The sequence below is a fragment of the Geotrypetes seraphini genome, chromosome 3 (genome assembly GCF_902459505.1).
Source record: "Geotrypetes seraphini chromosome 3, aGeoSer1.1, whole genome shotgun sequence".
Taxonomy (NCBI): Eukaryota; Metazoa; Chordata; class Amphibia; order Gymnophiona; family Dermophiidae; genus Geotrypetes; species Geotrypetes seraphini.
The window spans coordinates 395,435,388-395,507,476 of record NC_047086.1 but is presented as its reverse complement, the minus strand read 5'-3'; the positions used below and the strand labels follow the sequence as shown (position 1 = coordinate 395,507,476).

Genomic DNA, 72,089 nt, shown 5'->3' with positions numbered 1-72,089 from the left:
CCCGCCATATCTACTGTCATCAGCGAGCACTAAGTTCCGTACTTTACTCCTACACTGGATACAAACCATGCTCACAGACGGCATTTTCCCAACTGACCTCAGTGAAATCATCATCACCCCAATCCTAAAAGACCCAAAAGGACCAACAGACCACCCATCCAACTACAGACCAATCGCTTCAATACCTCTATATATCAAACTAACAGAAGGATTAGTAGCCAAACTCCTCACCAACTATCTCAAGGACCATAACTTATTCCATCCCACGCAATCCGGCTTCAGAACTAACTTCAGCACAGAGACACTACTAGGCTCCCTTATCAACACAGCATGACAACACCTCAGCATTGGAAAAAAAATGCTGCTCATACAGCTGGACCTGATGGCAGCATTTGACTTGGTAGATCATAACATCCTACTGAAAATCTTGGACTCAATAGGCATCTCAGATAAAGTATCCTCATGGTTTGAAGGTTTCTTAAAATCCAGATCAGACAAAGTAAAATCAGACAAAGAAAAATCCAAACCTTGGTCCAACCCCTGCGGCGTTCCACAAGGGTCCCCACTATCCCCTACTCTCTTCAACCTATATACGGCCTCTCTCGGCATTTTCCTGAACAAACAAGGCCTAACCTCTTATAGCTATACTGATGACGTCACCATCCTCATTCCTCTCGACCAACTAAAGCTCTCAATGACAGACACACTACACAGAACTCTAGTTACAGTTATGACTTGGATGGAAGACCACAAACTGAAACTCAACCCAGACAAAACTAAATTCATCCTCCTAGAAAATAACAAAATCCCAACCATAACCAACTTAGAAATCAACTCTATCAATTACCCTTTGCAAACCACCCTAAAATTACTAGGTATGACTATTGACAGAAGCTGCACCATGCAACCACAAATAAACAAAACAATACAGAAATCTTTCGCAGTTATGAGAAACCTTAGACAAGTTCGAAAATTCTTTGAAAAAACACAATTTCAGCTCCTAGTACAATCTCTAATCCTAAGTATCCTAGACTACTGCAACATCCTCTACCTCCCCTGCACTGCAATAATGATTAAACAACTACAAACAATTCAAAATACAGCGCTGAGACTCGTCTACTCATTGAAGAAACATGACCACATTTCTGAGGCATACATCGACTCACATTGGCTTCCAATCCAGGAAAGAATACAATTTAAATTCTACTGTATACTATTTAAAACCATAAACGGAGTCAGCCCAATCTACCTAAACAACCTCCTCATCCAAACTACCTCTACCAGGCTTAGAAAAACACACACCCCATTCACCTACCCTCCAATCAAAGAAGTAAAACGGAAAAAAACTATTCGACGGCCTACTAGCCACTCAAGCAGCAAAAATAGATAACCATATCTCCAACCTATTGATAAGAACCCCAGACTACAAGATGTTCAGAAAGGAAATAAAAACTATACTCTTCAAGAAATCCACGAATACCCCCTTCTTACCATCCCCTCCCTTACCCCTGATCCTACTTATCCCTCTCTTGGAAATGACCTCTGATCTAACTTTGTAACCCTTCTTCCATAACTCTTTTGTAATCTGCTTTGAATCGAAAGGTAATGGCGGAATAGAAATCTGTAATGTAATAAAGACCCAAATGGTCCATCAAGTCTGCCCAACCTGATTCAATTTAAATTTTTTAAAATTTTTTTCTTCTTAGCTATTTCTGGGCAAGAATCCAAAGCTCTATCCGGTACTGAGCTTGGGTTCCAACTTCCAAAATCTCTGTCAAAACCTACTCCACAGCCCATCCTCAGCCAAACGACCATATACAGACACAGACCGTGCAAGTCTGCCCAGAACTGGCCTTAGTTCAATATTTACTATTATTTTCTGATTCTAGATCCTCTGTATTCATCCCATGCTTCTTTTTTTAAAATTTATTTATCATTATATATATATATATATATGTATATATATATATATATATATAGGTAACATATATAAGAAATAAAGAGAGAACTTCTACAATTTTAAAGGAAATAATATACCTGGATACAGTGTCCATTACATAATTAACAAAATTCCACCAGTGCCTAAAAGCCATCCTCATCAGTGATGTCACAATGGCTTCACTATCCTTTACTTGGATCATATAAGAACAGAAGAGCTGCCATATTGGGACAGACCGAAGGTCCATCAAGCCCAATGTCCTGTTTTAAACCCAGATCCCAAGTACCTGACAGAAACCCAAAGAGTAGCAACATTCCAGAGCTGAGATTGTAACATAGTAACATAGTAGATGACGGCAGATAAAGAACCGAATGCCCAACATGATTCAATTTAAATTTTTTAAATTTTTCCTTCGTGGCTATTTCTGGGCAAGAATCCAAAGCTCTACCCGGTACTGTGCTTGGGTTCCAACTGCCAAAATCTCCGTCAAAACCTACTCCAGCCCATCTACACCCTCCCAGCCATTGAATCCCTCCACAGCCCATCCTCCACCAAACGGCCATATACAGACACAGACCGTGCAAGTCTGCCCAGAACTGGCCTTAGTTCAATTTTTAATATTATTTTCTGATTTTAGATCCTCTGTGTTCATCCCACGCTTCTTTGAACTCTGTCACCGTTTTCCTCTCCACCACTTCTCTCGGGAGCACATTCCAGGCATCCACCACCCTTTCCATAAAGTAGAATTTCCTAACATTGCTCTTGAATCTACCACCCCTCAACCTCAAATTATGTCCTCTGGTTTTACCATTTTCCTTTCTCTGGAAAAGATTTTGTTCTACGTTAATACTCTTCAAGTATCTGAACTTCTGAATCATATCTCCCCTGTCCCTCCTTTCCTCTAGGGTATACATATTCAGGGCTTCTAGTCTCTCCTCATACGTCTTCTGGCGCAAGCCTCCTATCATTTTCATCACCCTCCTCTGGACCGCTTCAAGTCTTCTTACGTCCTTCTTCTACTGGCTATGCCTCTCTTTATACAGCCCAGCATCCATCTGGCAGCAGCCACCGCCATGTCACACTGTTTTTTTTCACCTTTAGATCTTTAGACACTATCACCCCAAGGTCCTTCTCCCCGTCTGTGTATATCAGCCTCTCACCTCCCAGCCTATATGGCTTCTTCCGATTATTAATCCCCAAATGCATTACTCTGCATTTCTTTGCATTGAATTATAGTTGCCAGATAGTAGACCATTCCTCTAACTTTTGTAGATCCTTTTTCATATTTTCCACTCCCTCTTTGGTGTCTATTCTGTTACAAATTAAGGGCCTGTTTTACAAAGCCACGTGGTAATGGCCCCGAAGCCCATAGAGATTCAAAGGGCTTCGGGGCTGTTGCTGCGCGGCAGCCGCTAGCACGGCTTTGTAAAAACAGGCCCTAAATAGTACAAAAACAGAGATCATGCCAGTGAACCTCCTGGAGGTGTTAAGTTCCAAGTTTCTATGAATATCATAGTTAACTCCCTTCCCTTTTACAAAACCATAGCACATTTTCTAGTGCCTACCGCTGTGTCTGGGTAACTGTGGATATTATATTAGATAGAATGTTAGTAGCGTGTGACATCCCAGGACTAATTTTCGATAAGCTCCAATAATTTTTGATAATTTTTAATTGGTTTTTTCTTCTTCACTTATATTGTTTTCTTATGTTATTACAGTGTATTGTTTTTTGTTATAAATTTTCAATAAAATATTTATGGAAGAAAAAAAAATTGTTAATTGTTGTTTTTTTTTAAAATGGCGGTCTTCAATTAACTTGTCCAAATGGCACTCAATTTTTATACATAAATGTTCTTGTGAGGATCACCAATCGAACTCTCACCAAGATATATATCAAGCTCAATATATACCTCAAACTCCTCACCTCTAATGTATAATCCCCAGCTCCTCAGAAGTACCACCTGGGCTCAAAAGCTTCCACAGCCCTAGGCTTTATGTACGACCTCCTCACTGGAGCTGTTATCAATTTTTACTCACAATATTTAACAATTTATATTTAACAACCCTTCTAGCATATTTCAAGGGTACTTAGCTTTTAATTGTGGTCTTCTTTTGAGGGAAATAGGAGTCAACATATTTCACCCACATTCAACATTCAATATATATGACCACATTCAACATTCAGTGGTCATATATGTCGGTATAAAGCTTGCTAAGGGATGATAAGCCTTGAAAAAAACCTTCTGTGGGTGAAATATGTTGGCTGCCAAGTTTTTGAGCTCAGGTGGTACTTCTGAGGAGCTGGGGATTATACATTAGAGGTGAGGAGTTTGAGATATATATTGAGCTTGATATATATCTTGGTGAGGGGTCTTCAATTAACAGCACCGATTGAACCAATTAAAAATTAACCCCCCTCCCCCCTTTCACGAAGACGTTAGGCTTTTATTAATCGCTGGCTGTGGTGGTATTAACTCCGAGCGTCGGAGCTAATACCGCAGCGGCTGGTGATTTAAAAAAAAACCCTAATGCGGCTTCGTAAAAGGCACAGTGATCTAGGCACCCAATGGTAGATGCTTTTTTATGGAATCAGAGCCAAATTCTATAACTTCTTCCTTGCTAAAATTTTCTTACATCCCCCATCCCTATCCTTCAGTCTTCCCAAGCCTTGACGTTTGCCTTAGCTAACACATTCCACTCGTCTAGCTTTCCCAAAGTCTATACAATTCTTTGGGTACCCCTTGGAAAATCGGCTTCTTCGACAGCTGTTGGAAACCAGTCAGCGGCGTAAATTCCTTTCCGGATTTCACCCTAGCTCGGCAGCCCTTGGGGCTCCCTGGAAAGCCCGCCATTTGCGAAACTCCAGGCGACGTTATTGATGGGGACTATTCAACCCCACTGTTAAAGGATGCCGGTCTCCGATTATAATGAAGCAGTTACTACACTGTACTGAAGACATGTATTTAATGTACAAAACCAGATACAATATATTGATTTTGAATACCAAATGTGCTGGAAAATGATGTTTAAAAAGACTGTAAACCAACATCTCTGGGGATGCCTTCAGAAATACATCTTAATAGGGATGTATTTCCTAGTACTGTCAAATGAACTCTGCATTTATAGGGGCACATAAAAGGAAGCTGACAGAGCCTGAAATGTATTAGTTCAAAGATGAAATGCTTGAGATAGAGGGGATTAGAGAAACCAAAGCTGGCCTTTTAGCAGTAGGACTTCGCATGTAGCAAAGTTGTTTTGGATCCAGCTGCTCCTTTCTACTCTACCTTGGGATTTATTTAAGAGAAAACACTAATAAAGCCCCCTTCCTGAACATTCATTCAAGGTGGGTTACAAATAATCAACCCCCCTCCCCCCCTCTTTTACAAAGCCGCGGTAGAGGTTTCTATTGCGGCCTGGAGTGCAAAATGCTTTGACGCAGCTCCGACGCTCAAAAAATTCCCACGAGCCAGAGCAGCGTCGAGAGCATTTATTGCACAGTCCACAAATGCCTCTGAATAGCCTCACGGCAAAGAGCAGTGAGCCCAAAGTCGGAGACAAAAAGACCAAGGTTCCACAAAACAAAAGGAGTATCCAAAAACGCACAACATGGAACCAATACTTTATTAGAAGCTGTCACAAAACGCACACTGGAATCTTGGGCCGGGTCCTGCATACGTAACGATGCTGCTAAGAGTCCATGGGAGTCTGAGTAGAATGCCAAAACTTGAAACCGAAGCAAAAACCATTGGAAAAACCGCTAAGGAAGGCATTTTGCTGAAGCACGGCCCGTGTAGGGTCAAGATTCCAGTGTGTGTTTTGTGACAGCTTCTAATAAAATATTGTGCTCCAGGTCCTGATTCCATGTTGTGCGTTTTTGGAGCATTTATTGCCCTGGGCAATCTACCACGACTTAGGGGTGGGGGTTAAATCTACAATAGACAATAAAACGATATAAAAATAAACCTCTGTTGAAATGTTTACTAAACCTCCCTAACAGGGAATGTGCGTATCCGACCCCCTTCAACTCTGTCTCCAGATCCACCCTCAAACTCCATGCCATGCAGCCAGTTCTATTTTGCTTCCATTGCTTTCCAAAAGATCCTCCCCACCTCCCCCGCAGACTGGCTCAATCTGTCCTCCATAACCCAGAGCTAGGGTTAGGGTTACCAGATGTTTGGATTTACCTGCATATGTCTTCTTTTTAGAAGACATGTCCGGACGGCTTTTCAAAAACCCGTCACTTTTTCCAGGTTTTGGAAAAGCTTCCAGTTTGGGACCACGTCGGGAGGGCATCTATGCATAGAAACATAGAACATGACGGCAGAAAAGGGCCACGGCCCATCTAGTCTGCCCACACTAATGGCCCACCCCCTAACTACCTCCATGAAGAGATCCCACATGCCAAATAGAAACATAGAACATGACGGCAGAATAGGGCCACGGCCCATCCAGTCTGCCCACCCTAATGGCCCACCCCCTAACTACCTCCATGAAGAGATCCCACATGCCAAATAGAAACATAGAACATAAAACATAGAAACATAGAACATAAAACATAGAAAAGGGCCATGGCCCACCTAGTCTGCCCACCCTAATGGCCCACCCCCCTAACTACCTCCATGAAGAGATCCCACATGCCAACATAGAACATGATGGCAGAAAAGGGCCACAGCCCATCCAGTCTGCCCACACTAATGGCCCACCCCCTAACTACCTCCATGAAGAGATCCCACATGCCAATCCCATCTTTTCTTAAAATCTGGCACGCTGCTGGCCTCAATTACCTGTTGTGGAAGATTATTCCAGTGGTCAACCACCCTTTCGGTGAAGAAATATTTTCTGGTGTCGCCATGAAATTTCCCACCCCTGATTTTCAACGGATTCCCTCTTGTTGCCGTGGGTCCTTTAAGGAAAAAGAGATCCTCTTCCACCTCGATACGGCCCGTGACATATTTGAACATCTCGATCATGTCTCCCCTCTCTCTGCGTTCCTCGAGTGAGTACAGCTGCAACTTACCCAGTCGTTCCTCATACGGGAGATCCTTGAGTCCTGAGACCATCCTGGTGGCCATTCGCTGAACCGACTCAACTCTCCACACATCTTTTTGATAATGCGGCCTCCAGAATTGTACACAGTATTCCAGATGGGGTCTCACCATGGATCCGTACAACGGCATTATGACCTCAGGCTTACGGCTGACGAAACTTCTACGGATACAGCCCATGATTTGTCTAGCCCTGGTTGAAGCTTTCTCCACTTGATTGGCAGTCTTCATGCATGGATGCAACGCAGTGATGTCACACTTATGCATGTGATGTCATTGCATCACACCTGCTCATGCGCAGATGCCCTCCTGACGCAGCTCTGAGCATGAGAACAGGTTGGGGGAGCGAGGCTAGGTGGAACTGGGCGGGCCTGGGAGCGGGGTCATGAGTCCGGATTATTCAATAATAAAATCTGGTAACCCTGGAGCTATCTGGTAAACCTAACCTAAACACCAAAACAGATGCCTTCAAATTATTAAAAAGGATAGCAAATTTTGCTTTGCCCTTAACTCCCTGGGAAGTAAATTTCGCCATGTGAGGACCACCACAGAAACAATCCAACTTTAGAGAACTGTTTTTCTTATCACTCTTGCAGAAATACATTCAGCAACTGCACCTGTTTTATAAAATATTTTTACATTTTTTTGTGTGTTAAAATTCAACAAAGATTGCAATAAATGAGAACCTCCTGCAAATGGACTATGCTACAGTTTTTATCAATAAAACATCAAACTATTCCATATCATTTACAGAAAATAAATTTATTTATTTTTCAGCCAGTCTTCTCAAAGGAGCTCAGAATGGGTTACAATCAAATACTTAAACATTTTCCCTATCTGTCCCTGCAGCGGAGGATTAAGTGACTTGCCCAGGGTCACAAGGAGCAGGACAGGGTTTGAACCCACAGCCCCAGGCTACTGAAACAGTATCTCTAACCACTACACCACACTCTCCTTCTGAAACAGTAAATAGGAACTAGATCTAATGTGAACAGGCAAGGAATTCCATATTTTTGTGCTTGAATGCCTGAATGTTGTTTTTGTTTTTTTTAATCTAACCCCTTTCAAACTCGGAAAAGCCAAAGTTAGATTTTGTTCAGAACATGGCTCGATGCAATTATTCAAAAGTACAAAATCCTTTACCAATCCTTCTGAGTTTTGGCCTATGAATGATCTATTAACCATACAAGCTATTCTGAATTCAGTTCTTGCCTTTGCCGGCAGCCAACGAAGAGAACTCCTTAGTGGACGAGCACTCAGATTTATTTACTCTAAAGATCAGTCTGGCGACAATGTTTTGAAGTAGCTTCAATTGCCTTAATGACCTCAGCTGAGCATCAGCTTCTCCCAGGTACATACCACTTCCACACTTGACTTGCCACTGATGTTAAGACAGGCATACATGCAGGTCTGCCCTCTGCTCTCTCTTTCTGGACCCTGAGTTTCACACTCCTCTGCTACTAGAACCCTAGCATTCCAAGCGGGCAAATGGAACAATTGCCTTACCGCCCTCATCTCCAACTCCCCGCCCTACCACCTGTTCAGGAAGTCACTAAAAACCTACCTCTTCGACAAATTCCGCTAACGCTGCCTTCCCTCCTTCCCTGCACCCTCCTGACCTCGACATGCCTCCATTCCCTCTGACTACGCCCCCCTCCCAAGCCACTATGGCCTCTCTTTCTCAATCTCTGTTTTACCTAATTGCCCTGCCTTTTCATTGCCTCCATTTACCACCGCTATAACATGTAACATCGCTGTATACGTACAGTCTCTTCTTTAATATATGCCTTTTTATTACTGCTATTTATGTAACATCTCTGTAAATGTAACAACACTGTAATATGTATCATCGCTGTAAATGTACAGTCTCTTCTATTGTTAACCGCATTGAACTTCCATGGTATTGCGGTATACAAGAATAAAGTTATTATTATTATTATTATTATTACTCTACTGAGGAGATCCACAGAATTACATAATGAATAAAAACACCGCATGGCTTGTGTATTACCAAGCCTTTTTTAAAATCAATAGTCTGCATAATACATCTAGATTGGACTAGTCTATGGAGGTGGCATTATCTTTGCTGTACACTATCCATACTACTCTGAAAAAGGGATCTGTGTAATTTAAAAACTTATAGTTTACCAGGACTGACACTATGTGGAGGAGGGGAAGGAGAGCATCAGAGGGATTATGCTCTGGGTAGGGTTACCAGATGTCCGGGAAAACCCCGACATGCCCTCTTTTTGGTCCGGGTTTTGGAAAGCCCCCCGATGAGCTCCGGCCGCATCCAGAGGGCCTCTGAGCATGCGCAGATGACGTCACAGACGTGGCTGGAGCTCGTCTGGAAGAAAAGAGGAGTCTTTGTGGGTGCGGTGCTGGGGGCAGAATCTAATATAATCTTCTATTTGTGCGTCGTGCATATCTATGCATGCTCAAGGCGACTTACAGAGAGAAGAAGGTAACAAAAGAGCAGAGCAGACTCAAGGAGGTAGGGGGGAAAAAGAGGAGAACTAAGGGAAAGAGATAGACTGGTAGGAAGGGAGTACCGAGAAATTCATGTAAAGTTCAGGTGTCGAAGCGAAGGGTTTCCTGTTTCTTCCGGAATACAGTGTGGTTAGGCTCCGTTCTGATTGTTTCTGTGAAGTCATTCCAGGTTTTCACTCCTAGGAAGGTTAACGTGGAGTGAAAAATAAGCTTGTGCTGGAGATTTTTTGTAGATGGGAGTTTTAGTTGTATCCTGTTGAGGGTTCTGAGAGAGGTTGACCATGCGGTTGAGAAGAGTTGGATAAGTGATGCTGCAGAGTTTCCATGGAGTATGTAATGAATGATGCATGATATTTTGAACTTTATTTGTGATGTGATGGGCAACCAGTGTAGTTCTATGATGAAGGCTGTGACCGAGTCGTATTTTTTTCAGCTTGAAGATTAGCCTTACAGTTGTGTTTTGAATAAGCTGCATTTTGTGGACTAGTGTAATGTTGATTTCCATGTAAGCAGAGTTGCAGTAGTCCAGTTGCGGTAGAATCGTCATCTGTACAATCAGGGCAAAATGATGCTGATGAAAGTATGGGCTGATGAGCTTTAATTATTTTTTTTTTTGTATTTAAGTATTTTTGTTGATTTCAATATTATATCAAGTAAACTTGTACAGAAAGCAAATTTGACCACAGCATATTACAATCATATACATCCATACTTAACAATGTTAAGCAGATTACAAAAGAAACTATTATGGTAAAATTAGCTCATGTCCTCATTTTTGGATCCAAGAATTAATTGTGAGAAAACATAAAGAAAACAATTAAAGAAGTAATGCTATTTCTATAGATTGGGAAGGAAGTTACTATTTTCTTTAGAGCTCAACCTTGAGTTTTTTTCCTTGTCCAGACGGGACATCGCCAGAAAATTGGCCAGATGTTGGGGTTTAAAGAATACATATTTAATTAAATGGTAATGGACGATGCACTTACAGGGGTGTCTCAAATAAAATGTAGCCCCTAATGAGATGGCCCCCGGTTTCAAAAGAAGGAAATCACGTCTACGTTTTTTGCGTTTCCCTTGTAACATCAGGGAACATTTGAATTTTACAACCAAGAAATTCCTTTTGTTTATTCTTTATAAATAGTCTCAATAACCAAGATTTATCAATAGATAAAGCCAAAGTAGCTACTAATGTTGCAGGTGTTACCACTTCCTTATCTGACTTCTCCAAAATCTCAGTAATATTCAATAGTTGTCCTTCAGTAGGCTCAGGTTGCTGTCGATGCAGAGTTTTACTGGGGAGATAATAAACTTGAGCAAATGGTGGAAGATTACCTTCCGTTACTTCCAAAATTTCTAATAAATATCTCTTAAGCATGTCTCTAGGAGTTACCATAGTTATCCTTGGAAAGTTTATCAGTCTCGAATTATTGCTACGTGCCTGATTCTCTAATGACTCCACTTTTCTTCTAAGATTCGAGTTGTCTTTAATTATGGTTTCCTGAAGTTGTTTTATTGAAACCATATCCTGCTGAGTCTTTTGAAGTAAATTATTAGAAGAAGTCATATCCAATTTTAATTTTTCTAGTTCTGAATGGTGGATAAGTTTATTTTCAATCTGTTGAAAATTGGAACTAATTACCTTCGCAAAATTTGCTACCAGGTCCCATAGGGCTTCTAAGGTCACCTCAGCAGGTCTATCCCAAAAATTAGCTTGTATTGTAGTATAGAGTCTCTCATCTTCCTTTGGATGTTCTGGTTTCTGTTCCTTCTGGTTCAGTCCTCCTCCAGCTGTTATGGACCCCACAGTGTCTTCCTTGGAGGTTACCCAAACCGGGATCTCCATTTCTAGGCTTCCCTAAGTTAGATTGTCTGCCTCTGGGGAAAGTAATACCTCTGGGTTTCCTGACCCCTGGGTGAGCTGGCCAACTGTGGTGCAGGAGGGGGTGCTCTAACATCTGGGCTAAAGGTGGTATCTGGCCCAAGAGGAGTCCCGTCGGTCTCACTAACATCCGGGATCCTCAGCAGGCTTATGGCAACTGGATCCACTGGAGCAGCTCCCTGCATTTTCCGAAGAAGTTCTTCAATGTTGCCGAGGGATGGCACCTCGGAGCGCCGTGAGGCGCCAGCAGCGCTCCTGCCTCTCCTCTTCGGCATCACGTCGCAAGTACAGGTACGTCCAGGCCGGAAACAGCAGTCTCCAGCCGAAAATCATTTAGCAAGAAGTGTTTCAATCGGGGGCTTGTACTCGATCACCTAGGCAGCGGCCATCTTGGATCCCGGCACTAACCAATTTAGCGCGCTCCCTGATGAGTCTTAATTGCCTCATGTGAAGAGGGATTTCTTCCGGAGATTGGAGATTTGTGGTTCCATAGTAAGTGTGGAGTCTAGAATGTAGCCTAGGATTTTGGTGGTTTTATCCACTGAGAAGATGTTGCCTGTTCGAAGAGTGATGCTTGTCGGTGCCGACTGCTGGGTGATGTGGAAGCATAGAACTTTGGTTTTAATAAGAATTGCCACTGCTGGGTCAGATCAGTGGTCCATCGTGCTCAGCAGTCCACTCACGCGGCGGCCCCCAGGTCAAAGACCAGTGCTCCAAATGAGTCCAGTCTCACCAGTTAGCATGAACTGGTCCAACTTTGTCTTGAATCCATGGAGGGTGTTTTCCCCTATAACGGACTCCAGAAGAGTGTTCCAGTTTTCTACCACTCTATGGGTGAATAAGAACTTCGTTTTGGCGGCATTTAGCTTTAATTTGTTGACTGTTGCCCAATTTTGGATTCTTTCTTTAAAAAAAAAAAAAAAAAAAAAATTTATATTCTGCATATCCTACAATTCTATGTGGATTACAAATTATTCAGGTACTCAAGCATTTTTCCCTGTCTGTCCTGGTGGTCTCACATTCTATCTAATGTACCTGGAGCAATGGGGGATTATGTGAATTGCCCAGGGTCACAAGGAGCAGTGTGGGAGCAGGGTGCTGAGGCTATAGCTCCAACCACTGCACCACTGGCTGGGATTTTGTTGCTAATGTCTGATTGGTTGTTGGTTGTAGGAACAAGGAGAAGAATGTTATCTGCATAAGAACATAAGAACATAAGCAGTGCCTCTGCCGGTCAGACCATAGGTCCATCCTGCCCAGCAGTCCGCTCCCGCGGCGGCCCAAACAGGTCACGACCTGTCTGAATCACTAGAAGGGGCTCCCTTGCCACCTTGGTATCTCGTTTAAGTCCTGCCTTCCTATCGAAGTCCTAGGACATTATGTTTTCATCTTCAAATCTGATATTTCCAAGAGAACTCATGAAGAGGTTAAATAGTATGGGGGAGAGCGGGGAACTCCACAGAAGGCTTTCCAGGGATTGGAGATCTCCCCATCCTTTTTGACAGTGTATTCTCTATTCTGTAGAAAATCAGTGAACCATTTTAGTGCGGTTCCTGTTATTCCTATCTCTGGTAGTCTTTTTTAGGAGTAGGTGGTGATCCATTGAGTCGAAGGCTGCAGAAATTTCAAATTGGAGAAGTATTGCCTGATGGCCCATACTAAGTAATTGTTTAGAGGGGGGAGGGGCTGGAGATGGAACGGGGCAGGGTCATGTGTCAGGAGAAAAATATGGTAACTCTAGCTCTGGTCCCTACCATGTCTATCACAAGTCCTGTGTACAGCAGTCCCAGCCCACTGAAAATCCAGTGGCTACCTTAAAATTCATTGGTGGTCTGGAGGGGGGGGGACATGAGACTGCCACTAGGAGCACCATTTTGACTGTTGCACCAGAGTGGCCAGAAGGGATTGGAAATCGCTCTTGGCCGTCCCCCTGGACCTCCCCTCCCCCCCCCCCGGAGAACCCCCTTGGACCACTAATGAATTTTAAGATATCTGCTAGGGGGGTTGGTGGGCCTTACATGGGGGTTTGGAGTAGAGAATGACACGGGGACAAAATCTGTCCCCGTCACTGCACCGTCCCCGGCCCACCATCCTCTGCACCGCCCCATCACCGCCGTTCCCTTCACCGCCCCGTCACCGCCACTGCCATCCCATTCACCGCCCCGTCACCATCCCCGTCTACCACCCATCTTCTTCCCTCCGCTCCCCCATAGTCTGGCATCTGTCTTCTTCCCTTCCAGCGTCTTCTCCCCACTCTGCCTTCCACATTTCCTTTCAGGGTCTGTTCCTCTCTACCCTCTTTCAATGTCTGTTCTATTCCTTTCCACCACCACCCTTCCCTCCCTCCTTTACCATCTGTTCCTTTCTACCACCCTTCTTTCATATCTTCTATCAGTCCCCCCACCATCACTAGCAGTCTCTCTTCTCCCTTACCATGAGCAAATAGAACTTCTGAAAATTGTATTGCTGAGGCAATATTTCTAGTACGCCTTTTTTTCCAGATGGATAATGACATCAATTTTATAATTCTTACTGTCTGCTCTGATTTCATTCACAATTTGGTTTGTGTTTTGTACCTGAGGATTCCATGAGGCATTTAACCTTTTCCTGTCTCTTCTGTGATTTCAAGTTGATTCCTTCAATAATGGAGTCTCAAGGCAGTAGCAGTTTTCTTGTTTAAGAGATTTCTTGTACATTTGGTGCTGGTCTTCTTTGATGAGGTCACTTCAGAATCTATTTCCAAGGAAGAGAAACTTTTTCCCTTTCACCCCCCCTCCTTCCTTGTGTGAGCCGGAACACGCGGTCCCCACAAGCAAGTAATTTTATATCATTTTCATTCTATTCATTCATAGAAATTAAAGTCTAGATAATGCCAGTCACATAACAAAACATGATTTTACAAAAATAATTCCCTGCACAGTCAAGCCTGCAAGGAATACTAGATGTCTTTCAGCAGCTCCCCTCCCTCTCTCCCCCTTACCTTTGTGGCCAAGTCAAAATCTACCAACAATAAAATTTTAAAAACACAAAGCACGCTGTACACAGAGAAAATGTTAATTATCATTTATATTCCGCGGGTTTTCAAAGAAGTCAAGGCAGATGACTTTATGCAATGTCACCTCAGTAACAACTATACAAAAATAGACAAATATTCCCCCTCCCTTTTTACTAAACTGCGATAGCGTTTTTTAGCGCAGGGAGCTGCGCTGAATGCCCCATGCTGCTCTCAACGCTCATAGGCTCCCTGCGCTAAAAACCGCTATTGCGTTTTAGTAAAAGGGGGCCATAGTGCAAAATATAGACAGCAGATATAAATTCTCAAAACGGACACATTTTGATCACTAAGTTGAAAATAAAATCATTTTTCCTACCTTTTTGTCTGGTGATTTCATGAGTCTCTGGACCTTCTTCTGGTTCTTCTTCTTTCTTCTCCAGCCCCCCCCTTTCTTTCTCTCTCCCCCTGGCTCCCCTCTTTATTTATGCCTTTCTTTCTCTCTCCCCCTGGCCCCCCTCTTTATTTCTGCCTTTCTTTCTCTCTCCCCCTGGCCTCCCTCTTTATTTCTCTCTCCCCCTGGCCCTCCTCTTTCTTTCTGCCTTTCTTTCTCTCCCCCTTGACCCCCTCTTTATTTCTGCCTTTCTTTCTCTCTCCCCCTGGCCCCTCTCTTTATTTTTTCCTTTCTTTCTCTCTCCCCCTAGCCCCCACAAAGCCATCGTGGCAATTTCTCCACTTCCACGATTCTTTCCCTACCCTCACCCCCAAGCCAGCAGCCGATTTCACCCTGCTCCTTCCTCGATGTCCTGAACTTCATCGGGCAGCAGCAGCATTCACAATTCACTGATGTTGCCCGCTTCAGGCCTTCCTCTCTGTCGGGTCCTGTCTTCATGAAAACAGGAAGTAGGCAGGACCCGGCAGAGAACAAGGCCTGAAGCCGGCAACAGCAGTGAATTGTAAACGCTGCTGCTGCCCGAAGAAGGTAATGGAGCACCGAGGCAGACCGCTTCTCCCCCCTCCCAGCCGAACCCCCGCTGACCCTCCTATCTCTCCCCCCCAAGTGAACCTTTCCGACCCTCCCAGCGAGAGCAGCAAACCTCCTTCGCGGCTTTCTCCTCCCTCTGCCGCGTCACTGATGACATCATCAGTGATGCGGCAGAGGGAGGAGCAAGTCGACGCTACTGGAGGGAGGTTTGCTGCTTTCGCTGGGAGGGTCGGAAAGGTTCACTTGGGGGGGGAGATAGGAGGGTCAGCGGGGGTTCGGCTGGGAGGGGGGGAGAAGCGGTCTGCCTCGGTGCTCCAAGGCCTGGCGCCATTACCTTTTTCGCCCCCCCCCCCCCCCCCCCCTTGGTACGCTACTGCTCTCCAGCTCTCCTTAGTTTGCCGGTTTTCTTTTTCGGCGACCGGCACACTTTCAAAGAACCGCGCATGCGCGGCAGCTCAAAGTTCAATCTTCTGCTCTGCTGCAACTTCCTGTTTCCGGTTGGGTCAGAGCAGAAGATTGAATACTGAGCAGCCGCGCGTGCGCGGCTCTTTTGAAAGCGTTCCGGTCGCCGAAAAAGAAAGCCGGCAAACTAAGGTGAGGTGGAGAGAGGAAGCTGGTTAAACGATCGAGCCGGTGGGCGGATGGGGGTGCGGGGACCGCACGATCCTTTATGCCTCACTGCGGTGACAAGACCATTCACTGCTCCACGGGGCGGTGATGGCCTTGTACCCGTCCCCGCAGAGGCTGCTAATTTTCATTCCCCGTTTTTGGCGGGTAAACCGCCACCGTGTCATTCTCTAGTTTGGAGCAGGGGAAGAGGTGGGAGATCCGTATTTGTGACTTGAATTGGCCTCCATGAATAAGGAGACTGGGCGAGACGGACCATTGGTCTGACCCAGTAAGGCTGTTCTTATGTTCTTAAGGGGCAGAAGTAGAGAAAAGGCGTGGAAGAGAAACAATAAAGGAGAGGCTGAGGGGATGAGGGAAATGTGAAGGACAAGGGAATTAGGAGATGTGGGGAAGGGTGAGTATGGGCAGGCATTGGGCAAGGGGTATGTGGGAGAGGGGGAAGGGGATTGAGACAAAGGAAGATAATCAAGAAAATCTAGAGGAATAAAATGATTACCAGAAGAAGGAATCTTAGGGCTCTTTATACTAAGGTGCGTTAGCGTTTTTAGCGCATGCAGGAAATTACCGCGTGCTATGCTTCTAGATCTAACGCCAGCTCAATGCTGGCATTAAGGTCTAGCGCGCGCATTTCCACGTGTTAGAGCCCTAGCGCACGTTAGTAAAAGGAGCCCTTAGATATCAAATGGGAGAGGAGATGCATTAATACGGAGAAATGATAGTAAATCGAAATAAGAGAATAAAAAAAATAAACCTACAAGTAGATAAGAATAGATTAAGAAACGCAAAGGTTTGAAAGATGTGGTAACATCAGACTTGGAGCAGGAGGTGGGGCAAGATAGTGATAGAGAAAGAGAGAGAGAGTGAAAGGGGAGGGGGAAACGTTCACCAACTTCACTCTCTGAGCTTTCTATCCCTTGCCCCAACAAAGAACGCAGGCAAACCATGCAAACAGCAGTGTGTCTCAGTGTCCAGTATTCTATAGAAATGCTAACTGGTTTGGTCTGACTCTGTTATTTGTCCCAGTAAATGGTGCATAACCTGTATTCCAGCTTTGAGTTGCAGGACTGCTGGTTCACAAGCTCTGTTCCGATTGTAGTGTGGTAACAGGAAACCATAGACAGAAAATGTTTCTAGAGTCCCATCCTCTAAAACAACTCTAAAACTGGAGAGATTGAAGCCGCTGTGGCGCTGCCCTAAAGGCATGGGGAATGCCTCTTGCACCCATCTTCCGACCTGGGACCTCTGCTTGCATCCGGCTTTCATCCTGTAGTTCTTCGGGGCTCCAGTGGGAGGATGGACGGTCTTAGTGTGGGCCAATGGCGCTGCGATGGGTGTTCCCTGCCTTTCGAGAGCAGAAAATTGTGAAGCGGCAGATTTACTTTGTTGTGGCCATGCAAGTTGCGGTGCCAGTCTGGCGACATGGAACTAGAGTTGATTTTAGGTAGTGAGAATGACTAGGGTTTTTTTTTTTTTTTTTGGGGGGGGAAGGAAGGGTTGTTCAATTTTAATGCCAAATTTTGTAGGTGTCACCTAAAATATTTTCTTCTCCCTTTTTCTTCTATTATAGCAGGGGTGTCAAAGTCCCTCCTCGAGGGCCGCAATCCAGTCAGGTTTTCAGGATTTCCCCAATGAATATGCATGAGATCTATTTGCATGCACAGCTTTCATTGTATGCTAATAGATCTCATGCATATTCATTGAGGAAATCCTGAAAACCTGACTGGATTGCGGCCCTCGAGGAGGGACTTTCACATTCCTGTTTTATAGTAAATGATGGCAGATAAAGACCCAAATGGCCCATCCAATCTGCCCATCTGCAGTAACCGTTGTCTCTTCCTCCCACGCACCTATCCCATGCTTTCTTGAATTCAGAAACAGTCTATGTCTCCACCACTTCTTCCGGGAGAATGTTAGAAGCGTATACCGGCAGGTCTGAGCCGCTGATTGGATGTGGAAGTTCATAAAAATACATTTTGTGGGATTGGGGGCCATATAATATACGCATGTCTAAAGAGTGTGTCTCATGCGCTTGTGATAAAGGCACGTCGCATGTGCATGCATAAAAGGCGCATCTCATAAGTGTCTGTTAAAAGCTTATATCGGCTGGTCTGGGGCTGCCGATTGCATATGTCCCACCAAAGCGGTCTACAAAAAGCACATATATCTTGCGTTTTCACGTTTGCGTGGTTTGTTGTTAGTTCTCCGCCCCCCTCCCTCGTATGACGTGAATCAATGATGCGCTACAAAAGGGGACGCCTATGACTGACGTTCCTACATCCCTGCGATGTAGCCATTCTGGGCATGTGTCAGTCACTTTCTCTGACTGATCGGATGAGATGACGGCGGTTCATAGACAACCCCGCGAAAGACAAAGGCGCGCGTCGACAACTGAGCGCAAGACGGAGGCGCGCGCCGAAGAAAATTACAGTTTTTAGGGGCTCCGACGGGGGTTTTTGTTGGGGAGCCCCCCCAGTTTACTTAATAGAGATCGCGCCGGCGTTATGGGGGGTTTGGGGGGTTGTAACCCTCTACATTTTACTGTAAACTTAATTTTTTCCCTAAAAACAGGGAAAAAGTGAAGTTTTCAGTAAAATGTGGGGGGTTACAACCCCCCACAATGCGGCGCGATCTCTATTAAGTAAAGTGTGGGGGTTCCCCCCATGCCCCCCCCCCCGTCAGAGCCGTAAAAACTTTCTGCGGCGCGCGCCTTCACGTTGCGCTCGCCTTTGTCTCGCGCGCTTTTGACCTGACACCGATTACGGCGGACTTCCAGGAAACTCATTTGCATGCGCAGTTGTTTGAACATCGATCGCCATTTTCGAATCGGACAATTCACTGGCACCACAGTAACCCACAGGATTTTTTTTTTTTCTTTTAATTTGTAAACCGACTGAATTAGAATGTTTTGTGTGTGTTATGTTGGTTTTAACGTCAGGGTTTTATGTTTTGATTTTGTATGCGCTCTGTTGCCCACATAGTATAATATTTTGTTAACCGCATTGAACTAAGGGTTATGCGGTCTAGAAATTTGCTATTATGTTATGTTATAAATGTCTTAAATAAATAAAAAGTCTGGTTCATGGAGAGGTATGGTGCAATGCATTAAGGAGCTTTCAATATACAGTGGTACCTCGGAATCCGAATGCCCCAGAACTCGAACGATTTAGAATCCAAACTTTTTTTTTTTTCCTTCATTTTTGCCCCAGAATCCGAACGCTGCTTTGGAATCCGAACTGCAAGCAGTGCTCAGCCCAAAGCTTCCCCTCTGATGCAGCTTCCTGTTTCCGCCTGGGAGAGAAGCTTTGGGCTGAACACCACTTGCAGCTGCCGTTGCCGATCTTGCTGTCTTGCCGCTGGGGGTCCTGATCTTGCTGCCTCTGCTGCTGGGGGTCCCGATGTTGCTGCCTCTGTTGCTGGGGGTCCTGATCTTGCTGCCTCTGCTGCTGGGGGTCCTGATCTTGCTGCCTGTGCTGTTGGGGATCCCGATCTTGCTGCCTCTGCTGCTGGGGATCCCAATCTTGCTGCCTGTGCTGCTGGGGATCCCGATCTTGCTGCCTCTGTTGCTAAGGGTCCCGATGATGCTGCCTCTGCTGCTGGGGGTCTGTACTGCTATTATTCTTAGGGTAAAGCTATATCCCACTTTCCCTTCCCCTCACCAGCTCTCTGACTGGGAAAATTAATAGCATACACAGATGACTGAAAGCATAATATAGGTTTATTCATACAATTTTATAATAATGAAATCATGCAGTAAGGAATCAATAATTTGTTACCATATATCGCATCATCACTCCGGTATCGGGGGACCAGCGAAACATCGGAGGCAGCGCATTCATCTCATATCAGCATCACACGGCTCTTCAGCAGTGGAGAAGTCCCGATTCCACTGAGTTCTGCCTGTCTTTTTATGCCCAGATTATGGTCAGGATCCGGTTTGTATACGTGTTCAAACATGAACATGTCACAAACAAGTTAGGCACTTTTTTTGCTCAAATTATTATGGTCAGAATCCGGTTTGTCTATGTGTTCAAACATGAACATATCACAAACCATTTCCTGCTTTTCCCCCCTTCTCTTGATTAATTCATCCATATCCTGTTTTGACTAAATCTGGCTCGCCAGGTGCAAGTTATCTTTCTGAACTCTAGTTCCCCTTTTAAAAAAAGAAAGTTGTTATTTGGTATTAGGATCCTTTTAGTAGAAGATGGTTTCTTAAACAGCCATTGTTACTAAAAACAACTCTCAGACTCCAGGTATGTCCCATACGTATCACAGGGTCCCGATCTTGCTGTTTCTGCCAGGTAGGCCCGATCTTGCAGAGTTTGTGGGCAGGGCAGGATTAATTCATCGAGGGCCCCTAGGCACACTGGGCCCCCTGCCCCACCCCACCATGTACCCAGGTGGAAACAGGAAGCTGCATCAGAGGGAAGCTTTGGGCAAGCAGCACTGCTAGCACAATTACAGTTCCTGTTGCCTTTCTTACCCACGTTGCTTTCTTGTCTTACTTTCTGTTGATGGGGGGGGGGCCGCGTTGCCGATCAGGGTGGGGCCCGTGTTGCCGATCGAGTGGGGGGGGGGGGCCGCGTTGCCAATCAATGCTGAAGGGGCCCATCGCCGTTTGGAAAAATCAATGTTGATGCCCTCCTTCATCGGGCCCCTCTGACCATTTCGGACCCTAGGCACGTGCCTACTTGGCCTATTGGTTAATCTTGCCCTGTTTGTGGGACCAAGGAACGGATTAATCCAGTTTCTATTATTTTCAATGGGAAAAATTGTCTTGGAACTCGAACGGGGTTCTGGAACGGATTAAGTTTGGATTCCAAGGTACCACTGTAAATCCTTGTGTTAAAAAATAATAAATACCAAAAATACTCCACAAGTTAGCAATAAATATATGCTTTAAAAATACATATCAAGTGCATCAAGTGCAAATAAAGTGCTCAGATCTCCAACCAAAAAGTGCTATAAAGTACAAACAAATGCACTAGCGCTGGTTGTTTGCCGGGACCATCATGGCACTGAGTCCCAAACACCGCCTTCAATAGAATACAAACTCACTCTAAGTATAACATGTACAGTGGTGCCTCGCATAACGAACGCCTCGCACAACGAACGCTGCACACAACGAACTTCATGTCTTGATTCACACAACGAACTTCGTTTCACACAACGAACTTCACACAACAAACTTCGTTTCACACAACGAAGTCGCCCGAGCTGCCGATGTATTGCATCCTTCCGCGCAGGCACTGCAGGCAGTCGTTAGTCACTGCGCTTAACTGCCCTCTCTCACTGTATACAGTCGTCCTTTTAAGATAAACTCAATATTTTTTATATAATCATGGCTTCTAAAAAAAGCAGGAAGGTGATTTCTGTTGAAATGAAACGGGAAATAATTAGAAGGAGTGAATGTGGGGTAAAACAGTGTGACCTCGTCAAAGAGTTTGGCCTCAGCAAGACCACCATTTTCACCATTTTGACAAATTTATCTTTTTTTATGTCATCTTAGCATATTTTATGCTACAGAACGAATTATTTTTTTTAACATGTATTGTTATGGGAAAACGCGTTTCACATAACGAACTTTTCGCATAACAAACTTGCTCCTGGAACGAATTAAGTTCATTGTGTGAGGCACCACTGTAGAATAAATTATTATCTTAAATGAATGAAACTTCTTAGAGGCGAAGCAGTGTGCCCATGAGGTCCTGCGCTGGTACAACTTCCAAATTAAACACCCCTTAACGACTCGCTGTGATTAAAACCACCATGCCTCCCTTCAACTCGAGTTTCGCGTCGTCAGGAAGGGGGCGTTGGCTGTAGAACAGGGGAAACCCCACCGGAACGGTTTCTGGTGGGGTTTCCCCAGCGCAGGACCTCATGGACACACCACTTCTGCTAGTGCTAATTTGTGGCATATTTTGGGTATTGCAATACAGTACTAAACAGGAAACCGAGTGGTCATTTAAATAAATGTTACTCTAGTTCCCACTATCGCAAAGGAGGAAAAAAAAAAATGGCTCTGGGGACCACACAACCCCTCCTCTCACAGCACTAAATTGACTCCCTGTCTGCTTCTTGGATAAATTGGTTTAATTGGGGGGTTGTGGCAGCTGGGATTGTATTGGCAGGGAGCTGGCAACGCAAGCTGAACATGAGAAATGTAACAGCTTCTGTGAACTGTATCGACTAGTGCCACTAAGGCATAACAGATTACAGCACTATGAGGAGATGTGGGACTGCTATTTGGAGTGGATTAAAAGGAGCGTCTCCGCTTAAAGACAGTGGAGAAATGCACATTCACTGCTCAGATAAGGGCAGGTGCATCTGATTGTTGGAAGGGGAATTGGTCCTGGGAGGGGGACTGTACTGGTAAGGGATACTTATCCTAAGATTGAGATGCACTTGCTGCCTAAGGGACAAAATAGAAGGAGAGGGGGGGGGGCATGTATTTTGTTTCCTATTTGGCAGTGTGGGCGAACTGCGAATCAGATGGCTGCGATGGAGGAAGGAGTGATGTAGTGGTTAGGCCAACAGCCTCAGCACCCTCAAGTTGTGGATTCAAGCCCACGCTGCTCCCTGTGACCCTGGGCAAGTCACTTAATCCCCCCCTTGCCCCAGGTACATTAGATAGATTGTGAGCCCATGGGGACAGACAGGGAAAAATGCTTGAGGACCTAAATAAATTCATGTAAACTGTTCTGAGCTCCCCTGAATAGTGTGGAAAGTTTCAGCCTCTGATAACCAGAGCTGGTATTGTGATGTCATAATGCCTCATTCCACCAATGCCTAAGGGCCAACCTCATCAGTGATGTCACAATGCCTTGATTGTCCTATACTTGGCTCACTTGTACTACATTATGATTTCTAGAGTGGGGCAGTGGTTAAAGCTACAGACTCAGCACCCTGGGGTTGTGGGTTCAAACCTATGCTGCTCCTTGTGACCCTGGGCAAGTCACTTAATCCCCCATTGCCCCAGGTACATTAGATTGTGAGCCCACCGGGACAGATAGGGGAAATGCTTGAGTAACTGATTGTAAACCACTTAGATAACTTTGGTAGGCCGTATATAAATACCTAAAGTAAATAAATACGGTGAAATAAAATAAGGGATAAAAATTCTGCTGCCAGCGTTTTGCCCTGTTAATTAATGCTGGTCACTGGCACTGAATATCCGGGTAAGTGCGGATGGCTGGCGCTTAGCTGATAAAGGCCCCCATTTAGGAAACCGCGTTGGGCTCTTTTATCGCCGGCCGTGGCGGTATTAGCTCCGACACTCTTAGAATTCCTATGAGCATCGGAGCTAATACCACCAAGGCCTAACGCAGTTTCGTAAAGGGGAGGTGGGGAGTAAGTGTTGATTTTCATTTTTAACCAGTGAAACCGACCAAAGACAGGACTGTTATTTATGTGGGCCTATTTAGCCGGTTCAGTTTTTAACTGGTTAAGGATGAGTATCGGCACACGACGGCTTAAGTGGATAGGTGTCAACTCCGCCTATGGACGGCCCACTCGGTTTTTGTAATTAGTATCTATGTTTTACCTCCTGGGTCCATGAACAAATTCAACATAGCCTAGAGCTGCATAAAGGATGTTAGCTTTTCCTGAGGGATTTGTACTGTTGCTACCACCAGTGGTGTGCTGGAGCCGGCTTGCAAGGGCCCTTAAAGTAGCCCCCACCCACCCATCTTGTCAAATCTTACTCCATTCTTTGTAGAAAACTACCGTATTTGCCGGCGTATAAGACGACTTTTCAGTACCTTAAAATCCTCCCCAAAGTCGGGGGTCGTCTTATACGCCGGGTACTGTTTACGTGCCGGTCCGCAGAAAATTCCTGCCAGTCCGCACAGGACCGGCGAGATGGACCCGTTAAATTTTCTGCCCCGATGGTGTTTGCAGAAATCTTCTGTTCCTCCCAGCCTCGGGCGATCAAGACAGGCGGTCATTCCCTCTGTGAGTCTCGCCTATGCGGAAACAGGAAGTTGAAACAAAATAGGCGGGACTCAGAGAGGGAAGGTCCCGACGTTTGCAGCCTGTCTTGATCGCTGCCCCTGCTGAGTCGCCGAAGAGGGCCGCGGGGAAAGTGCAGGCAGAGAGAAGATGGTCAGCGTGCGCGGGGAGGTCAGCGTGTCGATTGGGGCCATCAGCAGCGTTTGTGATGAGTCTGCCCACGTGCAGGATGCGGCGGGTAGGGGCCTCCGACTCGTCTTGGGCGGCTGGGCCTGCGGTGCAAAGCTGTTTTTGCCGGCTTGGGGGGGGGGGTCGCGAATCGGAAGAAGGGGTAGTCTTATACGGCGAGTATATAACAAACTCTATATTTTAACTGTAAAAGTTGGGGGGTCGTCTTATATGCCCAGTCGTCTTATACGCCGGCAAATACGGTATGAATAACATGGAAGAAGCCACTGCTTGCCCTAGATTGGTGGCATGGAATGCTGTACTATTTGAGTTTTTGCCAGGTACTTGTGACTTGTATTGGCCTCCGCGAACACGGGATACTGGGCTACATGGACCATTGGTCTGACCCAGTAATGCTATTCTTATGTGAGCCAAGTATAGGACAATCAAGCCATTGTGACATCACTGATGAGGTTGGCTCTTAGGCATTGGTGGAATGAGGCATTATGACATCACAATACCAGCTCTGGAATGTTGTTACTATTTGGGTTTCTGCCAGGTACATGAGCCTTGGCTTGGCCTCCGTGAAGACGGGATACTGGGCTAGATGGACCATTGATCTGATAGACTGTTCTTATGTTCTTAAATTTGTTTTTTAATTAGGAACGATCTCTCTTCCAACGTGGCCAGCGTTTCAAGATAACTCAGACAGCTGCATCAGGGACAATCTCAGGTGGGTCCATCAAAAGACTGTTCTTCCTGTGCTCATAACTGACATTTTCTTATGCTATTATTGAAACAGTAGCAGTAGTAGTAGAAAAGAGAAATAGCAAATCCTCTTACAGCATTTCCTGTGGAGATCATGTCGTCCTACAAATGCAAGCAGATTTGCAAACTTTTAGAATGTTGTAATAGCTTTGACACTTCTGGCATGATCTTTGAGGGCTCCCGCGCAGATCCAACAAACCGCTAAAACCTGTCACTTCTTCCTCTATAATATTATCAAAGTCTAAGGTTACCCGATGTCCAAGAAAACCTGGACATGTCCTCTTTTTAGAGGACTGTCAGACTTTCCAAAATCCAGCATTTGTCCGGGTTTTGGAAAGCCCATACAAGCTCCAGCCATATCTGGAGGGCCTCTGAGCATGCACGGAGGATGTCACATGCATCCGCGCGTGCTCCAGGCCCTCCAAAACGTGGCTGGAGCTCACAGCAAAGAGAGGAGGCAGTCTGGAGACAGGGCTGGAAGGTGGAATGGGGCAGGGCTAGAGGCGGAACCAGGCAGGGCTGGGGCAGAATGGGGCGGGGTCATGTGTCTGGGGTTTTTTTTTTTTTTTTAAATATGGTAACTAAACCAAAATCCAACATCTCCTCTTTGAGCACACTACCAAAATCCTTATCCACGCTCTCATCACCTCTCGCTTAGACTACTGCGATGTACTTCTTTTAGGTCTCCCGCTCAGTCGTCTCTCTCCCCTTCAATCTGATTCATATTCCATGAGAGCCGTCACACTTACATTGCCCCTCTCCTCAAGTCACTTCGTTGGCTCCCCATCCGTTTCCGAATACAGCTCAAACTTCTCTTACTGACTTACAAGGGCACCCACTCTGTAGCCCCTCAATATCTCTCCTCACTTTTTCCCCCTATGCACCCCCACCCCGCCGTGAACTCCATTCATTGGGTAAGTCCCTCTTGTCTGTACCCTTCTCCTCCACCACCAACTCCAGACACCGTCCCCTTTCTTGCAACGCTGTATGTCTGGAACAGGCTGCCAAAGTCAATATGTCATGCTGCGTCTCTAGAAGTATTCAAATCCAAGCCAAGTGCCTACTCACCATCTCTTCTATACCCATTGTATTAATCCTTCTGCCAGAAACTCCCCAACCTTGAAATGTTCTATCTGTCCAAATTAGATTGTAAGCTCTTTTGAGCAAGGACCGTCTATTGACTGTTAAACGTTCAGTGCCGCGTTCGCCTTTCAGCGCTATAGAAATGATCAATAGCAGTAGTAATAGTAGTTATCCCAGGACAAGCAGGCAGCATATTCTTGACTGATGGGTGACGGCACCGACGGAGCCCCGGTACGGACAATTTTAGAGTGATTGCACTCTAAGAACTTTTTAGAAAGTTCTAGCTCGGCCGCACCGCGCACGCGCGAGTGCCTTCCCGCCCGACAGAGGCGCGCGGTCCCTCAGTTTCTTAGTTTCCGCGGAGCTAAGAAGACGCGTTTTCAACGGCTGTTGAAATTTTTTCATAACTTGCCTTCCCGCTCGCGTAAACGTTTGATTTCATTACCTTTCTTTTATTTTGTTAAAAAAAAAAAAACTTCAATTTTTCTTCAATTTCGGTTTTTCCCCGGCGGGGCCTTCTGCCACCATCGAAGCCTCGGCCTTCGATTTGGCGGAAGCCGTTTTCCCTTTCATGCCCCCTCAACCGGGTTTTAAAAAGTGCCAGCGGTGTGCTAGGCCTATATCTCTCACGGACCCACACAACTGGTGCTTGCAGTGTTTGGGTCCTGAGCATCAGGCCTCTTCTTGCACCCGCTGTGCTACTTTAAAGAAAAGAACATTAAAAAATCGCTTAATTCAACAGCGTTTGTTATTCGGTGCCGAGATGTCCGACCCCGTTCCTTCGACTCCGGCTTCGGCACCGCTTCAGTCGGCACCCTCGTCTTCGACGCCGCGTGATTCCACACCGGCATCCCAACAGTCAGGTAAGCCGGCTAAGAAGCCTTCCCCGCTGGAACGTCTTCCGGCCTCGAGTGCAGTGAGCCCAATCCTGCCGCCGGTTAGACGCCAGCGGAAGCGCTCCGCCCCTATAGAGGTGAGTCCCTCGACATCGGGCTCCTCATCTCCGGGGCGTAGAGCGGCACCGCAGGTACCGCAGAAGAAAAAAGCGGTACCGGTGCCATCCCTCGATGACCGCATTACGGCCATCCTTCAGGTGCAGCTTAAGGAGCAATTAGAACGACTCCTCCCTGCTATAATGACACCGAACCTTCCGGTGCCAGTCCGCACCGAGCCATCGGTACCGGTTGTACATCAACCCGTATCGGTACCGGTTGTGGAACCTGTCTTACCTGCTTCCACTGTCTCGGTACCGCTTCACCTAACCTCATCGGTATCGATGCCAGTACTTGCACCGGAGCCGAGAGCTCACCATCAATCGGTACAGACTTCGGCACCGGTGCGACCGATAACTTCGCCTGACTCGGTATCGATGAGGTCGGGTAAGTCGGTACGCAAAACCCGACACATGCAAACATCGACACCTGAGTCTCGGGACCATTCTTCCCATGTCAGAGACCCTGATCTGTGGGGAGACTCAGAGGAACCCTTTCTTTCTGAAGGAGAATGTTCCTCAGAGGAGGAGGATTCGGCTGTCCCTGACCCATCCTCCAAACAGGCCACTTCCTCTTTCTCCAATTTCTTGAAAGAGATGTGTGAGTCTTTGTCCATTCCTTTGGAGGCTGAATCCAAAAAGTCTAAAGCTTTTTTGGATGCCCTTGATTTTGATCAGCCTCCAAAGGAATTTTTGAAGCTTCCCCTTCATGACATCTTGAGGGAAACTTTCTATAAAAATTTAGAGACTCCTTTAACTGTCCCAGGGGCCCCACGTAAACTGGATTCTCTATACAAAGTAATTCCCATTCCTGGGTTCGACAAACCTCAACTTCCACACGAATCCTTATTTGTCGAATCCACCCTTAAAAAGACTTCAGGAGCCAGTGTATATGCATCTGTCCCTCCTGGCAGAGAAGGAAGGGCCATGGATAAATTCGGTAAGAGGCTCTACCAAAACGCTATGTTAGCAAATAGAGCTAGTAATTATGCTTTTCATTTTTCTTTTTATTTAAAGCATCTCCTTACCACCATGGCTTCCTTCGAAAAGTATCTTCCTTCCAGAAAACAACAATCTTTTCACTCCTGCTTGTCGTCTCTATTCCAACTTCGTAAGTTTATGGTTAGGTCCATATATGACACCTTTGAACTTACATCCAGAGCGACAGCTATGTCGGTGGCTATGCGCCGTTTGGCCTGGCTTCGGGTATCCGAGCTTGATGTTAACCATCAAGATCGGTTAGCCAACGCCCCATGCCTAGGGGATGAGCTCTTTGGGGATTCCATGGACTCAACCACCCAAAAGCTCTCTGCTCATGAGACGCGCTGGGATACCCTGCTCAAGAATAAAAAGAAGCCTCCTCCACCAAGACCATACAGGCAGCAATCGGCTTATCAACGCCGTTTCACAGCCCGTCCATTGCCTACCACTGCTCAACAACCTCGACGTCAGAGGCAACAGCAACGTCAGCCTCCCCGACAGCAGCAACAGCAGCAACCTGTGAAACAACCTCCCCAGCAGAAGTCACAGCCCTTTTGACTTCATTCTCCGCAGTATAGCCAGTATCCCTATTCCTGCTCTCCTGCCTCAACCAATAGGAGGTCGACTTTCTCTGTTCCTCAGCCGGTGGGAAGTAATCACTTCGGACCAATGGGTCCTTAACATCATCCGCCACGGCTACTCTCTCAACTTTCAGACTCTCCCACCTCAAAGCCTGCCAAAAGAGTCTGCTTTGAACAGTCCTCAATCAGCCCTCCTTATTCAGGAGGTCCAATCCCTCCTCCTTCTGAACTCTATAGAGGAAGTTCCTCTAGATCAAAAGGGGCAGGGATTCTACTCCCGTTACTTTCTAGTTCCCAAAAAGACAGGAGATCTCAGACCCATCCTGGATCTTCGCGATCTCAACATTCATCTAGTAAAAGAAAAATTCAAGATGCTTTCTTTAGCCATCCTTTATCCCCTTCTAAATCAAAACGACTGGCTATGCTCCCTCGATCTCAAAGAGGCTTACACTCACATACCGATCAATGTAACCTCAAGACCATATCTCCGATTCATGATCAATCATTGTCATTACCAGTACAAGGTGCTGCCCTTCGGTCTTGCCTCATCTCCAAGGGTATTCACCAAATGTCTCATTGTGGTGGCGGCTTTTCTACGCTCTCACCACCTGCATGTATTTCCTTACCTGGACGATTGGTTGATCAAAGACACTTCTGCCCAAGCGGTCCTTCTGGCCACCAACCAAACCATCCAGTTTCTACAACTTCTGGGATTCGAGATCAATCTACCCAAATCTCATATCATTCCCACTCAGAGACTTCAATTCATTGGAGCGATCCTGGATACACTCCTCATGAGAGCTTTCCTACCATCCAATCGTCTCCAGACTCTTCAGTCTCTATGTCACCAGGTGCTTCCTCTGCCGTCCATCTCAGCAAGACAAATGATGGTACTCTTGGGGCACATGGCATCCACAGTTCATGTCACTCCTCATGCCCGTCTTCACCTGCGCACTCCTCAATGGACCCTTGCTACCCAGTGGTCCCAAGCGTCGGATCCTTGCTCACGACACATATCTGTGACATCATCTCTTCGTCAGTCTCTTCAATGGTGGTTGGTATCCTCAAATCTATCCAGAGGTCTTCTGTTCCATCAGCCTCCTCATCAACTAGTCATCACCACCGACGCCTCTCTGTACGCATGGGGAGCTCACTTGAACGAGTTCCAGACTCAAGGTCTTTGGTCAGCCCAGGAAAAGAAGCATCAAATCAATTTCCTGGAACTCAGAGCGATGTTTTACGCCCTCAAGGCCTTCCAACACCTTCTCTTTCCTCAGGTCCTTCTGTTGTGCACAGACAATCAGGTTGCGATGTACTACATCAACAAACAGGGTGGGACAGGCTCTCGCCTTTTATGCCAGGAAGCCCAGAAGATCTGGACTTGGGCCATAGATCACCATCTCTTCCTGAAAGCTATATACATTCAGGGGAAACAGAATTCCTTAGCGGACAAACTCAGCAGAATTCTCCAACCTCACGAGTGGACACTCGATCCCGTGACTCTGCAGTCTATCTTCGATCAATGGGGCACTCCTCAGATAGACCTCTTTGCAGCTCCTCACAATCATCAGCTGCCCCTATTCTGCTCCAGACTTTACTCTCCACACCGTCTAACAGCAGATGCTTTTCTCCTCGACTGGTCGAATCTGTTCCTGTACGCCTTCCCTCCTCTGCCTCTCATGTTGAGAACCTTGTTCAAGCTCAAGAGGGAACGAGCCACCATGATTCTGATTGCTCCGAGGTGGCCCAGGCAACATTGGTTCTCCCTTCTACTTCAGCTCAGTTCCAGGGAACCTTTTCTTCTTCCTCTGTTTCCTTCTCTGCTTACGCAACAGCAGGGAACCCTTCTGCATCCCAACCTCCAGTCTCTACACCTGATGGCTTGGTATCTCTCGGGCTGAACTCGACTGATACTCTTTTGTCTCAGCCCGTTCGTTCCATTCTGGATGCCTCCAGGAAACCAGCCACTCTACAATGTTACCATCAAAAGTGGACGAGACTTTCTTCCTGGTGTCTTCTTCATCATCTTGATCCCACTTCCCTAGCAGTGGAGACATTGTTGGATTATCTTCTTTCTTTGTCTGACTCTGGCCTGAAGTCCTCTTCCATCAGGGTCCACCTCAGTGCCATTGCAGCTTTTCATGAGCCAGTCCATGGAAAACTTCTTTCAGCTCATCCCCTGGTGTCCAGGTTCATGCGTGGGCTTTTCAATGTGAAACCACCTCTTAAAGCCCCTCCGGTTATCTGGGATCTCAATGTGGTTCTTTCAGCTTTAATGAAACCTCCATTTGAACCTTTAGCTACTTCTCCTTTCAAATTTCTAACTTGGAAAGTACTTTTCCTTATTGCTCTTACCTCTGCCAGGAGAGTCAGTGAGCTTCATGCACTGGTTGCAGATCCACCTTTTACGGTTTTTCACCATGACAAGGTGGTTCTGCGTACACATCCAAAGTTTCTCCCCAAGGTTGTTTCTGAATTTCATCTCAACCAATCCATTGTTCTACCGGTTTTCTTTCCAAAACCTCATTCTCATTCTGGGGAACAAGCTCTGCATACTTTGGATTGTAAAAGGGCTCTTGCTTACTATCTGGAGCGTACGAAACCCCACAGATCAGTTCCCCAGCTTTTTCTGTCCTTTGATCCGAATAAATTGGGACGTCCTGTTTCTAAACGTACGTTGTCTAATTGGCTAGCAGCGTGCATTTCATTCTGTTATGCTCAGACCGGACTGACACTGGAAGGTTCTGTCACGGCCCATAGAGTCAGAGCAATGGCAGCATCTGTAGCTTTCCTCCGTTCCACTCCTATTGAGGAAATCTGCAAAGCTGCTACTTGGTCCTCAGTTCACACTTTTACATCTCATTATTGTCTGGATGCATTCTCCAGAAGGGATGGTCACTTCGGCCAATCTGTTTTACAAAATTTGTTTTCTTAATGGCCAACCTTCCCTCCATCCCTCTTTTTGTTAGCTTAGAGGTCACCCATCAGTCAAGAATATGCTGCCTGCTTGTCCTGGGATAAAGCACAGTTACTTACCGTAACAGGTGTTATCCAGGGACAGCAGGCAGATATTCTTGCGTCCCACCCACCTCCCCGGGTTGGCTTCTTAGCTGGCTTATACTAACTGAGGGACCGCGCGCCTCTGTCGGGCGGGAAGGCACTCGCGCGTGCGCGGTGCGGCCGAGCTAGAACTTTCTAAAAAGTTCTTAGAGTGCAATCACTCTAAAATTGTCCGTACCGGGGCTCCGTCGGTGCCGTCACCCATCAGTCAAGAATATCTGCCTGCTGTCCCTGGATAACACCTGTTACGGTAAGTAACTGTGCTTAGGGGTCCTTTTTACCAAACAGTGGGCCTTTCCCTTGCGTGGGCCTTTCCCGCACGCTAACACCATTTGTACTGCTGGGGTACAATGGCCATTCGTGCATGGCCCTTACTATGTGAAACAGATTATTGTAAGGGCTGACAACATTAATTGGTTAGTGTGGGGTGATGTATCTGTGCAAACTGATTAATGCATAATATACTACTAATCATTTCTATAGTGCTACAAGATCATATAGAATGACACAGGGACAATTTTTCCCGTCTCCACGAGATCGCTCTATCCCTATCCCACTCCCACGAGCTCTGTCCCTGTCCCTGCCGCATTCCTGGAAGCTCTGTCTCATCTGCACATGCCTCAAACGCTTTAAAATCCTAAGTAGCAACATTCTAGAGCTCAGATTGTGATGTCATAATGCCTCATTCCACCAATGCCTAAGCTCTGTCCTCATCTGCGCAAGCCTCAACCCCTTTAAAATCCTAAGTAGCAACATTCTAGAGCTCAGATTGTGATGTCATAATGCCTCATTCCACCAATGCCTAAGCTCCGTCCTCATCTGCACAAGCCTCAAACACTTTAAAATCCTGAGTAGCAACATTCTAGAGCTCAGATTGTGATGTCATAATGCCTCATTCCACCAATGCCTAAGCTCCGTCCTCATCTGCACAAGCCTCAAACACTTTAAAATCCTGAGTAGCAACATTCTAGAGCTCAGATTGTGATGTCATAATGCCTCATTCCACCAATGCCTAAGCTCCGTCCTCATCTGCGCAAGCCTCAAACACTGTAAAATCATAAGTGTTTGAGGCTTATGTGGTTAATTAAGGCAGAGCTTGCAGGAATGGGATAGGGCCATAGCTCATGGGGACGGGATGGGAATATCAAGATCCCGTGGGGATGGGGCCAAAATTATCCCTGTGTCAAACTCTATGTACACCTTATGTGCAGGTAATTTATCTGCCCCTACTGGGTTCACAATCTGTTTTTGTATCAGGGGCAATAGAGTGTTTAGTGACTTGCCTAGGGTCAAAAGGAGCTTCAGTGGGACTTGAAACCAGTTCCCTAGGCTCAAAATCCACCCACTGCACCAACCATTATGCTAATGTTAGGTGCCATCGACTCGTGCTCGAATCCTAGCGACTCGATGAATTGCGGATCTAAAATGACATTGGTTTTGTGCCAGTCCGGAAAGGTCCTTCAGCGTCATCCCCATGGTTGATGTCAATGTGTCCAGCCATCCGATTGCAAGTCGCCCTCTTCGCCTGGTTCCTTCGATCTTCCCAGACATGAGGTCCTTCTCCAGCGATCTCTCTCTTCTGATGGTGTGACCAAAATAAGACAGTCGTAACTTCATCATTTGAGCTTCGAGTTAGAGAATGACACGGGGAAAAAATCTGTCCCCGTCACCGCCCCGTCACCGGTCCACCATCCTCTGCACCGCCCCGTCACCGCCGATCCCTTCACCGCCCCGTCACCGCCATCCCATTCACCGCCCCGTCACCGTCCCCGCTGCATCCATATAAGCCTTTTTCCTTTCACTCCCTCCTTCCAATTTGAGCCGGGAACACTAGCGATCGCACGGTCCCCGCGGCCACTACCTGCCTGCCCGGTCGATCCTGGTGTTTGGCCGGCTCTCTCCCTTCTCCTCACCTTGGTTTGTGGGTTTTCTTTTTCGGCAACCTGCGCGCTTTCCCAGGGAGCCGCACACGCGCGGCTGCTCAGTGTTCGATCTTCTGCTCTGCTGCAACTTCCTGTTTCCGGTTGCGTCAGAGCAGAAGATCGAGGCTGAGCAGCGGCGGGTGTGCGCGGCTCTCTGGTAGCGTGCGGGTCGCCGAGGAGGAGGATCTGCGGACTGGGGTGAGGAGAGGGGAGAGAGCTGGCTGGACACTGGAATCGATTGGGCGGGCGGGTGTGAGCTGCGGGGACCGCGCGATCCTTCATGCCCCGCGGGCGGTGAATGGCCTTGTCCCCATCGCCGCAGCGACTGCTAGTTTTCTTCCCCGTTTTCGGCGGGTGAGCCGCGTCTAAAATGCGGTGGCCGCGGGTAAACCGCCACCGTGTCATTCTCTACTTCGAGTGACATAGGCGGTTTGATCTCTTCCAGAATCAATTTGTTAGCTCTTCTGGTGGTCGATGGCATGCCTAAAATCCTTCTCCAGCACCGAAGCTCAAAGGAGTCCATCTTCTTTCTGTCTTGTGTCCGTAGTGTCCAGCTTTCACATCCGTAACTGACAACTGAGAAAATGAGTGCGTGGACAAGTCTGGTCTTCGTTTGGAGTGTTACCTCCTTGCCTTTGAACACTTTGTAGAACGCCAAGTGCTATTCTGCGAAGTATTTCCTCTGCTAGTTGCTTCTTTGTATAGAAAAGAACCCAGGAAATAGAAATCCTTTACAACTTCTATTCTATATGAAAATCAAGAAGCTGCAGTGAGAACTGAATGCGGTAACACTGATTGGTTTCCAATAAAAGGACGCATCTTGTCACCTTACCTGTTCAACCTGTACGGTGAAACCACCTTCAGAAAAGCAAATTTGGCAGAAGAGTTTCAAAACTTGGTGGCTGAAATATAAACAACCTGCACTATGCAGATGATACAACGCCCAGCACCAACAGCAAAGATGACATGCTGTATCTACTGATCAAAGTCAAAGCCGAAAGTCATAACATGGGGTTAGAACTGAACATAAACAAGACGAAGATCATGAACACGGAAAATGATGGGAGATTTTGAGCTTGAAGGCGATAGAATAGAAGTTGTAAAGGATTTCAATCCCCTTGACTCTTTTGTAAATAAGCACCGTATTTGCCCACATATAGGCCGCCCCTCTAATTAGGCCGCACCCATGTATAGGCTGCAGAAAAGGGCAGCCTATGTTTAAAAAACGGAAGATAAGCTGCCCTATGGTATTAGCCGCGGCTTATCTTCCGGTACCTCCCCTGCCTTTTACATTCACCCCCCCCACCCCTGTACCTTTTTAGGAAGCCTCCTCGCTGGCGTGCAACTCGGGTTTCCAGCGGTAACATAGTAACATAGTAGATGACGGCAGATAAAGACCCGAATGGTCCATCCAGTCTGCCCAACCTGATTCAATTTAAAAATTTTTTTTTTTTTTTTTTTTTTTTCTTCTTAGCTATTTCTGGGCGAGAATCCAAAGCTTTACCCGGTACTGTGCTTGGGTTCCAACTGCCGAAATCTCTGTTAAGACTTACTCCAGCCCATCTACACCCTCCCAGCCATTGAAGCCCTCCCCTGCCCATCCTCCTCCAAACGGCCATACACAGACACAGACCATACAAGTCTGCCCAGTAACTGGCCTAGTTCAATCTTTAATATTATTTTCTGATTCTAAATCTTCTGTGTTCATCCCACGCTTCTTTGAACTCAGTCACAGTTTTACTCTCCACCACCTCTCTCGGGAGCGCATTCCAGGCATCCACCACCCTCTCCGTAAAGTAGAATTTCCTAACATTGCCCCTGAATCTACCACCCCTCAACCTCAAATTATGTCCTCTGGTTTTACCATTTTCCTTTCTCTGGAAAAGATTTTGTTCTACGTTAATACCCTTTAAGTATTTGAACGTCTGAATCATATCTCCCCTGTCTCTCCTTTCCTCTAGGGTATACATATTCAGGGCTTCCAGTCTCTCCTCATACGTCTTCTGGCGCAAGCCTCCTATCATTTTCGTCGCCCTCCTCTGGACCGCCTCAAGTCTTCTTACGTCTTTCGCCAGATACGGTCTCCAAAACTGAACACAATACTCCAAGTGGGGCCTCACCAATGACCTGTACAGGGGCATCAACACCTTCTTCCTTCTACTGACTACGCCTCTCTTTATACAGCCCAGAATCCTTCTGGCAGCAGCCACTGCCTTGTCACACTGTTTTTTCGCCTTTAGATCTTCGGACACTATCACCCCAAGGTCCCTCTCCCCGTCCGTGCATATCAGCTTCTCTCCTCCCAGCATATACGGTTCCTTCCTATTATTAATCCCCAAATGCATTACTCTGCATTTCTTTGCATTGAATTTTAGTTGCCAGGCATTAGACCATTGCATTGAATTGCCAGGCATTAGACCATTGCATTGAATTTTAGTCGCCAGGCATTAGTTGCCAGGCATTAGATCACGGTGCAGGGCAGCCGTGATCTCTTCGGCATCCAGCCTGCCCCCGCACCGCCCGTTGAATGGCCGATGTCAGCTCTCGTGGGACTCGCAAGAACTGACCTCAGCGGGGGCAGGCTGGATGCTGAAGAGATCGCGGCTGACCTGCACCGCTGGAGACCCGAGCCACATGCCAGTGAGGGGCTTCCTAAAAAGGTACAGGGGGTGGGGGAGATTATTTAAAAGTTTTATATAGGCCATCCCATATAACTAGGCCGCGCCCCATACACAGGTTTGTAAAATCCATGTATAGGCCGCAGCCTATATATGGGAAAATACGGTAACCATTAAGCTACTCCTCCATATGCCGACTCTCCACCCCCTGCCCCATCTTCACTGCAATGATTAACCAATCAAATTACTCTACAAAGAGTGCAAAGGAAAAGCTTAGTGGTGATCCAAGCGAAAGCAAACTTCCTTAGACTCAGGCCAGTGAAGATAAGCCATCATAAAAAAGGACTCAACATGAAAGATCTTTCAGAGTTTAATTATGTCCTATTTCTTAGTGGAGTCTTAAGAACATAAGCAGTGCCTCCGCCGGGTCAGACCATAGGTCCATCCTGCCCAACAGTTCGCTCCCGCGGCGGCCCAAACAGGTCACGACCTGTCTGAATCACCAGAAGGGGCCCCCTTGCCACCTTGGTTTCCTATTGAGTCCTATCTTCCCATCGAAGTCCTAACCCTCCAGTCTTGCACATGCACGACCTGGTTGGGTTTCTATACTTATTACCTGGTTAGCTTTCTCAGTATCCCACGATCCCTTTATCCCTCAGGAATCCGTCCAGTCTCTGTTTGAATCCTTGTACTGTACTCTGCCTGATCACTTCCTCCGGTAGCGCATTCCAAGTGTCCACGACCCTTTGGGTGAAAAAAAACTTCCTTGCATTTGTTTTGAACCTATCTCCCTTCAGTTTCTCCGAATGCCCCCTCGTACCTGTTGTCCCCTTCAGCCTAAAGAATCTGTCCCTATCCACCCTCTCTATGCCCCGCATGATCTTGAAGGTCTCTATCATATCTCCCCTGAGCCTCCTTTTTTCCAGAGAGAAGAGCCCCAGCCTATCCAACCTCTCGGCGTATGGGCAGTGTTCCAGCCCTCTTACCAGTTTCGTTGCTCTCCTTTGGACTCTCTCAAGTACCGCCATGTCCTTCTTGAGGTACGGCGACCAATATTGAACGCAGTATTCCAGATGTGGACGCACCATCGCTCGATACAATGGCATGATGACTTCCCGCGTCCTGGTTGTTATGCCCCTCTTTAAGATGCCCAGCATCCTGTTGGCTTTTTTCGAGGCTGCTGCGCACTGTGCAGATGGCTTCAGTGATGCATCCACCAGCACACCCAAGTCTTTTGCTTGATAAATCCAGGGCTTTTTATGAGGAAGTACTCGGGGGTACTGAGTACCGTCATCTTTTCCATTGCTTGATAAAAATGGCCCTTGCCTCGCCAGAGCTCAGGTTTCTGCCCACTCATTGCTGCCTTTTCATGGATTCTACGTCTGTTTGTAGAGGGCCTGGGTACTATGGGGTGGGTCCCCCAATGATCACCCCACTCCTGAGGAATGGCCTGGTATTTTTGCTAGAAAGGTTGCACTGGATAAATCCAAATTCGGAGGGGGGGGGCATTACAAGAACTGTTACTTCTATAAATCAACCTCTGAGGTAGACATGTCAAACCAAGACATCTGCAAAAACTCTGGCATAGTCAGAATCAGGGCAAAAGAACCGATGGCTGATTTAGTATGAGTCTAAGATTACTGCAATCACTGGAGAGGGAGCTGGGCCCTACTACAGGGGCACAGCCAGACAACCAATTTTGGGTGGTCCTGGACCTTGGTTGGGTGGGCAGCAGATCCCATCTCTCCCTCTCCCACCCAGGTGAGGCGATCTGATCTGCTCCACTCCCCCAGCTGCCCACCTTTCAAAGATCTGATCTTGGCCGGCATCGAGGAGTCTGAATGACACTGTACACGTAGCTCTCACTGGCCCCACAGCCTTTTTTCTCATCCACTCCGCCTCTGCAGAAACGGGAAGTTGTGTCAGAGGGAAGGCTGTGGGCCAAGCACAAGCAACATGTACCAGTCACACCTCTTGCTGCCGATGAAGAAGATCAGCCATTTTAAAGTTATGGGGGAGGATAGCTTAGGGGAGTTTTTACCTGGCGAGGCTTATAGAAGTGCTGCCACTGGGTGGGCCTGAGCCCAAAGTAGATGGTCTGGGGCCCACTTGGGCCCACCCACGCTACACCATTGCTCTGCTCAGGAATCTACTCACCCCAACACTGATTCAACCGTTCTCCATCTTTCAGGCATCCCTTGGGCTCCTTTGTAGGAGAAATGTTCTGAGTCATCCTAATCCCCCCCGAGGGTTTTGAGAAATGCAGGTGCTGATCCGTGATGATGTGTGCCATTTGAATTGTTAGAAGGCAGATTAGCTCGCCTATCAATTTCTAGGCAGGTCTGTTCAAAAGAGCTCAGAACTATTTACAAAGCAATTCTTTCCTCGCAGCTGTCGGGAGAGTTTCATTTCTCTTTGACAAGCAGATCTCATTGTTGGCGATAGACTCAAAAAAAGTTCTGCATCAGACCATTCATACAGCCTACAAAAGAACAAATTTTTTCAAATTATATGCTATAAAGCCAGAAAGGCAGATTAAGACGGGAACATCTCCCCACATTTTAATACATTTACTGTACTGGGCTATAGATTCATGAGGTGTTATTATATTCTTTGAAAGCTGGGCTTAGATAACTTTCATTTCGTGTGGGCGCAGGGGTAGCGCAGATGAGCAGCTGCAACAGCAGAAAAGGTGGGGGGATGAGGCGGCAAGAAGTGACAACTCAGGGACCATGTAAAACATGGTCTAAGTCACAAAAACCCACCTAACTCCCCAGATAAGCACTGAAAACACATAACACAGACCCCCACACACTACCCCAGTGATCACCGACCCCCCCCCCACAAAAATATTAATCCCACCTTTAAAATTCAGCTTCCAGACCATCATCACCTGGCCGCCTGGCATAGGAAAGCTTAGTCGTCCAGCACAGAGGCAGCTTAAGTCGTCTTGGGGGTGGGTTAGGGACTCATAGAAAGGAGGACCCATGCCCATAAACCCCTGTAATCCCTGCATTGATACTTAAACATGTGCACTCCCCTATACATCCCCAAACCCTTTTGTACTGCCATATAAGTGGCTCCTGCAGCCATAAGGGCTATTGGGGTGGTAGATAAGTGGATCTAGGGGACTCTAGAGGTGGTTTGGGGGGCTCACCATGACCTATAAGGGAGCTGTAGTGAGGAGAAGACATGGTACCCTTTTTGTGAAGTTCACAGCAGTGCCCTGTAAGGTACCCCACTATTTAGGTGGCATGTCTGGGTGTTCAGTCCATCACTTTGCAGACCCCTCCCACGTCCAACAGGGATTAAGTATGATTAAGCGATTAATCAAAAACACTAATAAACTTGTAAACTTGAAACTTGGATTGTTCTAGGCGTTTTTGACATGGACGAAAAGTTTGACGAAAATGTGGTATAAAGATGGACGATTTAGCGACTTGGACGATCAGATCTGCAGGACGTATAATTATACGATTTTCGAAAGTAAAAAAATTTTGGACATATTTTTCGAAAATGTGTCCTAGGCTGTTTTTTACTTTGGACGACTTGTGAGTTGGACGTAAACTGACTTAGACGTCCCTTTCGATTATGCCCCTCTAATTGTTTGTATAATTTAATGCACTTTGTTTTTGTTCTCGAATTAGGGTGGGAAAAATATTTTGTAGTATTCTTTGATCGATTGTAAATGCTGTCTATGACTTTAATTGTATGTATATATTAATGCACTTTATTCTCGAATTGAAAATTAATAAAGATTTATTAAAAAAAAAAAAAAGAAGAATCCTTAACAGAATTCAACTAAACCTGCCATTCACAAAATACCTCCACTACAAGTGAATTTTCCACTCTATGCTAACTTATCTGGGTGTAAAAACCTGGAATGACCTCACAGAAGCAATCAGGAAGGAGACAAACTCCACCGCATTCAGGAAAAACCTGAAGACCTACCTCTTTGACAATTAACTGTTTCAGCTTCTGTATAGCATCCCCCACACACTTCTAGGCCCCTCCCCTTGCTTCTCCATGCCCCCCACCCCTACTACTTTCCTACTTCCTCTTTGATCTGTCACCTTGAGCTTGTATAGGTTTGTGCGACTCACAAATGGAAGATTAGATTAGATTAGATAAGTGTGCCTAGGCGCCACTGAGCACGATTCTATAAAAGGACAGATGATTAACAACTACATGAATCGGTGCCTGCTATATAGGCATGCTTAGACACTGTTTATAGAATCGGGCCCAATGAGCCTTCAAGATTGGGTGATGTCTACAATAACATACCGTAATATAACTTTTTATTTAAACTAAACTAAACTTTAGGCTTATATAGTGCATCTTCTCTATAACAGTAGAGCTCGGCACGGTTTACAAGAAATTAGAAAGGAGGACAGATACAATATGGATTTGGAATAGTATGGAGAGGAGCGGAATTTACAAAAAAGAGATGGGCTGACCATTGCCAGTGAGCTACAATAGATAGAACATTGGCATCGATAAATCAACAATAGTTTCACATCAATATGCTGCTTTGGAGGGATTACAAGAATTTTGAGACCAGATGGGTTTTTAATAGCTTTCTAAAATGCATATACGAGGTTGATATTCTAACCATTTGGCCCAGTTCGGGATCCCTGGAAGCAGCTTGGTATGATAAAGAGTTGGTTAATGAATCTTTTCTGAGTACAGTCTTTAGGGAAGGTAAGGTAAAAAAAAAAATGATTGGGAGCGGTATGGAACAGCTTGGCGACGAGAACAAGAATTGAGCAGTTAGGCAGTAGGCCATGTACTGATGCCTAACTCAATCCGTGCCCAAACTCTACCTCAAATCTGTCCCTAACCATGCCTACTTGCCAGTAGGTGCCTTGGTGTAGTAGACACCTATCAAGTTAGGTACCTACAAGCTAATATAATACAGAAATATTGACACTGCAAGAATGAAAATACAATAGTGTAAAATACATAATATAACAACATTCCTCCCCCTCCCACCCCCACACTCACACTCTTTCTTGAAAGGACCTTAAGAGGGCATCCGCTGAGAATCGGGGGCGGGAAATTTCATGGCGACATCAGGAAGTATTTCTTCACTGAAAGAGTGATTGATCATTGGAATGAGCGTCTAGTGCAGGTGATTGAGGCCAGCAGCATGCCGGATTTTAAGAGTAAATGGGATACCCATGTGGGATCTCTAAGAGGGTAGAGTTAGGGGGGTGGGTCATTAGAGTGGGCAGACTTGATGGGCTATGGCCCTTTTCTGCCGTCATTTTCTATGTTTCTATTTTTCTTGCCTACAAAATAGGTGTCAGTAAGTTAATAAGCGGCAACTTTTTTTAATAGCTCTGTGCTAATGGCAACGTTAACGCATGACCATGAAGTCATAATGCCGTTGTACAGATCCATGGTGAGACCTCATTTGGAGTATTGTGTTCAATTCTGGAGACCACACTACCAGAAAGATGTGCTGAGAGTTGAGTCGGTCCAGCGAATGGCCACCAGGATGGTCTTGGGGCTCAAGGATCTCATATATGAGGAGCGGCTAAATAAATTGCAGCTGTACTCACTTGAGGAACGAAGAGAGAGGAGAGACATGATTGAGACGTATATCACGGGCTGTATCGAGGTAGAAGATGATGTTTTCTGTCTTATAGGACCCTCGACCACCAGAGGGCATCCGCTGAAAATCAGGAGAGGGAAGTTTCATGGTGATTCCAGAAAGTACTTCTTCACTGAAAGAGTGGTCGATCATTGGAACGAACTTCCTTTGCAGGTGATTGAGGCCAACAGCGTGTCGGACTTTAAAAGAAAATGGGACATTCACGTGGGATCTCTAGGGGAGTAAAGTCAGGGGGGTGGGTCATTAGAGTGGGTAGACTTAATGGGCCATGGCCCTTTTCTGCTGTCATTTTCTATGTTTCTATGACCACTAATACAACAAAATGGAAAATTGACCATTTTCCTGCTGTGGTCAAAAATGGCCTTAACAGAGGAAAAATCGCACAAAGTCATGGTCCATGTTGGCTGCAGGTTAATAAAAGAGCCCAAGATGTTCCATTTCTGAAGAAGCATTGTTGTTGTTAGGTGCCATCGACCCGCGCTTGAGTCCCAATGACTTGATGAATTGCGGATCTAAAAAAAAAAAAAAGATCGGTTTTGTGCTAATCCGTCAAGGTCCTCCAGCGTCATCACCGTGGTTGTTATCAACGTGTCCAGCCATCTGATTGCAGGTTGCCCTCTTCGCCTGGTTCCTTCGATCTTTCCAAATGTGATGGTGTCACCAAAATAAGGCAGTTCATCATTTGGGCTTCGAGCGACATAACCGGTTTGATCTCTTCCAGGATCGATTTGTCAGTTCTTCCAGCAGTCTTCCGGAAGAAGCATTCATATGTTAATTGTATTAGCTTGGCTTGGCTTCTGTGGGACTATTTGCTGCTTACGAATGTACAAAAGGTTATCAAAAGCGATACGTACAGGCAGCCTGGAAAAATGTCCCTTTCCTTATGTGGCAATTCTTAAAAGCTATTCATTTCAGAGCTAAGACCAGCTACATCAGCCATTTAAACAGCAATGCTGCACCAGGCTAGTATGTTTCATCTAATTTTGTTTCCAATCGTGTTTGCTAAATCACTGAAAAATGAATTGGGCTTAATCTTGCATCACATCTAAATCTCCATCAGGTGAAAACTCGTTACAATTCCCAGAGTGAGAGAAAATACGAAGTAATGGAACAACATAATTTAACTAGCTCTCTCATATGCACTTTTCAAACTCAAGCTTTCACATTAAATTGTAAGTACTAAATAACAAAACAATGAGAAAACAATTCGACACATCGCAGGCGCGAAGAATTCAGGGATTTTTCTGTAGGTAAAGAATATAAGGCATTTGATAAATCACCCCCTTTATTAGCAATGGAGGGACTCCAGTGATTCCCATCCCATGGGGGAGTGTGTGGCACAGTGATTGGAGCTACAGCCTCAGCACCCTGAGGTTCTGGGTTCAAATCCCATGCTGGTCCTTGTGACCCTGTGCAAGTCACTTAGGCCCAGATTCACTAAAGATAGTAATTCAATTTCTGTTGGCCAATTCTCTGGCCAATTTTGAAACAGCAATTGATTTACTGTCTTTTCGGATGAAAATGATTTGCACGGAAGCACAGGAACACTGGGTAGCATCTACAATGGGGTCCTGTCAGGAGACGTCACTGTCCTACTGTCCTCAGAGAACACCTGCTACAGGTGAGTAACTTTGCTTTACCTCTGCTTGCCCTGTATCGGTAGCATGGAATATTGCTACTTCTTGGGTTTTGGTCAGGTACCAGTGACCTGGATTGGCCACCGTGAGAACGGGCTACTGGCCCAGTAAGGCTGTTCTTATGTTCTTACACGATCCAAGTATAGGATAATTAAGTCATTGTAACAGGTTGGCTCTGAGGCACTGTGGAATGAGGCATTATGACATCACAATCTCAGCTCTGGAATGTTGCTCCCATTGGGGTTCCGGAATCTTGCTATTCTTTGAGATGCTGGAATGTTGCTACTCCTTGGGTTTTGGCCAGGTACTAGGGACCTGGATTGGCCACCGTAAGAATGGGCTACTAGGCTTGATGGACCCAGTAAGGCTATTCTTATGTTCTTCTTTGCTCTGGGTAGAGGACCCTCTACAAGAACCCCCCAGTCTAGGAGGGAACATTACATTTTTATTTAATTGATTCGAGTCTCTAGACAACTGCAACTCCTTAAAGGCGGTTCTACAAGCTGGTGATTAAATTTAGATGCCAACAGTGCGCCAAGTTTATAGCATTATAGTAGCATTCCACGCATGTGATTGATGCCAATAATTGGCAGTTCTGTGTACGAGTGCTAGGTGCTATTATATAAAAAAAGAATCACCTAAATCACTTCCCCCTGGATTCTATAAATGGCACTCAAATTTGGATGCCCCAAATTGCGCGCTACCCTCTCGATGAGGTTCCAAAGAATGACTCCTTAGGTCTTTCCCAACGGTGTAAGGAAAGCCACCTACTTTCCTGCTGAGAAGGAAGAGCCGCTCACTGTTCTTTGACTCCCTCATTGACAGCACTCCCCAGCACACTGTGAATCTCTCATATGTAACCCAGTGTCAAAGTGTGTGCCTAGGTAGTTGCCTGTTGCTTGCCTTGTGGAGATGGGGCCAGGCTCACAACCAAAGTTATTGATTTTCAGGACCTAAGCCGGGATTTAGATAAACATCTAGGAGGCCAAATAAGCAGTTCAGACTTTTAAACTCTCCACACAACAACTAGGTTGCCTTCTAATCTAAACTTCCATGTCTGTGTCGCTCATACCGATGCAGGCTCTAGGCAACTTACAGAGAGAGGGGATCAGAAGAGGGAAAGAAGGAGGACTAGAGGGAGGGGAGATGAATGAACCGCGTAGATTCAGATTTCAAGGACGTTGCTCTAAACCAGACTTTACGAATGCCATTGCTTGACTATAAATGACTAAGTATTAAACAAGTAACAAACAGAACTTCCAAACTGTACCAAAGATATATACTAAGGGCCTGATTCTCCATAGCACGCGGTTGTCAATCAACTGCTGGGCGCGCCTTGGAGAATCTCGCCTACAGTTTTGTATAGGCACGTGAAATGTAGGCCAGCATTATGCAAGCATACATTTCACACGCCTACCAAGAGTGTCCAGAGGTGCATAGCACTGTGTAAGCACATGCAAGGCAATTTCCAGTACAAACCACACCTCTGCCTGCCTTACACGTGCTTATGCATCGCTATGTGCCTTCGTACGCCCACGATATGTGTGAAGTACGTGCATTAGTACAGAGTGCCTAAGGTTAAAAAAAAAAAACCATGCTCTGCCATTGGCTAGTTGGTCGGCGGTAGCATGCCTATCTCCGCCTAACTTTAGGGCATGCTATAGAGAACCAGGCCCTAAGGGCCTGATTCTATAAACGGCGCCATATCTTAATTTCGAAAACTACAAGAACGAGAAGGCATTCAGAAAAATTAAGTGTGGACAGATTCAGACCTAATGCTAGGAGGTTCTTCTTCACCCAGAGGGTGGTGGACACCTGGAATGCGCTTCCAGAGGGCGTGATAGGACAGAGTACGGTATTGGGGTTCAAGAAGAGGTTGGATGATTTCCTGAAGGAAAGGGGGATAGAAGGGTATAGATAGAGGATTACCCTACAGGTCCTCAATGGGCCGCCGCATAAGCGGACTGTTGGGCATGATAGATCTCTGGTCTGACCCAGCAGAGGCACTTCTTATGTTCTTTAATTGGTTTTAATCAGCACGGTAATTGACCATGCCATTCAAAACTGATTAAAAACTTATTAAATAAAGTAGGCGTCAGAAGACAACTATGAGAGTAGGCGTTGTAATCGTGTCTAAGGAGGCATCTAATGATATCTAAGGTGTGATTAGAGGGTGGAGACAACCTTATGTATTATTAGACGAGATTCTCAAAAGGACATAAAACCCTGGCCTACGTTGCAGATGCCTAGGTTTTCTGGTAGGCGCCATTAGCCGCAATTCTTTACAGCAGGGGTGTCAAATGCCGGTCCTCGAGGGCCACAATCCAGTCGGGTTTTCAGGATTTCCCCCACGAATAGGCATGAGATCTGTTAGCATACAATGAAAGCAGTGCGTGTAAATAGATCTCATGCCTATTCATTGGGGAAATCCAGAAAACCCGACTGGACTGCAGCCCTCGAGGACTAACATTTGATACCCCTGCTTAAAACAATGCCTAATCATAACTGACACGTGGCTAGCGCCGTTTTTGTAGGTGGCAGCCGATTTAGGCACCATTTACAGAATCTGGCCCAAAGTCGCTCCCATGCTTCACGTATGGGTTGTTGGGATTTTTTCAGCAATGCTTTGCTCATATAACTCTTATGTTCTATCAGTGAAAGTGGCAGGGATTGAACATATTTATTTTTTCTTTGCTAAATTATTTCTTTATTTGCAGCTTCTTGCACTATCTGTGTTTTTTGTTTGCTGTTATTTTCTGGTATTAGTACTGATTGTAATTCGCTAGGGTTCTTTTTTTATTATTATTATTATTATTATTATTCTTTATTCGTTTTTGATATCAAATACATAGTGCAAACATATGAACACTCATATCCCCTTCCAGACACTAAGGAATTGGTTTTCATAACTTTTAGATCTTGTTGTAACTCTCCCAAACTCCTCTCCAGTTCAAAGCTCTTTGTCTCCTGAGTGACTAGGCATGACTTACACTCTTGTAGGGAAACATCCACCATTAATTTATTTAAAAAAAAAAGTTTCTCTAATCGGGCAACTGCATCCCAGATGGAATCTAGGGTTACATGGGCAGGTCTTATCAAGGGAGAGAAGGTGAGCTCACCGTTTCCCTGCTGTTTCCGTCATTCTTCCTCAGAAGAATCCACAGTCCTTGCCCTCCTGTTACTCCAGAAATAGCAAAATCTCTGGAGAGCTTCCTGCCGCAGTTGCTCCACCGCTACCTCCTCTTTTCCTGGCCCCAGTCGTCCCCTCCGTTCAATGCCTCGTCAGCCTCATTGCTGACCTGCTCCAACGATGACTCTGGATGCCTCTGCACGCCTGGACGTGTGGGTGGAAGCCTTTCCTCTGGGCTGAGAGTCATATTCAGCCCCGGCAAAGCTGCCTCACTGCTAGCGCTGGTACTGGAGGGTCGCGCAGAGCGAACCACAAATTTCTTGATGGAAGACACGGGGAGAGCAGAGGGTCCAGAGGAGAGCGACACGAATGATTAAGGGCATGGAAAACCTTTCATATACTGAAAGATTGGAGAGATTGGGGCTCTTCTCCCTGGAAAAGCGGAGACTCAGAGGAGACATGATTGAGACATACAAGATCATGAAGGGCATAGAGAGAGTAGAGAGGGACAGATTCTTCAAACTTTCAAAACATAAAAGAACAAGAGGTCATTCGGAAAAGTTGGAAGGGGACAGATTCAAAACAAATGCCAGGAAGTTCTTCTTTACCCAACGTTTGTTGGACACCTGGAATGCGCTTCCAGAGGGTGTAATAGGACAGAGTATGGTACTGGAGTTCAAGAAAGGATTGGACAATTTCCTGCTGGAAAAAGGGATAGAGGGGTATAGATAGAGGGCTACTGCACAGGTCCTGGACCTGTTGGGACCGCCGCGTGAGCGGACTGCTGGGCACGATGGACCTCAGGTCTGACCCAGTGGAGGCATTGCTTATGTTCTTATGTCCTCGAAGGGTAAGTCCTCACTTTTCCCATCTTGTAATTGACCAAAGGCAATTATAAACTGGCAGAAAATGTTTTATCTCCGGAGCTTTGAACTGCGCATCTTCCTAGATTGCCATCTTAGTTTCCTCGTCAAAGGCCCATAGAGATTTAAAGAGCTTCGGGGCTGTTGCTGTATGGCTTTGTAGAAGAGGGGGTTAGTCTTCTCTGAAAATGTTCAAAATTGCAATAAAGACATGGTTATTCAAGCAAGCCTTCTGGGACTAGAGAGATGGCCCCTCGGGATCTGATGGCTGCAATCCCAGGAATCTTTGTTCTAATTCCCCTTTTGAACATAAGAAACGCCTTCACCGAATCAGACCTTTGGTCCATCTAGTCCGGTGTCCCGCACACGTGGAGGCCAAGCCAGGTGTTCCCCGATGAAAACCTTGTTCACCCATATCCCTCAATGTGATTTGCAAGAAGGTGTGCATCCAACTTGCCCTTGAAACCCAGAATGGTGGTCTCCGTCACAACCTCCTCCGGGAAACAGAACTTCCTGGTATTTGTCCTGAGCCTGTCGCCTCTCAATTTCAGTCCATGACCTCTTGTCCGATTCACATTTGACAATGTGAATAATGATGTTTCTTGCTCTATTTTGTCGAAACCTTTTAGTATTTTAAAAGTCTCTATCATATCCCCTTGTCTGCTATGTTGTTGGTATACGTATGTACATAGGGGGAAATTCTGTATAGGACGCCCGGTCTCAGCAGCCGTCTAAGCGGCTTTTTGAGAATAACACACGGGCATCCTATATAGAATCAAGTCTGTCCTGATGGAGAGACGCCTAACCACCCCCACCACAGGCGCTGGTTAGAGAATCACATTGCCACTGAGCTGATTGCCGCAAGAGAATCTCCCTGTGGTGATCAGTTTAGCGGCTGCAGCAGGGAACCTATCCCTCCTGCGAAGTATATCAGCAGGAAGGATGCCTACTCCCTCCTACCGGAACTCCTGAATCCCCCATGAATGCCTCCTGCTTCCACCCCCTAAGACATCCCTGCAGGAGGGATGCCCACTCCCTCCTACCGGAACTCCTGAAGCCCCCATGAATGCCTCCTGCTTCCACCCCCTAAGACATCCCTGCAGGAGGGATGCCCACTCCCTCCTGCCGGAACCCCCAAAGCCACCCCCCCAAATGTCCACAACAGGAGGAGTGCCCAAATCCTCCTGCTGCCACCCCCCGAGACATCACTCGGCAGGAGGGATACCCACTCCCTCCTGCCAGAACCCCCTCCCCCCAAATGTCCAAGGCAGGAGGCAGCCTGACTTGGAGTGTATCCCGATTGGCTGGTTAGACAGCGGTAGGACGCCTACCACTGCCTACAATTGGGACGCCATTTATAGACTTTGCCCCTTAGTACGGTTGGCTCAATCTTATCAAGATTTTTTAGTTCCTTTGCAGTTTTCAGTTTTTTTAAATTGTAGATTGAGTGCCTTGATTTACTGCCGTAGTTAAAGGCAATATAGTAAATTAAAAATAAAATAAAAATTATCTGTAAGCTGTAATCCACATAAAACTGCAAAGTATTGCTGAATATCAAGAATGACTGGAATGTAATGTAATGCAGGCTGTAAATATGAAGTAACAACTCCTTTGACAAGATTAATAATGCTATTATCACTTACAAGTGTGCAAGCAGTGAGATAGAGGCTCGATGCACAAAGCTCTGACACCATGGTAAAAAAATACTGTGGTGGGAGCGATTTCTCCATAACGGGTGAGGCTCTGCATGAATAGCACGCACTTTTTTTATGCATGCTATTCTTGCGGAAACACAAAATCCTGATATAGAAAGAATGGCTGGAGCAGTGTAAAAAAAAAAAAAGAAGATTCTTTCTGAATGAGCTCGCTAAGAGACATTATTCATTGGTGACCACACTATCATTTTCTCTAACAAAAATAAATTGTGTGAGTTCTCAGTTTTCACAACTCATTTGCAGGAACTTCCTGCTCCAAGAGGTGTTAGTTTTATGGGTAATTAAGCGTGAAACATCCACGGACCTTTTCATGGGTGTTTCATAAACCAAAAATAATGTGAAAAATCAACACTTATGAAATCTCTTAAAGTGTGCTCTCTTATAATAATTATTCAAAAATTAGAGTCCAATCTCCAGAAACATGGTGTAGATATGGGCACAGCTGTGGTCCCTAGTGTAGCTAAATTGAATGTGACCAGCTTTGAGGAAAAATATCTGTATCAAACTGAATGGTCATTGATGACGTTCTTTTTCATCTGGACCGGGTACACAGTCTTTATTGTTCCAATTTTTGGAATGGATCAACGCGTTGGATGTCCATTTGAAACTAACAATGGCTTTGAACCATCATCAAATCGCCTCCTTCCTAGATGTTCTTGTTATCAAAAAGGTTCCCGGTTTGGAGACAACAGTTTTTATCACAATCACATTAAGGGGCCGAACTCCAAAAACACAGGCTAAGTCGTGGGCCGGACCCCGCCCAATCTCCGCCCCAGACCCCGCCCCCCTAATGGTACTAATTGTAACACTATTTTTTCCAATCATTTTTCATATATACACACACAATATAATGTTATTAACAACACATAATGGTTAATCACAAAATTAAACTACACAAAGCACACTGTATGCTTCTCAACATTCATTCCTACCAGAACACAGATAACCCCTATGAAAATACAGGGCCACAAACTAAAATTACTAATATATTCAAACCAAACCCTAAGATTCAAGACTCTTCTTGCAGTACAACCCCAGAGAAATAGAAACAAATGCATTTTTTCATGAACAGTGCAAAATATAGACAGCAGATGAAAATTCTCAGAATTGACACAATTCAATCACTAAATTGAAAATAAAATCATTCCCCCTACCTTTGTTGTCTCTCTCCCTCCTTGCTGTGCCTCCCTCCGGCGGGTGTTTTACCTTCTGGCCGTTTTATGCGGGCCACAGTCTGATGCCCCCGGGCTACTAGGCTCGATGGACCATTGGTCTGACCCAGTAAGGCTTATGTTCTTATGTGTTATCTTGTGGCTGGCTCCCTCCTCCTCACAGCTGCAGTGTGCACGAAGCTGTGTGCAGCGGCTGCTCGCACGTTCTGCGCCTGAATCGGAAGCCTTCTCTCTGGCACAACGTCAGAGGGAATGCTTCTGGATGAGGCGTGGGATGCGCGAGGAGCCACTGCATGCAGCTTCGAGCACACTGCGGCTGTGAGGGGGAGGGAGCCGGCCACAAGATGGCACCTGGGGCAACGGACCGTGGGCCATTAAAAATGGCCAAGTGGGCCGGATTCGGACCACGGGCCTCGAGTTTGACACCTGTGGTTTATAGGAAGCCTGTAGATATTAATAATTACTTTAGATATAACAGTTGTCGTTCCCACACGGCTCAAACAATCTTTACCTATAAAGCAGTTTTTACGCATTCAGAGACTATGCTCTAGTATGGAGGATTTTAAGACGTAAGCTAAGATTTTATGTAACCGCTATATTCAATGCGGTTATCCCCCATACAGTGTTGCAGACAGCGTATCTTCGCGCTTTATATGCCGGGATCTCTTGTTGAACTCCAACACCAGAGATTCAGATGACAAAACCGTTGTGTTCTTACTTTCTCAGAGCAAGCTTGTCTCCAGCGTTTCATTAGCCTCCTTGCATTGCTTACACTAGACCAAAAAATATTACTGACCAGATCCAGTCACACTCGAAACATACATAAGAACTGCCATCTCCGGATCAGACCCTGGGTCCATCAAGTCCGGAGATCCGCTCCCGCGGAGGCCCGGCCAGCTGTAACCTGGCGAAATCTTAGTCACCCGTATCCCTCTACATGCCTTTCGAGGAGATATGCATCTAACTTGCCCTTAAATCCTAGAACGGTGGGTTCCACAGTAATCTCAGGGATGTCACAAATTGTAAATCTAGTTGGGTCGTTTATGTTATCAGCCCGTGCGCCATAGTTTATGTGGGATGTACAAAACGTCAAATATGGTGCATTCAGGGAGGGGCCTAAGGCTCTGATTGGCCCAGGTGGTTTAATGCCCCTCCTATGAGCGCAGATTTTGCGTGGGGCTGGAGTTGGGATGCAGTAACCCTAAATGCCTAAATGAGCACATGAGCAGCACAAAAGCAATTGAAAAGAGAGCTAGAGGCCGCGTGCACTTGTGTGTGTTTCTGTGTCTGTCATAAATAAAGCTTCCCTTTGAACACCTGGGCTATGATGGAGAGGCTTATTGCTACCTGCACACATAAAAAGTGGAGAAAAGTTTTAGCCCAAGCAATTGACCCTGTTAACTATTAAATTACTTGGGCAAAGTCATTGAACGCTGTCCTAATACTGTGTCCACTATATTTCTATCCTTTTTGAAGCATCAAGAAAGCAAAGTACAAGGGATCACAAACAGATCGGAGAAGGTTATCATGCCACTGTAAAAGGCCATGGTGCACCCTCACCAGGAGTACTGCGTCCAACACTGGTCGCCGTACATGAAGAAGGACACGGTTCTACTTGAAAGAGTCCAGAGAAGAGTGACTAAAATGGTTAAGGGGCTGGAGGAGTTGCCATACAGCGAAAGAGTAGAGAAACTGGGCCTTTTCTCCCTCGAACAGAGGAGACTGAGAGGGGACATGATCGAAATATTCAAGATAATGAAGAGAATAGACTTAGTAGATAAAGACAGGTTGTTCACCCTCTTCAAGGTAGAAAGAACGAGAGGGCACTCTCTAAAGTTAGAAGGGGATAGATTCTGTACAAACTGGAACGCTCTTCCGGAGTCTGTTATAGGGGAAACACCCTCCAGGGATTCAGGACAAAATTAGACAAGTTCCTGCTGAACCGGAATGTACGCAGGTAGGGCTGGTCTCAGTTAGGGCTCTGGTCTTTGACCTGAGGGCCGCCGTGTGAGCGGACTGCTGGGCACGACGGACCACTGGTCTGACCCAGCAGCGGCAATTCTTATGTTCTTAGTACTTCTGTTTGTGAAGCTTTTTATCTTGGACATATTGCCCTTAAGTTTCATTCTTTTCGCCAGTCCACTCTTGGAATCTCTTATTTGTACCAGAGGCAATGGAGAGCAAAAACAACTTGTCCAGCTTCCCTGGCCTTCAACCCACTGCTGCAGAGTTGCCAAGTTACCCAGTTCTAAGAGAGAAACTCTTTGACCAGTCCAGCTTTTGAACTCGCATCTCAATTCAAAGTTCTATATGTTGCCCCTGATAGCAGCAGTTAAAATCAGCACTTCAGGTCCCATAATGTACCAGGGCAGAGTTATAGAAATCCAGGACTGGTTTAGAATTTACCTCCTGGAACTGGGTAACTTGGTAGCTCTTCAGCTCTAACCATTAAGACTAGGGTTATCATATTTGTGAAGACAAAAAAAGGACATATGACCCCACCCACACCCCTACACATGCTCCACCCATTTCCTTGGCCTCTTTTTCCATCCTCTGCACCCTTTTAGTACTTCTCTCTCCCTCCCTCTCCCTCTCCCTCTCTTCCTTCCTCCAGTGCTTCTCTTTCTCTCCTTCCCTCTCTTTTTTTTCCCCCAACCCTTCCGTGAGTGCCTCTCTCTCTCCTTCCAACCTCCTGCTGTTTCTGTCTCTCCATTCCCATCCAGCACTACCCTACTCTATGCTCTTTTCTCCAGCTCTCTCTCCTTTCCAGAATGTTTCTCCAGCCTTCCCTCCATGCTGTTTTTACAGTCCCCTCCTACCTCTTACCTGGTCTCAGCCGCTGTAATTTAATCTTCAGGCAGCTGATAGCAGCAATGAGGTAAGCCTGCTATCGCCGGCCTGCCCCGGAAGCTGCCTCTCTGCAGTGACTTCCTGTTCCTGCGAAGGGGGGGGGACTTGCAGGGAGACATCTTTCAGGGCAGGCTGGCGGCAGCAGGCATCTGATGGCTGCCCAAAGATTAAATTACAGTGGCCAGGCCCAGGAAGGAAGTAGGGGGAGTCCGGACAGCTAGCTAAACACAGACTCCCTCATTAAAAAAAATAAATGTCTGGGCACTTGGACAGTCCTCGAAAAAGAGGACATGTCCGGGTTGTCGCAGATGTCTGGTATCCCTAATTAAGCCTGTCCCAACGTTGCCGCTAGCTGGAAGCTTTTCAAAACTCGAAAACGAGAACATGTCCGGGGAAATCCGGACGTCTGATAACCCTATAAACTACTGAAAGACAATTTTAATAATAATAGGTTGCACCCCCTCAGGTGACTTTTATTAACCAATAATAGCGACCCTTTGTGTAATCTCCCCCTAAAAGTGAAGGCGGGCAGACAATTCAGCTTTTATTATGCAAATGGTCTTGCCATGATATAAAAATGCCTCAGAACATCATTTTACATTCCAGTTAGTGAAGGACTACAGAATCGCTAGATTTCCGTTGAATCATTTTATAATAATAATAACTTTATTCTTGTATACCGCATTACCATGGAAGTTCTATGCGGTTAACAGTTGAAGAGACTGTACATTACAGCAAAGTTACACAATTTTTTTTGGCATAGCTACATTTACATTTTCGGCGACGCTACATTTACGGTGAAGTTATTTTTCAGGTCGGTTACAATTGCAGAGAAGTTACATTTGCTGTAAGTTGCATATATATAGCGGAGTTCATACAGTAGTGTTACATACGGTGGTGATATATACTGCAGAGTTTGATAAAGCCGAGCAGAGGCATTTAGTAAGGGAGGTAACGAAGAAGGGGTGATAAGTTGGATAGGGTGATCCATTTTGTTAAGCCATTGGGTGGCTGATAGGATTGGAGGAGTCGAGAGTCTGAGGTAAGTCAAGGTCCGAGGAGGAGGCAAGGAAGAGGGGGGGGGGGGAGAAGTTAGAGGAATTTATCAAAAAGGTAGGTTTTGATTGACTTCCTGAACATTTGGTAGGGGGGGGGGGGGAATTGGAGATGAGTGCTGTGAGGCATTTGTTCCATTTGCCCGCTTGGAATGCGAGGGATCTGTCGAGAAATTTCTTGTAGAGGCAGCCTTTCAGGGAAGGAAAGGAGAACAGGTAGGTACACTAGTTTAGATTAAAATTGCATTCGCTCTTATTTCTCTCCTTACAACACCCAGGCACAGAGATAATTAAGACATGGCTGATGGTACATTTACTCTATAACAACACTTTTGGTTTTCCTACACTACTGAAAGATTTTAATTTTACGGACCTGAGCACTAGACACAGACTCTAGGCAGTCCCAGCAATGGATGACTGTCTGTGCAATCACATAACACATTGTATAGTACCTTATGGAAGCCAAGTTTTGTTAAGGAGTTTTTTCACTGATCTATATAACATACTCTCTATATTAGATCGCCTCAATATTTAGCCAGATATGTTTTCCTGATTTCTTGTTTGGGTTATTTTTTCCTATATTTTTTCCTTTTGATATGTGATACTATCTCTTCCCAGATGTGGGCTGTTGTTTTTGCTTACTGAGAGTTGATTGTACTTATTATATCTCAATTACAACAACAAAATATAGTACTAGCCGTAGAAGTCTATTTTCGAAAAGGACATCTAAGTCCAACTTAGTCGTTTCCCACTAAACTCCCAAATTCAGAAGCACAGAAACATCCATGTTCGAATAAGACGTCCAAATGATTTTTTTTTTTTTTTTCCAAAAATCACCCACTTGGATGTCTTGGCTGCCAAAACATCTAGACCACCTGGACGTCTAACTTTCAACCACATAAATGTCCAAGTTAGAAATGTCCAAATCAGCACCTTTTAGATGTGAGAGGAACCACCATTCTAATGGACTGGCCACATAGACATGCCACCAGAGCAGCGGGGCAACTTAGAGGGCACTGCTGTGAACTCCACATAAAGGGTGCCAGATATACATCTCACCATATTCCCCTTATAATTTATGCTGAACCCTACAAGACTCCCCCAAACTCTACTAGACCCACGTGTCTTCCACCCCAGTAGCCCTCATGGCTGCAGGTGGCACCTGTATGGCAGTAGAGTAGGGTTTTGGTGGGCTCACACTTTCCACCATAAATATAGTGGTTAGAGTGGCTATGGGCCTGTGTTCTCCTCTCTATGGATCACTAGCCCATCCACAAGGCTACTTAAGATACCTGTGTGATGCTCTACTAGGCTTTCCCATAGCAGATGCTGCTGTTCCAGGCACAGGAATGTACTGTTTTATTCAGATTTTTGGAGGGGTGAGAGGGGGAGGGTCATAACTTAATCCCTCCACTGGTCATCTGGTCAGTTTGGGTACCTTTTTAGCACTTAGACACTTCTATAAGAGGTCTGGCCCAAAACATCTAAGTTTCATCCCCGACGTCTTGGAAAAGGTTTATCGCCACAAGATGTCCAAGTTAAGCATGCCCATAACATGACTCTTGACATACCCCTTTGAATTCTGGATGTTATGGCCGGGTAAGACCTGGACTGGAGTAGCCTGAGCCCTGACCTGGGTCACCCAAGCCTCAGCCGAGCGATTGATTGAGGCATGGAGGGTAGAGGGATGCCTGCATCAAAATAAAAAGGTCCAGTACAAGTTTTTAGTGTAAATTTTAAGATTATTTTATTTTCTTTATACTGTAGTGCATTCAAACAGAAACCCTCATTGGTGGCTAAACAGCCTGTTAGTCCACCATGCTTATTCACTTTACAGTTCAAGAAAACAAATATGGCAACTTCACACAGCTTGCCTCTGGAGCAATTCTCAGGGTGTATTTAGCCCTCTTGCCCTGAGCATGGGATTCTTAAATCTTCTGTTCCCCTTAGTTATATCCGAAACAGTAATTCTTAATTTCTTTGTTACTGTTTTGTGAGGCAATACCACATTATCAGAGATGACTTTTACTTCCCCCAAACTTTACTCTGTGACTACGCCTTCAAACATGCCTAATTCCTCAGGCTCCATTTCAATATCCTCTATTAATATTTCTTCTGGCATTTCCTCATCATATTTAGTACCTTCAGCAGACAGATTAGAGGCTTCAGTTCTAAGGCTTTCTACCTGCTTGTTCTGGGAAGTGCTAGTCTCTGCCTTCTGAATCTGGGCTTCCACAGCTCTGCTTCTCCTCAAGGATTCAGGAATGCTGTAAGTTTGTGACTGCCTCCTTGGCCTAGAGACTACACCTTTTTCTCTAGTTTTGGGCTGATTGCCTCTCAAAACACCTGTGGCTCTCTGGTGCTTTGCTAATGAGCTTGGATAGCTTCCCTGCTCACTAACCCCGCCCCCAGCAGAGCTGATTGCAGGAGCTAATCACTCTGTGGGTTTCGCTATCACCTGCCTGGTGCAAGCTGGTACTTGTAGTTCTTTGCCTTTAGCATTTCCTACACTAGAAATAGGCAAGTATAATCAGATCACTTGGGGGGTGGGGGAGAGTGTGGCGAAGTGGTTAAAGCTACAGCCTCAGTACCCTGGGGTTGTGGGTTCAAACCCATGCTGCTCCTTATGACCCTGGGCAAGTCACTTAATCCCCCCATTGTCCCAGGTATATTAGATAGATTGTGAGCCCACTGGGACAGACAGGGAAACATGCTTGAGTACCTGAATAAACTCATGTAAACCATTCTGAGCTCTCCTGGAAGAACGGTGTAGAAAATTGAATAAATAAATAAATTGGGTTGCCTTTCACTGGGGATAAATTCTGCAGGGCAGTTTCCCTAACCTGCCTGCTTCTAGGGGTATGCTTAGGGATAGTTTTAGAGCACTGCAGGGTTTCTTCCAGCATGACAGGACTTTCCCTGTCACAGCATATAGCAGATGAAACGTCTCGCTAGACATCTAGAAAACAGTTTCGATTATCGGCACTTTGACATCTTGGCGATTAGGACATCCAAGTACCTGAACGTAAACCACTTAGACTATAAGTATTATATAAATTCTAAAAATAGATAAATAAAATGGGAAAATAAGCCATTTTCCGGTCACAGCACAAGTGGCCTTAGCACGGGGGAAAGATCTCCATAAGGGGAACACTAAGGTTACATTTGCCACGGCTTTAGTAAAAGGCCTCTTTATAGTCAAACATACCTTGAGAGTGAAGTAGTCACCACAAAGTTTCTACAGGAACACTATGCCACGATCAATGGAAATTCCAGAAGAAATGAGAAAAAAGTTGTTGAACTAATGCCTAAGAACCAACCTCATCAGTGATGTCATAATGGCTCAGTTGTCTTATACTTGGCTTACATAAGAACATAAGAATAGCTATATTGGTATAACCGGTATCCTGTCTTCGTAGAGGTCAATCCAAGTCACAAGTACCTGGCAAAAACCTAAATAGTAGCAGCATTCCATGCTACCATCCCATGTCTGTCTCAACAGCAGTCTATGGACTTTTCTTCCAAGAATTTGTGCAAACCCTTTTTTAAACCAGATACATTAAGTGCTCTTACTAAGGATGCTCAAGGAGTAAAAAGCATGCTCAGGGAGGATAAGGCCATAGCGGAGAGACTGAATGAATGATTTGCTTCAGTCTTTACAGAAGAGGATGTAATAAATCTATCTGAACTGGAAATGGTTTTCAAGGGTGATGAGGCAGAAGAATTGAAAGAAATATCGGTGAACCTGGAAGATGTACTAAGCCAAATCAACAAGTTAAAGAGTGATAAATCACCTGGACCGGATGGTATGCTTCCCAGGGTACTATAACATGAAATTTCTGATCTGTTGTTAGTGATCTGTAACCTGTCATTAATTTTGAGTTGCGTGCACAACTGCCCTTAGTTGTAATTATATAACCTGCGGGCCAGATTCTATAAACGGCGTCTAAGCATGCCTACATTGTAGGCGCCACTCAATGCAGATGTCAATCAACTGTGAGGTGCTCCTTATAGAATCCTGGCGAGCAAAATTGAAGTGCAGTCCTAGTGGGAAGGCGACGTCTTCATAAGCAGAGTGGAGCATTTTAGTTCAAAAGGTTTTATTTATATGAATGATTCTGTACTGCTGTGATACATAATAGTCATTGCAGTGTGCAATCAAATTAAAACATCATTTATATTACTATAAAAAACAATAAAGTCAGCGCCATAAAAAGGCAGTAAAAGAATGCTTCCAAAATACAGCATAATACAGAGTAGTCAGTTATAATCTGGGCAATTGAATGCAACGTGGAAGAGTTTTTAATGTGTGTAACCACGTTCTCGGCTCATCACATTGAGGGAAGCTTATTCCACCCGTTCTAGGCAATTACTGAAAATTCTAACATCTTCAGCTCTACTGAAGAATATCCCTGAAAATGGTGTATTCAGGAGGTTATTTTAGAAGGCAGCTCTGGGTGTGGGTACAGGCATTTACATATTGTGTATTGGAAGCTTCTATATATGTAGATTATATGTAGGTGTAAATGGTGATTTCACAAAGTCACTATTTACACATGGAGATTCATACCATGCAGCGATTTCAGAGAGATGTGGCGGAATGTCGAATCTATACTTGCATTCCACATTTTACAATGGGACAAAAAATAATTCCTTATGTTTTTCTCCAGCTCAAAGACACGCCTAGAATTTTAAAAAGTGCTCAGTTAGGAGGGATTAATGGAGTCCTCCTTAATTCCACGTTTTTTCTGCGTCCGGAATGAAGAAACATATTGCAGTCTCATTCTCTTGTATGTCTAGGGGACATTTATCAATATGCGTTACTATTAAGATGTGTCATTTTTGTCACTAACTTGTACTGTTTTAGCAGACTTTAGGAAATTGGAAGACTGGGCGTTCATATGGCAGCTGAAATTTAATGTGGACAAATGCAAAGTGATGCATATTGGGAAGAATAACCCGAATCATACTTACTAGATGCTAGGGTCCATCTTGGGGGTCAGCATTCAAGAAAAAGATGCGGGTGCCATTATAGACAATATGCTAAAGCCTTCTGCCCAATGTGCGGAGGCAGCTAATAAAGCAAACAAGATGCTATGAATTATTAGAAAAGGGATGGGAGACAAGAATAAGAATGTTATAATGCCCCTGTATCGCTCCATGATGTGATTTCACCTGGAGTATTGCATTTAATTCTTATTTCCTTATCTCAAAAAAGATATAGCGTCGCAAGAAAAGGTTCAAAGAAGAGCGACCCAGATGATAAAAGGAGATGGAACTCCTCTTGAATGAGGAAAGACTAAAAAGGTTAGGGCTCTTCAGCATGAGAAAGAGACGGCTGAGGGAAGATAGGATTGAAGTCTACAAATTCCTGATTAGTGTAGATAGGGGACAAATGGATCTGTTTTTTACTCTATTAAAAATTACAAAGACTAGGGGACACTCGAAGTTACAGGGGGATACTTAGAAGGAAATATTTTTTCACCCAGAGACTAGTTAAGCTCTGGAACATGTTGCCAGAGGATGTGGTAAGAGTGGTTAATGTAACTGGTTTTCAAAAAAAATATTTGTTCCTGGAGGAAAAGTTCATAGTCTGCTGTTGAGACAGACATGGGGGGAAGCCACTGCTTGCCCTGGATCGGTAGCATGGAATGTTGCTACTATTTGGGATTCCAGAATCTTGCTACTATTTGGGTTTTTGTCAGGTACTTGTGACCTGGGTTGGCCACCATGAAGACGGGCTACTTTGCTAGATGGACCATTAGTCTGACCCAGTAAGGCTATTCTTATGTTCTTGTGTACTAATAACTAGGTTTTAAAGTAGAACATCTTAATGGTAGCCTGCACTGATCACTTCCCCTCTAAGTTTGTCAAACTGGACTACACATGGAAGCAGGCCACTTACACCTCCATGCAGAAGCTGCCAGATTCATGCCATTTATTTTTTCCATGTCTATGGGCTAGATTCACTAAGCAAACCCATCGTGCACCGATCAGTTTGCGACCCCTTTGCAACCCGATTTCCCAACGACCCGATTCACTAACCTCTGTCCCGATCATTTACAACTCCGATCCGATCCTCCCATGCAAATTAGTAAAACCCCATGCAAAATAGCCAAGCGATAGATTCACTAACAATTGCTTGGCTATTTTGAATCTGGTTTTACTATTGACAAACCCGACTGCTGCAGACCTGTCAGTAACTGTTTTACCGACAGGTCTGCCATTTTTTTTGACAGGCCTGCCTGTCTCTTTTATTCATTTTTTTCCATGGCACGGATATTTTGCGTGTGTTACACAAGCAAAATATCAGCCCCATCAAAAAAATGAATAAAAAACAGGTAGGCCTGTCAAAAAAAAAGTGCCCCCCCCCACAAATGCGGCCTCCCCCCACTGAAGAGAAAAGCAGGAGGGATGCTGACTCCCTCCTACCATCGGCGCTTCACTAAAAAAACAACCCATTCCTGATGCTGCCCTCCCCATCATGCGTGAATATGGCAGGAGGGATGCCAACTCCCTCCTGCCGTCGCAAACTCCCACTGCCATTGGCCAGGCCCAGCCTGGCCCACCCCACTCCCAGTACCTTTCAAGTTGGGAGCAGGAGGGGTGCTCAGTCCCTCCTGCTCCGTAGGGCTCCTCTGTGCAACTGCAGGCATTAGGCCCCGCCTCGTGCATCATGTGATGCACAGGGTGGGGCCTAAGGCCCTGATTGGCCCTGTGGGAGGGGTCTGAGGCATCTGAGCCAATCTGGGCCTTAGGAACCACCCTCTGCATCACATAATTCACTGGGGCGGGGCCTAACGCCCGCCTTCGCACGGAGGAGCCCTACGGAGCAGGAGGGACTGAGTACCCCTCCTGCTCCCAACTTTTTCAGGTACGGGGAGGGGGCAGGGGAGCTGGGTTCCTGGAAGGGGAACTGGGGTCCTGGATAGGTGGCAGGAGGGAATGGGCATCCCTCTTCCTATGTTTTTCGGAGGTGGGAGGAGGTATTGTCGACAGGAGGGAGTCGGCATCCCTCCTGCTATTTTGGGGATTTTTTTGGGTGGGGAAGCCGGTTGATGGCAGGAGGGAGTGGGCACCCTCCTGCCTTTTTCTTCAGAGGGGTTCAGGGGTACATTTGTCTGGGAGGGGGCTTTTTTTCATTTTTTTAAAGTAGCCATGCAAAATATCTGGCCCATTAAAAAAAAAAAAAAGCCACCGACAGTGACAGGAGGCTGCTTCTCCTGTCACTACTGTCACTACCTCGACTTGGAAACTCAAAATGTGCTAGGGAGACCGGATTCCTGGAAGCTATACAGGACTGCTTCATGGAACAGCTTGTCAGAGAACCAATGAGAGGGAATGCCACTCTGGACCTAATCCTTAATGGGCTAAGAGGACCTGCAAAGGAAGTGAAAGTAGTGGGACCGTTGGGAAACAGCGATCACAATATGATCAAGTTCAAGGTTGAAGTAGGAATATTGAAGGGGAAGAGAATCACAGTGATAACTTTGAACTTCAAGAAAGGAAACTACGAAGCGATGAAAGTATTGGTAAGAAAGAAACTTAGAAACAGCTCAAGGAAATCACAGACTGTAGAGCAAGCCTGGTCATTATTTAAAGACACGGTGAGCGAGGCGCAAAATCTGTATATCCCCAGATTTAGAAGAGGATGCAAAAAGGACAAAACCGGGGAGAACTGGAAAGAGCACAGGAAGCATCAAAAAGAATGTCACCTCGTAGTCAGAAGAGCAAAAAGAGAATATGAAGAGAGGCTAGCCAGGGAAGCACAAAATTTCAAACCGTTCTTCAGATATGTTAAAGGGAAGCAGCCAGCTAGGAAGAAGGTGGGCCCGCTGGATGATGGAGATAGGAAAGGAGTGGTGAAGGAAGAAAAAGAAGTGGTCGATAGACTAAACATGTTCTTTTCGTCAGTATTTACAAAAGAGGATACATCCAACGTGCTGGAACCTGAAAAAATATTCACAGGAGATCAAGCAGAAAAATTAACATCAATGGAGGTAAGCCTCGAGGATGTACGTAAGAAGATAGAGAGATTAAAAAGTGACAAATCTCCGGGCCCGGACAGAATCCACCCTAGGGTTTTGAAGGAACTAAAGGAGGAAATAGCAGAACTACTACAGTGGGTTTGTAACCTATCCCTGAAAACAGGCGTGATCCCGGAGGATTGGAGGATAGCTAATGTTACGCTCATCTTTAAAAAAGGATCGAAAGGTGACCCAGGGAACTACAGACCGGTAAGTCTGACCTCGGTTCCGGGGAAGATGGCGGAAGCACCCCCTCCATAACGATGGCAGTGATCAGCAGAGTGCCACAGGGCTCGGTCTTAGGCCCGATCCTTTTCAATATCTTTATAAGGGACTTGGCTGAGGAGCTTCGAGGTAAAATAACGTTATTCGCCGATGACGCCAAACTATGTAATATAATAAGCAAGAGCACAACGGACAATATGAAAAACGACCTACTCCTATTGGAGCAATGGTCTAGGACCTGGCAACTGAGTTTCAATGCCAAGAAGTGCAAAGTCATGCACCTTGGCAGTCAAAATCCATGCGAGACTTACACCCTAAATGGCGAGATCCTAGCAAGGACTGTTGCAGAACGGGACTTAGGGGTAATCATCAGTGAAGACATGAAGACTGCCAATCAAGTGGAGCGGGCTTCATCTAAGGCTAGGTAGATCATAGGATGTATACGTAGGAGTTTCGTCAGCCGTAAGCCTGAAGTCATTATGCCGTTGTATAGATCCATGGTGAGGCCCCATCTGGAATACTGCGTACAATTCTGGAGACCTCATTACCGCAAGGATGTACTGAGGCTTGAGTCAGTCCAGCGAATGGCCACCCGGATGGTCTCGGGACTCAAGGATTTCCCATACGAGGAACGGCTGGATAAATTACGGCTATACTTACTCGAGGAACGCAGAGAGAGGGGAGACATGATCGAGATGTTCAAATACCTCACGGGCCGTATCGAGGTAGAACAAGATATCATCTTTTTCAAAGGTCCGACGGCGACAAGAGGGCATCCATGGAAAATCAGGGGCGGGAAATTGCACAGTGACACCAGGAAATACTTTTTCACCGAAAGAGTGGTTGATCGCTGGAATAAACTTCCACTTCAGGTAATCGAAGCAAGCAGCGTGCCTGACTTTAAGAAGAAATGGGATCGTCACGTGGGATCTCTGCACAGAGTTAAATAGGGGAGGGTCATTAGGGTGGGCAGACTAGATGGGCCGCGGCCCTTATCTGCCGTCTTTTTCTATGTTTCTATGTTTCTAAGCGCTGATAAAAGAAAGCATTGATGAACATTTAGATAGAAACAAACTGATGAAAACAAGCCAGCACGGCTTCTGCAAGGGAAGATCGTGCCTAACGAACTTACTGCACTTTTTCGAAGGAATTAACAAACAAATGGACAAAGGGGACCCCATAGACATCGTATACCTTTGACAAGGTACCCCATGAACGCCTACTACGGAAACTGAAGAATCATGGGGTGGAAGGAGACATTCACAGATGGATCAAAAATTGGTTGGCAGGTAGGAAGCAATGGTTAGGAGTGAAGGGCCACTACTCTGACTGGAGGAGGGTCACGAGTGGTGTTCCGCAGGGGTTGGTACTCGGACTGCTGCTGTTCAATATATTTATAAACGATCTAGAAATAGGGACGAAGTGCGAAGTAATAAAATTTGCAGACGACACCAAACTATTTAGTGGAGTTGGGACTAAAGAGGACTGCGAGGAATTACAAAAGGACCTGAATAAGCTAGAAGAGTGGGTGATGAGATGGCAGATGAAGTTTAATGTAGAGAAATGTAAAGTCTTGCATGTAGGGAATAGAATCCCGAAATACAGCTATACAATGGGAGGGCTGGTAATGGGTGAAAGTACCCATGAAAAGGACTTGGGGGTAATAGTGGACAACACAATGAAGCCGTTGGCACAGTGCGCAGTAGCCTCTAAGAAGGCAAATAGAATGCTGGGTATTATCAAAAAAGTCATTACAACAAGATCGAAAGAGGTCATCCTGCCGTTGTATCGGACAATGGTGCGCCCACATCTGGAGTACTGCGTCCAATATTGGTCGCCGTACCTTAAGAAGGATATGGCGATACTCGAGAGGGTTTAGAAAAGAGCGACACGATTGATAAAAGGTATGGAAAACCTTTCATATGCTGAAAGATTAGAGAAACTGGGGCTCTTTTCCCTTGAAAAGCGGAGACTTAGAAGGGACATGATAGAGACTTACAAGATCATGAAGGGCATGGAGAAAGTGGAGAGGAACAGATTCTCCAAACTTTCAGAAACTACAAGAACGAGAGGGCATACGGAAAAATAAAGAGGGGACAGATTCAGAACCAATGCTAGGAAGTTCTTCTTCACCCAAAGGGTGGTGGATGCCTGGAATGCGCTTCCAGAGGGCGTGATAGGACAGGGTACGGTATTGGAGTTCAAGAAGGGATTGGACAATTTCCTGAAGGAAAAGGGGATAGAAGGGTATAGATAGAGGATTACTATACAGGTCCTGGACCTGATGGGCCGCCGCGTGAGTGGACTGCTGGGCATGATGGACCCCTGGTCTGACCCAGCAGAGGCACTGGTTATGTTCTTATATTCTTATGAATCAATTGCTGTTTCAAAATCACTACCTTTTCGTGAATCTGGGCCTATGTTTCTGTCGTGCAAAGTGATAAATACTAGGGCTACACATTTAAACCATTATTAGCGCGATTAGCACCTTAATAATTTAACTCTTGTTAAAAAATGAAAGCAATTAACTGCTCCCTCCACCTGACATCTTTCTTCTGGTTCCTTTTTCCCCTGGCAGCCCCCTGTGCATGCTCCATCTCCCTGCCCCTAGGAACTTGCCTTGATCTCAGCAGTGAAAACTCCCAACCTGAAGGCTCTCTCTCTGTAGCATCCACAAGAGGAAGTTTTCTCTCCAGATACTGTGGTGTTATCCCACTTTTGTTTTGTTCTTCTTGGTGGTCCCCCGGGTCTCCTCTTTTGTGTAGACTGATTCAGTGCACATGAAGGAGGTCAGTGAAGGTGAGAAGGCATTCTCAGTGGGCATCTCATGCTGCCTGGTACTCGGAGGAAGATGAATCTACAGCTCAAACAAATTACTAAGGATGTGCACATCTTAAAAATGTCACTGACTGCAAAATTGATTCAATATCAATTAGCCCACAAATTAACCTATGCATAATTGATCTGTGTGCATTAGAAAGTTCTAACACCCTTTAATATTTGTTTTTACTAAAATCAATGTGTGAAATGGATTTTTTAAAAATGAGAAAAATCATGGGAAAAAAGCCACATTTTCCTAAAAGAACTGAAACTCTATTTCTGTACATGTCTATAACTTCCCTTACAAACACCTAATTGTTTGTTCTTGCATTCACAGACTTTGGAATCGATGCATAAAACTGAATTATGAGCAGTCACTAACGTCTGCAAATGCGGTGTTTTATGTGTTTATTAATGGTCATTGTTAATGAGATGTAAATGAGATATGTGTTACTAAAGATGGTAAATGACACCTGGGATACAGAGGGAGGAGCTTAAGACCCTGATTGGCTCAGATGCTTAAGGCCCCTCCCAATGGGAGATCTGATGTCTTATTAGGCCCCTCCCTGTGCATCACATGAGATACAGAGGGTGGAGCCTAAGGCCCTGATTCTAGCAGGGACCGAGCTCTTTGCAGGGTTTTGGATTTCTTCTTGATGTACTTCTTTGGCACTGAAGGGGAGTTTTCTGTCGCAGTTAATGAAAATTTTCTCTGCGTAGTGCTCTTTGTGTAGTGGTTACCGTTATGTATTTATCAATAAAGATTATAATGTGTGCATATGAAGAATGAATGGAAGAAATGGCATTATAATTAGTGCTATTATTAAGGGGGTGGGGTCTAGGACAGAGCTTGGGTAGGTCTGGGTCGGAGCTTGGGCAGGGTCTAGGGTCACAAGACTTCACCTTCGACATCAATTCTGATGTTGGAGAGGAAGTTCTGGGCCAGCCAATCGCTGCCTGGCTGGCCTGGAACTTCCTCCCCGACGTTAGACTTGACGTCAGAGATGAAGTCTTGTGGGCCCGGCGTTTGTACATGCCAGGCCTGGCTCTGGGAAGCAGCAGGGAGAAATCGGCACGATGGTTTGGGGGGGGGGCAGGGGGAGAGAGAAAGAAAGAAAGACAGGTAGGCAGGGGGGAGAGAGAAAGAAAGAAATATTGGCTTTACAGAAGAAGGAAGTGCAACCAGAGACTCATGAAATCACCAAACAAAAAGATAGGAAAAATGATTTTTTTCATTTTAATGATCAAAATGTGTCCATTTTGAGAATTTATATCTGCTGTCTATATTTTGCACTAAGGCCCCCTTTTACTAAACCGCAATAGCGGTTTTAGCGCAGGGAGCCTATGAGCATCAAGAGCAGCGCAGGGCATCCAGCGCAGCTTCCTGCCCTAAAAGCCGCTATCGTGGTTTAGTAAAAGGGGAGGGGGTGTATATTTGTCTATGTTTGCATAGTTGTTACTGAGGTGACATTGCATATTTTAAAGTCATCTGCCTTGACCTCTGAAAAAAAACCCTGAATACAAATGATAATTAACATTTTCTCTGCGTACCGTGTGCTTTGTGTTTTTTTAAATTTTATTGTTGGTAGATCATTTTGACTTGGTCATTTTAAAAGTAGCTCGCAAGGTCCGGTAGACTGCTGGCTCGTTTAGTACACCCTTGGCAGGGCCCTCATTTTTGTAAAGGCTTGTTTCACCAGGGCTCTTTTGTAATCAATAGGGAACGCCTGACTGAGATCTTTTTCCAGCATTTTCGGGAGTTTTATACTAAGCAGCATTCCACCCCGGCCGCTTTACACTCATATCTGCAAACTCTTCATTTGCCACAATTTCCTGGAGAGTCCAGTCAATTGCTTCATGAGCCTCTTACTGCTTTGGAGATTCGTCAGGTAATTAAAGACTCTCCTTTGTCTAAATCCCCAGGACCTGATGGTCTCTCTTCTGAGTTTTATAAAATTTTGCAGGGTCACATTGTTGAGCACTTGGAGGCTTATTTTGCTAAGGTGGTGGCAAATGGGACCTTTCCTGCCCATGCTAATCGAGCTCATATAGTGTTGATCCCTAAGCCTGACCGTAACCCCATGTCAGTGGATTCGTTTCAGCCCATCTCGCTACTTAACTTTGAATTGAAATTGATGGCAAAAATTTTGGCCACACGTTTGCCTTCTTTGTTACCTGGGGTGATTCCCCGGACAAGGTTGGTTTTGTCCGGGGGGAGACAGGCGGTGGGGCATAGTGTTACTCATTCTCTCCCGGCTTTATTGATCAGTTTAGATGCTCATAAGGCTTTTGATTGTGTGGTTTGGGATTATTTGTTTTCAGTCTTAGGTCAATATGGTTTGGGAGGGGCCCTTTCTGGACATGGTGCGGATTCTTTATGCCAACCCTAGGTCGGTGGTGCTAGTGAATGGAGTTGTGTCGGCCAGGTTTAAGGTAGAGAGGGTGACACGTCAGGGATGCCCACTTTCCCCCTTATTATTCATATTATCGTTGGAGCCTTTGTTGCAACATATTAGGGAGGACAGCTCTATCTTGGGTCTTTCGGTGGGACAGGAAGAGGTACGCTGTCTGGCTTTTGCCGATGATGTTTTACTGTTGCTGACCCAATCCCAATGGTCTTTTCAACGGGTTGTTGCTCTTCAAGGGGGGGTGTCGGGTTTTGAAATGAATTTAGATAAATCTGAGGCATTGTCAATTAGTGGGTATAATTATGTGGATTGGACTTCCCCTTTTCCTTTACGAAAGGTGGCGCATAGACTCAAAAATTTGGGGATTTATATTAAATTTGGGGATTTATATTTGGGGATTTATATATAAAGAAAGCTTATGCTAAAAACTTTACTGTATTGTTGGGAAAATCACGTGATTTATTGGCGCTTTGGACCAAATTCCCGCTGACTTTGAAGGGCAGAATTGCTTTATTTAAAATGGTGTTGTTTCCAAAATGGATTTATGTGATGCAAACTTTTCCTATGTATGTGACTAATAAGGATCTGGGACAGTATCAAAAAGTTTTGCGAAAATTTCTTTGGAACACCAAGAAGCCTAGACTGTCTTTAGCGCAACTCTCTTTGCCAGTGGGGAGAGGTGGGTTGGCCTTGCCGGATTTGAGACATTACAATATTTCCTGTCTTCTCCGCCATCTGGTTGATTGGATCAAGAACACTCAACACTATACCCCTGTTTCTCTGGAACAGCAGCTTATGGCACCAACACACTTGTTATATTATCTCCATGCCAAAAGACCTTATAGGATTTTTCCTACCCATTCCCATCCCCTGTTGAAATCTGTGCGACAATGCTAGCAATGGTTATGCAAACGTATGCAGTTGCCTCTCACCTCTACAATATTGTTGCCTTTATGGGGGAATCTAGACTTGGTTCCAGACGGCTCTAAGCTGTATTTATGGAGATGGACAGGCCTTGGTTTACGCTATGTGCGGGATGTGGTGTCGGAGCATGGATTTTCTCTGTCCTTTCAGGATCTCCAGGATCGAGAACTTTTGTATGCTCGAGATTGGTTTTCCTATGGTCAAGTCTCACATTATCTACACTCTTTGGACCCTAATACTTTGAATGAGGACATGGCGAATATGGTCCAGGAAACTTTAACCCTGTCTCGACAACCAAGAACCAGTTTGTCCTTTCATCAGGTCAGTTTGGGCAGTTTCAGTGCTCCTTGGGACTATGAATCAGGATCTTGCCTCCTCTGAACAGATAACTGGAGATGGATTGCGTCTTCTTATGAAACGTCTCCCACGTTTGACTCGTTCTGTGACTTTGCAAGAACAGTACTATAAATTCCTGTTATGCCTTTATATCTCACCCTATAGGGCGTATGTGGCAGGGTTTGCCTCTCATGCCAACTGTCCCAAGTGCCATTCAACGCCAGCTGGTCTTTTTCATATGTTCTGGTGTTGTGACAGATTGCAAACCTTTTGATCATTTGTTGGTCTTCACCTGCAGACGATAATGCGAAGGCAAGTTCCGTTGCAGGCAAAAGTCCTGCTTTTCTCTCAAATCTCTTCTTTGGGATTGTCAAAGGGTAATTCTTTGTTATTGCAAAAAGCTTCTTTATTGGCTAGGAAATGTATACGCTTGTTGTGGCGCCAGACAGAGGTACCTACTATTACTATGTGGAAAAATGAACTGTTTACTCTGTTAAGATATGAATATTTGGATGTTAAGAATTGTGGGCCTGGTCGTTGGAGAAAGTTCCGGGCCATTTGGGTTCCTGTTTGGGATAGTTTGTCCCATGGAGCCTGAAGTGTCCTATTGAGTTTTTAATTTTTTTGGCGTTTTGACACTGGAGTGCTAGGGAGGGTGGGGGAAGGGAACGGTATAGGGTGGAATTGGGATGGGGAGATGGTTTTTGAATTGTCTTGTTGAGTTCTTTAGTCTCCGTGCAGAAACCCCATGGATGACTATGTTATGTTTAGTTTTGAACTAGTTTTGTATGTGCTCTGACTGTTGTATTTAATTAATATGTGTCTTTGTTAAAATAAAATAAAAATTTTGAAATGAAATTTAAAAAAAAAGTAGCTCGCTAGCCCAAAAAGTGTGGGGACCCCTGCTTTAGTACAAGAAACTAACTAGTCACATATATATTGTAGTACGACTTGCTTATGCACTCATACTCCAGCTCAATCTCAAATTCAAACCCTTCGCAGGGCCTCATTTTGGATTTGTAGGTACTTGGAGGGCCGCAGAAAAAAATAGTTAATGTCTTATTAAAGAAATGACAATTTTGCATGAGGTAAAACTCTTTATAGTTTTTGAATCTTCTCTCCCCCCCCCCCTTGAAGGCCTGCATGTTCCCCCTTCTTTGCAGCATCCTCCGGCTTCCCCTCTGGTCTTAGTTTCAGCTAATTCCGCAGCCTGCAGAGAGGATTGCTGGTGCTGTAGCATTCCTTGCAGGCTTCCATCGGCTTCCGTAGCACGTTCCCTCTGCCGCGGTCCCGCCCCTCCTCTGACGTCAGGAGCAGGATCGCGGCAGAGGGAACGTGCTGCTGAGGACGCCAGCACCTGCAAGGATCGCTACAGCACCGGCGATCCTCTCTGCAGGCTGCAGTAATTATCTGAAGGTAAGAGCGGGAGGCCAGGGGGGAAGCTGGAGGATGCTGTAAAGAGCGGGCAGCACTAGTAAAGACTGCGGGCCGCAAAATAGTACCTGGCGGGCCGTATGTGGCCCCTGGGCCGTGAATTTGAGACCACTGCTCTAGCTGAAATTATTTTGGTGCACCTTCTGTACTTTTATGTACTATTTTTCCTTAAGTTAGCCCCATTATTATCTAACCCCTGTTGTTTTGCTTTATCTATCTATATGTATAACCTCCACTTACTCCCTACCCCAGAGGCGTGCGGTAAGGGCCTTCAGGGGATTCATCCCAGCCGCTAAAGGTACTGCTTTGAATTCGATTGGTCGAGCAGGCAACAGGCAGATGCTGCTCGGCCAATCATATTCAGATCCGTACTGTCAGGGCCTTCAGGCAGTTCAGAGAATCCCCAGCCCAAGAGCCCTGCTTTTTTATTTTCCTTACTTTTTGTAAACTGCATCAAGCAAAAAGTAAGTGAATAAATGAAACAGCAAGGCTGTAGAACTGGGGATTCAATCCCCTGAAAGCCCTCACTGCACGCCACTGCCCTATTAAGATGTTTCATTGCATATTGTCTTGACATAGCATACTATGCAGCAGTAGCGTACCAAGGGGGGGTGGGGGGGTGGTGGTCCGCCCTGGGTGCAGCCTTAGGGGGGGGTGCACAGCCGGCCAGGTCCGGAAAATTCCTGGGCTGCAATGGCGACGGCACGGAGGTGGTGGGGGGCGCTGATGCCGCTGAGTGCTGTAGCCGGGGCAGACCACCCCCCCCCCCTTGGTACGCCACTGCTGTGCAGTAATGTGTCCTGCTGCAATTGTCTATTGCTTATGTTCAGCTTATCCGTGCTGTTCACCGCCTGGGGTGAATTTCTTCAGCAGGGCTTTAAATAAGTCCAAACAAATAAATTTGGAGCATGATCCCCCCTAATTCTATAAAGATTTCCCAAAATTGTGCAATTGAATTGAATAACAGCTAATTAGCACTGATTATTGGCATCTTAACAAGCAATTATTGGTGGTTTTTTTCTTTTTTCTTTATTATTTTAACAATTTAAACAAGAGAATAAACTTCTTGTACAGGAAATGAATAAGATATAGATTCCAATATCACAGCAATTGAATTTTAAAAAGTAAAATTATCAACTTAATCAATATTTAAAGTCCCATATTGGAGCAATCCAAGATTCAAATGAGTGAATCAATAAAGAAGAAAAAAAGGAAATAACATCCTATTTGAAGATAGGCAGACAACTATCAGTGATTACAGGAAAAAAAAATTTTCTTATTTAATTGCTGTTATCACATTTTCCTCTTCAAGACGTTTCATGGTTAGAAATCCTGACAGCTGAGAGGGTTCAAAGAATATATAGTTAGAAGACTTATATTTTACTAAACATTTGCATGGATATCGTAAAAGAAAAGTTGTACCCATTGCAGTTACTCCTGGCTTTTTAACAACAAAAATTGTTTTCTTCGTTTCTGAGTTTCTTTTAACACATCCGGAAACACTTGAATTTTTTGACCCAGAAATTCCTTATGTCTATTCTTGAAGAATAATTTTAAAATCCAATTTTTATCTGGCAACAATACCACAGTGACCAACAATGTAGCTGGTCTAACTAATTCTTTCAATGAAGTATCCAGCATAGTAGTTAAATCCATCTGTTGCTCCTGGTCCTGATCTTGTTGTTGCCTGGATTGTTGCCTTTCTTGATTTTCCATCGGAAGATAATAGATTTTTGAAAATGGAGGAAAAAGCAATTATTGGTGTTAATTAAATCAATTAAGAGTTTATGAGCA

The 72,089-nt window shown here is 45.4% G+C and overlaps 1 long non-coding RNA gene across 1 annotated transcript; it reads right to left on the bottom strand.

Moving 5' to 3' along the window:
* Positions 1–24,758: 24,758 nt before the first annotated feature.
* On the bottom strand, positions 24,759–56,399 carry LOC117356486. Its single transcript, XR_004538649.1, has 4 exons — positions 56,307–56,399; positions 55,693–55,812; positions 38,240–38,564; positions 24,759–24,948 (listed from the first exon to the last, which is right to left on the bottom strand). It is a non-coding gene; the product is annotated as an uncharacterized LOC117356486 (long non-coding RNA).
* Positions 56,400–72,089: the final 15,690 nt, after the last annotated feature.